The sequence below is a fragment of the Triticum aestivum genome, chromosome 5D, assembly GCF_018294505.1.
Source record: "Triticum aestivum cultivar Chinese Spring chromosome 5D, IWGSC CS RefSeq v2.1, whole genome shotgun sequence".
Taxonomy (NCBI): Eukaryota; Viridiplantae; Streptophyta; class Magnoliopsida; order Poales; family Poaceae; genus Triticum; species Triticum aestivum.
In genome coordinates this window covers 256,174,752-256,246,840 of record NC_057808.1, presented here as the reverse complement: position 1 = coordinate 256,246,840, position 72,089 = coordinate 256,174,752, and the positions used below count along the sequence as shown (strand labels likewise).

At 42.3% G+C, this 72,089-nt stretch overlaps 1 protein-coding gene across 3 annotated transcripts; it reads left to right on the top strand.

The window, feature by feature from the left end:
• Positions 1–54,886: 54,886 nt before the first annotated feature.
• Positions 54,887–63,453, top strand: LOC123120571 (phototropin-1A). Of its 3 annotated transcripts, none has more exons than XM_044540577.1 (23): positions 54,887–55,290; positions 57,000–57,489; positions 57,577–57,759; positions 57,846–57,937; positions 58,062–58,335; positions 58,421–58,634; positions 58,736–58,806; positions 59,024–59,130; positions 59,311–59,360; positions 59,463–59,546; positions 59,981–60,040; positions 60,141–60,230; positions 60,508–60,584; positions 60,709–60,793; positions 60,920–61,000; positions 61,339–61,442; positions 61,604–61,653; positions 61,910–62,016; positions 62,203–62,325; positions 62,451–62,502; positions 62,580–62,692; positions 62,795–62,935; positions 63,132–63,453. In XM_044540577.1, exons 1-23 carry the CDS (start codon positions 55,278–55,280, stop codon positions 63,234–63,236), a joined length of 2,766 nt encoding a protein of 921 aa, XP_044396512.1. In that variant the 5' UTR covers positions 54,887–55,277; the 3' UTR covers positions 63,237–63,453. The 3 variants fall into 3 exon arrangements, with proteins under 3 accessions (XP_044396512.1, XP_044396511.1, XP_044396513.1); XM_044540576.1 differs by lacking the exon at positions 54,887–55,290 and adding an exon at positions 56,407–56,801; XM_044540578.1 differs by lacking the exon at positions 54,887–55,290 and adding an exon at positions 56,889–56,905.
• The last annotated feature ends 8,636 nt before the right edge of the window (positions 63,454–72,089 follow it).

Below are 72,089 nucleotides of genomic sequence, written 5' to 3'. Positions count from 1 at the left end.
CTACCACGCGTGCCCGCGCACCGTTCTGGGCCTAGCCCAACAACGCTTCACGCTTATGTGTGGCCCAGGCCCGGGGGCTCCTGTCGGTGTACAAAAGTAGGGGCCCTCTTTGTACCCCTTTACTTGTACACAGGCAGTCAGAGCCGCACCTGCGACCATGCTTAGCGGGGCAGAGGAAGGAAGCAAAGATATAAGACTACCAGAGCAGCGCTCAAACCAGGGGCGCGGAAGAGGAAAGGGACCAAATGGGCTTCCCCTGGCAAGAGCCTTGCCGGGGCGGCCTACGCAACCCCGGCAAGGCTCTTGCCGGGGGCAGCTCACCCAACACCAGCATAGCCGCCACCCTTGAGCCTGAGAGTTCCAACACCATCGACAACATTGGAACCAAGGCTCGGGAGGCGCCTGCATAGTGGCATGCAGATCTTTGTGAAGACAAAGGGCCTGCGAGGCAAAGATGGGAACCGTAAGACAAGACAATAGCGAGGCTCCTTGTCGAGGATGCCCACGAGTTCCCGGCAAGGCTCCTGCCGAAGATACCCACGAGGCCCCGGCAAGACTCTTGCCGAGGGCGCTCACAAGGCCCCGGCAAGACCCTTGCCGGGAATAACAGCAAGACCGTGGCAAGGCTTTGCCGCCCCGTCACCGACCCAGCTCAGCGGCCGACCCACCAACTAAGCAAGTACCCACGTGGCAGTGCGTGGCTTCTAGACCAACTAGTCAAACACCTGCGTGGTCGCATGCAGATCTTCGTGAAGACACTGCCACCGCAATAGCTCAGCTGCCTGCCAGTCTACATGGCACTACATGCCTCGTTGGCCTGGACGCGTGTCGAAGCAAGGCGAAGCGGCGACGGACGGGACGGGCTTTGTTGCCGTCCCCGATAAAGCAAGAGGACACCTAAGTAGCGCATTAAATGTGTTTTATCCTGTGATGTCACGCGATAAGCTTGTACACTGTACATACTTTCCACCTCCTGTGTGCCACTATGGTGACCCCTTTAACCTATAAAAGGAGGCCCGAGGTGTACTGAGGAAGGATTCAGACTTTTTGGCTAGGCATGCACCGCAGCTAGTTCATGAACTCAAGAACGCTCAAATATACACCAAAGCAGGACTAGGGTATTACGCATCCTCGTGGCCCAAACCTGGGTAAAATCTCCTTGTACTGATCACTAGACCCGCTCTTTGCACAACCTCGTGCCCGCCAACCGTAGAAGGGATCCTCGTGATCCCATAGGTGTCGTTTCCCCCGAGAGGTATGGGCACTCCCCTTGGCAACTGCCAAGCTTGGGGGAGGTTCCCCGGTATTGTATCACCATCACACTTCTATCTTTACCGTTTTTCTTAGTTCAATCCTTTTGGTTATATCTTTATCTAGTAGAATAAAGTTTAGTATGATCTAGCTTTGAGTTTTTGTGTTGATCCTTATCTATGTAATCGAGTCCGTGAGCTATATATAATAAAGATTAGTCTTGAGTCGAGGGCTTGGTTATCTTGCTATGTTCTTGAGGGAATAAAAGAAAAAGAAAGAATAAAAAGAAATAAAGAGATCATATTGATCTTATGGAGAGTAATGACTTCACATATAAAGAGTATGATGAATAAAAGTTGTTGAGAGTTGACAAACATAGTTTTGGTCATCGTTGCAATTAATAGGAAGTAATAAAGAAAGAGAGGTTTTCACATATAAATCTACTATCTTGGACATCTTTTATGATTGTGAGCACTCATTAAAATATGACATGCTAAAAGGTTGATGTTGGACAAGGAAGAGAACGTAATGGGTTATGTTTTCTTATATCCGAAATAAATTATATTGTCATGGATCATCCAACATGTTGAGCTTGCCTTTCCCCTCATGCTAGCCAAATTCTTTGCGCCAAGTAGAGATACTACTTGTGCTTCCAAATATCCTTAAACCCAGTTTTGCCATGAGAGTCCACCATATCTACCTATGGATTGAGTAAGATCGTTCAAGTAAGTTGTCATTGTTGCAAGCAATAAAAATTGCTCTCTAAATATGTATGATCTATTAGTGTGGAGAAAATAAGCTTTATACGAGCTTGTGATATGGAAGAAATAAAAGTGACGGACTGCATAATAAAGGTCCCTATCACAAGTGGCAATATAAAGTGACGTTCTTTTTGCATTAAGATTTTGTGCATCCAACCATAAAAGCACATGACAACCTTTGCTTCCCTCTCGAAGGGCCTATCTTTTATTTTTGTCTTATACCTTATACAAGGGTCATGGTGATCTTCACCTTTCCTTTTTACACTTTATCCTTTGGCAAGCACTATGTGCTGGAAAGATCATGATATATATATATATATATATATATATATATATATATATCCAATTGGATGTGGGTTTTCATAAAGCATTATTGTTGATGTTACCCTTGAGGTAAAAGGTTGGGAGGCAAAACTATAAGCCCCTATCTTTCTCTGTGTCCGATTGAAACTTCATACCCATAAGTATTGCATGAGTGTTAGCAATTGTGAAAGACAAAATGATAGTTGAGTATGTGGACTTGCTGAAAAGCTCTTATATTGACTCTTTCCGATGTTATGATAAATTGCAATTGCTTCAATGACTGAGATTATAGTTTGCTAGTTTTTCAATGAAGTTTCTGATTCATACTTTACATTGTGAATAGATTGTTACTTCAACATAAGAAATCATATGACAATATATATATGTTTCTATTCTAAGAATGATCATGATGCCCTCATGTCCGTATTTTATTTTATCGACACCTCTATCTCTAAACATGTGGACATATTTTTCGATATCAGCTTCCGCTTGAGGACAAGCGAGGTCTAAGCTTGGGGGAGTTGATACGTCCATTTTGCAGCATGCTTTTATATCGATATTTATTGCATTATGGGCTGTTATTACACATTATGTCACAATACTTATGCCTTTTCTCTCTTATTTTACAAGGTTTACATGAAGAGGTAGAATGCCGGCAGCTGGAATTCTGGGCTGGATAAGGAGCAAATATTAGAGACCTATTCTGCACAACTCCAAAATTCCTGAAACTCCATGAAAGTCAGTTTTGGAATATATTAAAAATATTGGGCGAAGAAAGCACAAGAGGGGGGCCACCCACTGTCCACGAGGGTGGAGGGCGCGCCCTACCCCCTGGGCGTGCCCCCTGCCTCGTGGGCCACCTGGAAGCCCCCCGATGCCCATCTTCTGGTATAAGGTGTCTTTTGCCCTAAAAAATCATAAGGAAGCTTTCGGGACGAAGCGCCGCCGTCTCGAGGCGGAACCTTGGTGGAACCAATCTAGGGCTCCGGCGGAGCTATTCTGCCAGGGAAACATCCCTCCGGGACGAGGAAATCTTCACCATCGTCATCACCATCGATCCTATCATCGGGAGGGGCTCAATCTCCCTCAACATCTTCACTGGCACCATCTCCTCTCAAACCCTAGTTCATCTCTTGTATCCGATCTTTGTCTCAAAACCTCAGATTGGTACCTGTGGGTTGTTAGTAGTGCTGATTACTCCTTGTAGTTGATGCTAGTTGGTTTATTCGGTGGAATATTGATACGTCTCCAATGTATCTATAATTTATGAATTATTCATGCTATTATATTATCTGTTTTGGATGTTTATGGGCTTTACTAAACACTTTTATATTATTTTTGGGACTAACCTATTAACCGGAGGCCTAGCCCAAATTGCTGTTTTTCCCTTGTTTCAGTGTTTCGCAGAAAAGGAATATCAAACGGAGTCCAAACGGAATGAAACCTTCGGGAGCGTGAATTTTGGAACGAACGTGATCCAGGAGACTTGGAGTTGAAGTCAAGGAAGCTTCGAGGTGGCCACGAGGCAGGGAGGCGCGCCCCCTACCCTCATGGGCCCCTCGTGGCTCCCCTTACCGACTTCTTTCGCCTATATATATCCATATACCCTAAAAACATTGGGGAACAAAATAGATCGGGAGTTCCGCCGCCGCAAGACTCTGTAGCCACCAAAAACCAATCGGGACCCTATTCCGGCACCCTGCCGGAGGGGGGGATCCCTCATCGGTGGCCATCTTCATCATCCCGGCACTCTCCATGACGAGGAGGGAGTAGTTCACCCTCGGGGCTGAGGGTATGTACCAGTAGCTATGTGTTTGATCTCTCTCTCTCTCTCTTGTGTTCTTGAGGTGATACGATCTTGATGTATCGCGAGCTTTGCTATTATAGTTGTATCTTATGATGTTTCTCCCCCTCTACTCTCTTGTAATGGATTGAGTTTTCCCTTTGAAGTTATCTTATTGGATTGAGTCTTTAAGGATTTGAGAACACTTGATGTATGTCTTGCATGTGCTTATCTGTGGTGACAATGGGATATCACGTGATCCACTTGATGTATGTTTTGGTGATCAACTTGCGGGTTCCGCCCATGAACCTATGCATAGGGGTTGGCACACGTTTTCGTCTGGACTCTCCGGTAGAAACTTTGGGGCACTCTTTGAAGTACTTTGTGTTGGTTTGAATAGATGAATCTGAGATTGTGTAATGCATATCGTATAATCATACCCACGGATACTTGAGGTGACATTGGAGTATCTAGGTGACATTAGGGTTTTGGTTGATTTGTGTCTTAAGGTGTTATTCTAGTACGAACTCTATGATAGATCGAACGGAAAGAATATCTTGGTGTTATTTTACTACAGACTCTTGAATAGATCGATCAGAAAGGATAACTTTGAGGTGGTTTCGTACCCTACCATAATCTCTTCGTTTGTTCTCCGCTATTAGTGACTTTGGAGTGACTCTTTGTTGCATGTTGAGGGATAGTTATATGATCCAATTATGTTATTATTGTTGAGAGAACTTGCACTAGTGAAGGTATGAACCCTAGGCCTTTCTTCAACGCATTGCAATACCGTTTACGCTCACTTTTATCATTAGTTACCTTGCTGTTTTTATATTTTCAGATTACAAAAACCTATATCTACCATCCATATCGCACTTGTATCACCATCTCTTCGCCGAACTAGTGCACCTATACAATTTACCATTGTATTGGGTGTGTTGGGGACACAAGGGACTCTTTGTTATTTGGTTGCAGGGTTGTTTGAGGGAGACCATCTTCATCCTACACCTCCCACGGATTGATAAACCTTAGGTCATCCACTTGAGGGAAATTTGCTACTGTCCTGCAAACCTCTGCACTTGGAGGCCCAACAACGTCTACAAGGAGAAGGTTGTGTAGTAGACATCAAGCTCTTTTCTGGCGCCGTTGCCGGGGAGGTGAGTGCTTGAAGGTATATCTTTAGATCTTGCAATCGAATCATTTAGTTTCTAGTTTTATCACTAGTTTAGTCTATAAAAGAAAACTACAAAAAAATGGAATTAAGGTTGCCTCATATGCTTCATCTTTTTAATGTCTTTCATGAAAATGATGGGAAGGAAAATTGTGCTCAAGTACTAGAAGAAGAATTACATAGAATGCTTGGCATAAAATATGTGAATGATGAGCATGATTGCAATGTTGTTAGTATGAATTCTTTGAATATCCATAGTACTAATGATGATTGTACTAGTCATGGTGAAAATATCTCCTATAAGCATGTCGATTTTTGTGGAGTGCATAGAGTTTGCCAGTACATACCAATTAGGGAAAATAGATTTTGCAAGAGGCATAAGTATTTGGAAACTAAATGGTTGCAAGAAAGGCTAGATGTTTGTGCTGAAAATTTAAACTTTCTTAGCCGTACTTGTGAACTTTGCAATGAACGTGATCATTTCAATAACCAACGCAAATTGTTTCATGATCGTATCGTGTCCAAAAATTGTGATGACTTGATTTCCCTTGCACATCATAATGAACTTAGTTTGCTTTTGGGTTATGAAGAGATGAAACGTATAACTAAGGATCTTCCAGAAATTGTCCTTGATAAAGTTCTTGATTTTGATCTAGAAGAAATTTTTATGTATTGTGCGGTGAATTGCATTGAAAATCCTTACATTGCCAAGTATATAAAGAAAAGAAAAGAAATAGAGGATGAAGAGAATACTAATGAAAGGGAAGAGGCTTCCCAATATCCTCCTATTATTTCTTATGATGAATCAGGTAATGAGGAGGAGCCCTCTATCCAACCAATCTCATCAATAAGGAGCTCCAAAAAGAGGATTGAACCCACACATGATGTGAAGAAGAAAAAGAAAAGACGGAGAAGCAAAGGTAGAAAGGTATCTCTCCCAAATGATGTTGCTCCTATTACTCATTGTGATAACGATAATTGCTATACTATTGGTGCTATCCATACTATTAATGATGAGAGTGATTATGCTTATGATATGAAAAGGCCCAAGCTTGGGGATGCTATGTTTTGATGAAGATGATGTTTTTGAGAATATATTTGCTGCAATTAATGTTTGCCCCAAGCTTGGGGATGCTACGTTTAATGAAGATGATATTTTTAGTCTCCCAAGTTTTGATATGCAAATTTATAATGATGATAGCATGCCTCCTACTTATGATGATTATATTGATGAAAGTGGGTTTGGAAGAGTGTCAACTTTAGGAAGTAATAATCCCACTATTTTGGAGGATGTTGAATCTTATTGTTACAATTACGAAAGTGGATTTGGAGAGGTCATGACTTTATTTAGTGATGAATCCACTATTTCGGAAGAGGTTTCAATTGATTATGATGAGAACGAAGTTCCTACTTATGATGATTATTGTGATGAAACTTATGCTATAAAGAGTAGTGATGATTATATTTATAGAACATCTCATGATTATGATTACCCTTTTTCTGAACATTACTCTTTTAATGTGGAAACAATTTATAGTATTCGGGTTTCTTATGATACTCCCACTATTCCGAATGAGAAGAATTTTGCTTATGTGCAGAGTAGTAAATTTTCTATGCTTGTAGATCATGAAAAGAATGCTGTGTGATAATTATATTGTTGAATCCATTCATAATGCTACTGAAAATTATTATGAGGGAGGAATATATGCTTGTAGGAATTGCAATAATACCAAGTTTCCTCTCTATATGCTTAAAATCTTGAAGCTATGTTTGTTTTGCCTTCCTATGCTAGTTGATTATTGTTACCGTAAGTTGTTTGATCACAAAATCCCTATGCATAGGAAGTGGGTCAAACTTAAATGTGCTAGTCATATTCTTCATGATGCTCTCTTTATGTTTCAATTCTTATCTTTTATGTGAGCATCATTGAAATCATCATGCCTAGCTAGGGCCGTTAAACGTTAGCGCTTGTTGGGAGGCAACCCAATTTTATTTTTGTTCTTTGCCTTTTGCTCCTGTTTAGTAATAAATCAATCATCTAGCCTCTGGTTAGATGTGGTTTTATGTATTAATTAGTGTTTGTGCCAAGTAAGACCTATAGGATCTTCTTGGATGATAGTTATTTGATCTTGCTGAAAATTCCAGAAACTTTCTGTTCACGAAAACAATTGTTTAAAATCACCAGAACGTGATAAAATACTGATTCCAATTGCATCAGATCAATAATCAAATTATCTAGGTCGTCCTATTTTGGCAGAAGTTTTTGAGTTCCAGAAGTTTGCGTTAGTTACAGATTACTACAGACTGTTCTGTTTTTGACAGATTCTGTTTTTCGTGTGTTGTTTGCTTATTTTGATGAATCTATGGCTAGTAAAATAGTTTATAAACCATAGAGAAGTTGGAATACAGTAGATTTAACACCAATACAAATAAATAATGAGTTCATTACAGTACCTTGAAGTGGTGTTTTGTTTTCTTTCGCTAACGGAGCTCACGAGATTTTCTGTTAAGTTTTGTGTTGTGAAGTTTTCAAGTTTTGGGTAAAGATTCGATGGACTATGGAATAAGGAGTGGCAAGAGCCTAAGCTTGGGGATTCCCAAGGCACCCCAAGGTAATATTCAAGGACAACCAAGAGCCTAAGCTTGGGGATGCCCCGGATGGCATCCCCTCTTTCGTCTTCATTCATCGGTAACTTTACTTGGAGCTATGTTTTTATTCACCACATGATATGTGTTTTTCTTGGAGCGTCATTTTATTTTCTTTAGATTTGCTTTCTGTTTGAATAAAATACCAAGATCTTAAATTCTTAAATGAGAGAGAGTCTTCACATAGTTGCATAATTATTAATCTACTCATTGATCTTCACTTATATCTTTTTGGAGTAGTTTATCATTTACTCGTGTGCTTCACTTATATCATATGAGTAAATGGTTGAGTGAATTGAATATCATAAATCTGAAATTATATATGTTTCATATGCTTATCCCATGGGGAGTAATGACTTCACATATAAGAAGTAGAGGTGGTAAATTTATTGAAGGTTAGCAAACATTGTATTGGTCACTTGGACAATTCATGAAAGAATATTGAAGGAAGAGAGATTTCACATATAAATATACTATCTTGGACATCTTCTACGATTGTGAGCCCCATTAATTATTTTCAAACCTGAGCAAATTAGTTGAAGTTGGACAAGGAAGACAACATAATGAGTTATGCTTGGGTATATTTGTATAGAAGTTATATTGTTATGGATCCTCTAACATGTGGTGCTTGCTATTTAGAATCCTTTGCTAGCCAAAATATCTGTACTAAGCGGGAATACTGCTTGTGCATCCAAACTCCTTGAACTAAGTTTCTTCCATGAGTGTCCACCATATCTACCTATATGTGGTATTTACCTGCCGTTCCAAGTAAATTTGCATGTGCCAAACTCTAAACCTTCGAATAATAATCTGTTTTGTATGCCCAAATCGCTCATGTAGCGACTAGGGGCTGTCAATATCTTCCATGCTAGGTGGGTCATTCTCACGATGAGTGGACTTCGCTCATCATTCACGAGAAAATGGCTGGTAACTGGGATGCCCAGTCCTATGATCAAAAGATCAAAAACAAATTCGCAAATACTTTAAACAAAACTCCCCCAGGAATGTTGATAGTTGGACGGCACCCGTTGTTTCGGACAAGCCGTGGAGTGTGAATGTTGGTGGAGGGGGAGTAAAAAATTTACCTTTCTGCGTGGGAACCGCCTATAATGTATGTAGTAGGGAAGATATTCGGAACTCTTGGTCGTTATGTTGACAATGAAAGCATACTTCTCAAAATTATTTTCATCTATGTTTTTGCTTCGAGCTCTGGCACCTCTGCAAATCCCTGCTTCCCTCTGCGAAGGGCCTATCTTTTACTTTTATGCAAGAGTCAGTAGTATTCCTTCTCATTCCAACCTACTCTTTAGTTGGCACGCATCATGTGATGGAAAGATCTGAGCATATATGGCCATTCAAATATATTTGATCATGAATTATTATTGTTGACAATTATCTATATGATAAATAAGTTGGGAGGCGAAACATTAAGCCCCTATCTTTCTCTGTGTTCGATGGATGCTATTTGTTCTAAAAATATGCTTTGAGTGGTAGCAATCATGGAAGACTATATGATAGTTGAGTGTGTGGGATTTGCTAAATCAAAGCTCTGACATAGACTCTTCCTGAAAATAAGATGAATTGTAATTTTTTGATGACTAATAACACGGTTTGTTAGTTTTCAAGAAAGTTTATGATCTATACTTTAACATGTGGATAGCTTGTTACTTGATCATGAAAAGTTCTATGAGTTGAGCTACTGTTATGACATATAATGATGCTAGAAAAGGTGATTGAAATTATCATTGATGAAACTTGTGCACCTGCTAGCATTCACACTTCATAAATTATTTCTTTTATCATTTACCTACTCGAGGACGAGCGGGAATTAAGCTTGGGGATGCTGATACGTCTCCAACGTATCTATAATTTATGAATTATTCATGCTATTATATTATCTGTTTTGGATGTTTATGGGCTTTACTAAACACTTTTATATTATTTTTGGGACTAACCTATTAACCGGAGGCCCAGCCCAAATTGTTGTTTTTTCCCTTGTTTTAGTGTTCTGCACAAAAGGAATATATACGGAGTCCAAACGGAATGAAACCTTCGGGAGCGTGATTTTTGGAACGAACGTCATCCAGGAGACTTGGAGTTGAAGTCAAGGAAGCTTCGAGGTGGCCACGAGGCAGGGAGGCGCGCCTGCCCCCTGGGCGCGCCCCCTACCCTCATGGGCCCCTCGTGGCTCCCCTTACCGACTTCTTTCGCCTATATATATCCATATACCCAAAAAACATCGGGGAACAGAATAGATCGGGAGTTCCGCCGCCGCAAGCCTCTGTAGCCACCAAAAACCAATCGGGACCCTATTCCGGCACCCTGCCGGAGGGGGGGATCCCTCACCGGTGGCCATCTTCATCATCCCGGCGCTCTCCATGACGAGGAGGGAGTAGTTCACCCTCGGGGCTGAGGGTATGTACCAGTAGCTATGTGTTTGATCTCTCTCTCTCGTGTTCTTGAGGTGATACGATCTTGATGTATCGCGAGCTTTGCTATTATAGTTGGATCTTATGATGTTTCTCCCCCTCTACTCTCTTGTAATGGATTGAGTTTTCCCTTTGAAGTTATCTTATTGGATTGAGTCTTTAAGGATTTGAGAACACTTGATGTATGTCTTGCATGTGCTTATCTGTGGTGACAATGGGATATCACGTGATCCACTTGATGTATGTTTTGGTGATCAACTTGCGGGTTCCGCCCATGAACCTATGCATAGGGGTTGGCACACGTTTTCGTCTTGACTCTCCGGTAGAAACTTTGGGGCACTCTTTGAAGTACTTTGTGTTGGTTTGAATAGATGAATCTGAGATTGTGTGATGCATATCGTATAATCATACCCACGTATAATTGAGGTGACATTGGAGTATCTAGGTGACATTAGGGTTTTGGTTGATTTGTGTCTTAAGGTGTTATTCTAGTACGAACTCTATGATAGATCGAACGGAAAGAATAGCTTCGTGTTATTTTACTACGGACTCTTGAATAGATCGATCAGAAAGGATAACTTTGAGGTGGTTTCGTACCCTACCATAATCTCTTCGTTTGTTCTCCGCTATTAGTGACTTTGGAGTGACTCTTTGTTGCATGTTGAGGGATAGTTATATGATCCAATTATGTTATTATTGTTGAGAGAACTTTCACTAGTGAAAGTATGAACCCTAGGCCTTGTTTCAACGCATTGCAATACCGGTTACGCTCACTTTTATCATTAGTTACCTCGCTGTTTTATATTGTCAGATTACAAAAACCTATATCTACCATCCATATTGCACTTGTATCACCATCTCTTCGCCGAACTAGTGCACCTATAAAATTTACCATTGTATTGGGTGTGTTGGGGACACAAGAGACTCTTTGTTATTTGGTTGCAGGGTTGTTTGAGGGAGACCATCTTCATCCTACACCCCCACGGATTGATAAACCTTAGGTCATCCACTTGAGGGAAATTTGCTACTGTCCTACAAACCTTTGCACTTGGAGGCCCAACAACATCTACAAGGAGAAGGTTGCTTAGTAGACATCAAATATTATATGTTCAGATCCTTTATGCACATTAATACCCCTCTGATTATGAACATGAATATGATTTTTGAGTAGTTACGTTCGTTCCTGAGGACATGGGAGAAGTCGTGTTATAAGTAGTCATGTGAATTTGGTATTCGTTCGATATTTTGATGAGATGTATGTTGTCTTTCCTCTAGTGGTGTTATGTGAACGTCGACTACATGAAACTTCACCATTGTTTGGGCCTAGGGGAAGGCATTGGGAAGTAATAAGTAGATGATGGGTTGCTAGAGTGACAGAAGCTTAAACCCTAGTTTATGCGTCGCTTTGTAAGGGGCTGATTTGGATCCATATGTTTCATGCTATGGTTAGGTTTACCTTAATTCTTCTTTTGGAGTTGCGGATGCTTGCGAGGGGGGTTAATCATAAGTGGGATGCTTGTCCAAGGAAGGGCAGTACCCAAGCACCGGTCCACCCACATATCAAATTATCAAAGTAACGAACGCGAATCGTATGAGCATGATGAAAACTAGCTTGACGATTATTCCCATGTGTCCTCGGGAGCGCTTTCCTTTATATAAGAGTTTGTCCAGGCTTGTCCTTTGCTACAAAAAGGATTGGGCCACCTTGCTGTACCTTGTTTACTTTTGTTACTTGTTACCCGTTACGAATTACCTTATCACAAAACTATCTGTTACCGATAATTTCAGTGCTTGCAGAGAATACCTTACTGAAAACTGCTTGTCATTTCCTTCTGCTCCTTGTTGGGTTCGACACTCTTACTTATCGAAAGGACTACGATAGATCCCCTATACTTCTGGGTCATCACCCACAAGCACCAATTTATAGTTCCGGTAACAAGATTGAACACAAGAGATGAACTAGGGTTTGAGTTGAGATGGTGTTGTTGAAGATGTTGATGGAGATTGCCCTCCCCAAGATGGGAGAGTTGTTGGTGATGATGAGGACAATGATTTCCCCCTCCGGGAGGGAAGTTCCCCCGGCGGAATCGCTCCGCTGGAGGGCAAAAGTGCTCCTGCACAAGTTCCGCCTCGAGACGGCGACGCTCCGTCCCGAATGTCCTCTCCCTATTTTTTCTAGGTCAAAATGACCTATATACCGGAAGATGGGCACCGGAGGTGGGCCTGGGTGAGCACAACCCACCAGGGCACGCCTGGGCTCCCTAGCGCGCCCAGGTGGGTTGTGCCCACCTGGTGGGCCCCTCTGGTAGTTATTTGCTCCAATAATTCTTAAATATTCCATAAAAAATCTTCGTGAAGTTTCAGCTTGTTTGGAGTTGTGCAGAATAGGTGGCCCGGCGTAGCTTTTCCAGGTCCAGATTTCCAGCTGCCGGAATTCTCCCTCTTGGTGTGTACCTTGCAAATTATGTGAGAAAAGGCATTAGAATTACTCCAAAAAGCATTATTATGGATAAAAACATCAGAAATAATAGTAATAAAACATGATGCAAAATGGACATATCAACTCCCCCAAGCTTAGACCTCGCTTGTCCTCAAGCGAAAACCAAAATCTAAAAACATGTCCACATGCTTTGAGAGAGAGGTGTCGATAAAAACAAAATACGGACATAGAAGCATCATGTTGATTATTATAATAGCAACAAAGTTAAACATAGGACTTTTTATCATATACTTCTCATGAGTAAGTAACAGTTCATCACACAATCGAAGTATAAAGTGAAAACTCTATTAGAAACCAACAAACTATGTTCTCAGTCAACTTTGCAACTACAATTCATCATCTTTTCAGGAAGGGTCACGTGTCGGAGCCTTTAGGCAAGTCCACATACTCAACCATCATATAGTCTTCTATGCTTGCTAACACTCACCGCGTACACATGAGCAAAACGTTTCAACCGGACACATAGAAAGATAGGGGCTTATAGTTTCGCCTCCCAACATATTCACCTCAAGGGTGATGTCAACAATAATAACTCATGCTATCTATATTCAACTGGACATATGTGCCTAGATCTTTCCTCACCACATGATGCTTGCCAAAGGAGAAAAATAAAAAGGAATAGAAGGAAAACTTTGACTCTTTGCATAAAAGTAGATACAAAAAAGTAAAAGATAGGCCCTTCACAGAGGGAAGCAGAGGTTGCCATGCGCTTATTTGTTTGTATGCTCAACCCCTTAGTGCAAAAGAACGTCACGTTGCATTGCCCCTTGTGATAGCGACCTTTATTATGCAGTCTGTCGCTTTTATTCTTCACCATAACAAGTTCGTGCAACGCTTAGTTTTCTCTTACACTAAATGATCTCACACATTTAGAGGCAATTTTATTGCCTTTTTTGCACCGATGACAACTTACTTGAGGGATCTTGCTCAATCTCTACTTGGTGCGGAATTTTTGGCTAGCAAAGATAGGGGCAAGCACCACATGTTGAAGGATCTATGACAATATGACTTCTATGTGAATATAAACAAACATAAATCATTAAGTTGTCTTCCTTGTCCAACGTCAAAAAATTTGGCATATAATATTTTGATGAGGGCTCACAATCACAAAAAATTCTAGGATAGTATATTTATATGTGAATCATCTCTTCCCTTATTAATTCTTTCATGAGTTGCATCATTGACTAATACTAAGTTTGTCAATCTCTAATAAAATTTTCCACCTATACTTTTCCTTATGTGGTGCCATCACCTACCATAGGATTAGTATATGATCTTCTTAATTTATTTCCTTTCTCTTTTATATAATTCCTTTCTTTTTATTGCAACATGAAAGTAAAGAAAGCAAAAACTCAAACTAAACTTTATTATATAACTTGCACACGATTACAAAGATAGATCACTAAGCAAAACTCTTGAAAAGAAAGGATCGAACTAAACTTTTATTCATCTAAAGCAAAAGATTGAACTAAGATAAGTAAAGCAAAAAGATAGTGGGGTGATACGATACCGGGGCACCTCCCCCAAGCTTGGCGAATGCCAAGGGGAGTGCCCATACCCGATACTCAATTCTCCTTTGGTGGCGAGGAAGATGGTGGTGGTGATGAAGCGATTATGTCCTTAACGATCAAGAGATTCTCCAACCGACGGATGACACTCCGGAGATAGATGATATGCTCTTGGTGTAACATCCCAAATTTTCAATTTGGAATGTTATACATAGGTCATCATATGCATATCATATTTTATTGCATTTTGTTTTGCGATCCTCGAAATTCTAAGCAACTCAAGGACCCACGAGAGAGTTGGGGATTTTATTATTTTCATATTTGAATTTTCTCAAATATTGAAACAGGGATCATTTTGGTTTTAATTATTTTTCTCTCCAAAAATATTTCATAATAAAAATATATGAGAGGAGATAATATGACTTCTCCAAAATAATGAAATATTGGAGGAAAATATGCATTTCTCAGAAATTGCATTTAGGCCAAGAAAATGTTCATCATGTTCTAAATATTTTATTTAGACGATGAAAATTTGTCTTGGCATTTTTAGATTTTTATTTTTTATTTTATTAGGATTTTTCTTGGCGAAATCTTTTTTTAAGTTTCAGACCGACTGGGCCGAAGCCCAGCCGGCCCACTCCGGCGCCACTGCCATCGTCGTCCCCGAGCCGGACTCCTCGAGGGAGTCTAACACCGCCGCGCTTCGCCGCCCCCTCCCGCACGCCACCTCGCCCCCCCTTTATAAGCAGACCCGCCCCCCTGGAGTCCCACATCGCCCACGCCGCCGCCTGCCCTCGCCAGCCCCGCCGCCGAGCCGCGTCGCCGCCCGCTCCGCACCGCCGCCGCCCGAGCCGCCCCGAGCCGTCGCCAGCCCCGCCGGAGCCACCCGTTCACCGGATCTCGTCCGCCTTTTTTTGTATTTTAGGTAAAAACCTCGGTTTTCTTAAAAGCCTAGATCGGTTTTTTTTAAAACCCTAGATGCGTTTTTTTTTTCTGTAGATCGGTTTTTTCGGTTTTCGCCGGTTTACTTTATTTAGCGGACATTCGTCCGATCGTTCGTTTTAACGAACGCTGTTTGCCGGTTAGGTTCAGACAGCGAACGTTCGTTGGTTAGTCTTTTCTTTTTATTTTCTTATTCTGCTAGGGACCTATCCGCGATTATTTTTATCGCAGATTAGCCCCTGATCTTCAAACCCTCGTAACTTTTCAACCGTTTGTCCAAATCCAGTGAAACCAACGCCAAAATCTTCGTCTCGAACCTCTCTTTCTGTTTAATCAACTTGAACAAGGTTTTGACAATTTAAAATTTGGTTTCAAGCAGATTTTATTTTGAAGTTCTTTTGACCGTAGTTTCAGTTCCGTAGCTCCGATTCGATTGATTCTTTTCGCAAATCGAATCTCTTCAGTTGAGCTTTCAGATTTGATCTTTTTATTTGAGTTTTACCTGTGCATCTATGCTTGAGTGCTTATGTATGCTATTGTTTGTTTGCGATAGAATTTCCGGAGTGCGAAGCATGCTACTACGAGTCTATAGGGTTTGCGGATCGTCTGCAAGGCAAGTAACACATTGATCATACTCTTTTCATACCCAGTTTTTATGCATTAGTTACAATCCTCAAACATTGTATGATTAGGATGTGATTAACTTGCGGGTTTTGGGAAGTAGATGATGAGGTAGAACCTATTACCTGTTTTATTATCAAACCCTTGGGAGTTACATCTACGCTATGCTTATATTGCCATGCTATGGTCGTAGACGTGGATTGGGTTTGAGTGTATCCATGACAGATGTGAGATTGTTAATTAATGGTTAACATAAGGTGGCTACTTAAATACACATCTGGGCAGATTGGTTGCGGGCACCTGGAGATTCCAGTGTTGTCCTAGGATATCCCGGAGGACCCGTGTGATCATCCTACGGCTCGCCACCCAGGCTCAAAGTGATCATAAGATTATTCATGCTAGAAACTTCCGTGTGCAGCCACAAGCTATTATGGGCTCTAGCATAGTTGAGTAGGTTGCATGACCTCTTTCAGTGGTGGGCTAGCAGATGTAGGGGAAAGTAGGTGTAACTGTCCACCCAGAGTAAAGAGTTAATGTTTCTGAAAGACTGTGTCTCGGTCATCCGTTTCTCAAACACCATGTAGTGCGAGAAATCCAACGGAGGAGATCGGGTCTTGTGGGGAAAAGTGCGCAAACCTCTGCAGAGTGTACAAACTAATCATGGTTAGCGGTGTCCCCGGTTATGGACATCTTGAGTATCTGGTACTTGAATTATTGATTTGATCTCATCACTCTATCTAAATTAATTTGTTGGGTTGTTAATGATTACTTTTAATTGGGAATGAGTTGGAGGAACCTTCTCAATGTTTCAACTACCATGATAGTCAAATAAAATATATTTCTTTGATGTAGGAAAAAATTGGCTTTCCGCAAAACATTATAACCATAGAGCCTCCACCAGCCACATATGCATGTAGTGATAGCATTTATTCTGTTCATTGCTCTACTGTGTTATATTGCCAGTATATTCCATGTGCTGACCCGTTCCGGGCTGCAACATATCATGTAGCAGACTTTTCAGACGAAGAGTAAGGTGCGCTAGGTCGTTGTCGTGCACTCAGCTATGTCGTTGGAGTTGATGGACTCACCTTATCTTCCAAGCCTTCCGTTGTTATCCTTTAGATGGCCTTAAGACGTATTTATTGTAATGAGTTCTCTTTTGAGACCTTCGATGTAATAAGTGTGTGATTGCTACTCTGTTATAAATCCTTCAAGTACTGTGTGTATCAGCATTACCGATCCAGGGATGACACTTAAGCACAGAGATTAGACCATTTGAGATTGGATCGCTACACTTGGTGCAGAACATTTTCGCAGGTAAGATACTTATATTGTTTGTGAACTATTTCAATGACACGAAAAGCTTCAATCTCAGCAGGAGTAAGGTGCTTATGGTAGGGCTTAAGGATATCTTCTTCCTCCTCCTCGGCCAGTAGTGCTTGTGCTGCCACTGGGGATGGATCTACGATAGCTCCCTTGCCCTTGTCTCCCTTGACGGTGTTCGTAGGCTCCTCCCTCTTTGTCTCGATCTTCATCAGCCAACCATCTTCTTCCATGTTGTTGGAGGAGGAGGAAGACATGACGCCTGGCTTGATAAAACTGACCGAAAACAGCAAGAAAAGAGAACAGAGGATTTCTCCGCGATACGGCGGTGCTTGTGCCCACCAGGGGACTCTTCCTGGAAGTTTCTTTATTTCCAAAATTCTTAAATATTCCAAAACTGACAAAAAATATTTTTACAGATTTTTCGGAGTCCGTTTACTTACCGTATCACGTACCTCCTTATTTCCACAATTCTGGAGTGTTCCAGAAGGACTCTTTTATGTGTTCTTCCGGTGTCAAAGTTTGGATAATATTACTTTCAACATTAATGGGTGTACCTGAGATATAATGCTTTATTCGTTGCCCATTGACAACCCTCGGGTTAGTACCTTCGGAATTATTTATTTTGATGGCTCCATACCGATCAACTTCCTCGATAACATATGGGCCTTCCCATTTTGAGAGGAGTTTTCCTGCAAAGAATCTGAAACGAGAGTTGTACAAAAGAACATATTCTCCGATTTTAAACTCACGCTTTTGGATTCTTTTGTTATGCCATCTTTTAACTTTTTCTTTGAATAATTTTGCATTTTCATAAGCTTGGTTCCTCCATTCATCTAATGAGCTAATATCACTAAACCTCTTTTCCCCAGCAAGTTTGAAATCATAATTGAGTTCTTTGATTGCCCAATATGCTTTATGTTCTAACTCAAGAGGCAAATGACAAGCTTTTCCATAAACCATTTTATAAGGAGACATACCCATAGGATTTTTATATGCCGTTCTATAAGCCCAAAGTGCATCATCTAATTTCTTAGACCAATTCTTCCTGGACCTATTAACTGTCTTTTGCAAAATTAATTTTATTTCTCTATTGCTAAGTCCAACTTGACCACTAGACTGAGGATGATAGGGTGATGCAATTCTATGGTTAACATCATACTTGGCAAGCATTTTACGAAAAGCACCATGAATAAAGTGTGAACCACCATCAGTCATTAAATATCTAGGGACCCCAAACCTTGGGAAATAACTTCCTTAAGCATTTTAATAGAGGTATTGTGATCAGCACTACTGGTTGGAATAGCTTCTACCCATTTAGTAACATAATCTACAGCAACCAAAATATGTGTATACCCATTAGAGGAAGGAAAAGGTCCCATGTAATCAAATCCCCAAACATCAAATGGTTCAACAGCAAGTGAATAATTCATAGGCATTTCTTGACGCTTACCGATATTAGCTATTCTTTGACATTCATCACAAGATGAGACGTACTTATGGGCATCCTTGAAGAGAGTAGGCCAATGAAATACAGACTGCAATACCTTATGAGCAGTTCTATCTCCAGCATGATGCCCTCCATAAGCTTCGGAGTGACATTTTCATAAGATTTGTCCCTGTTCATGTTCAGGTACACAACGTCTAATAATACCATCTACTCCTTCTTTATAAAGATGTGGGTCATCCCAAAAGTAATATCTTAAATCATAGAAGAATGTTTTCTTTTGTTGGTATGTAAAGCTAGGTGGTAAATATTTAGCAACAATATAATTAGCATAGTTAGCATACCAAGGATTACTATGAGCAACACTTATTGTAGCTAACTGCTCATCAGGAAAACTATCATCAATAGCCAGTGGGTCATCAAGCACAGTTTCAAGCCTAGACAAGTTATCTGCTATGGGATTCTTAGCTCCTTTCCTATCAATGATATGTAAATCAAATTCTTGCAACAAGAGAACCCATCGAATAAGTATAGGTTCAGCATCTTTCTTTTCCATAAGATATTTAATAGCAGCATGGTCGGTGTGGACGATAACCTTAGAATCAACAATGTATGATCTAAATTTATCACAAGCAAACACCACTCCTAGAAATTTCTTTTCAGTAGTAGCATAATTTCGTTGAGCACTGTCTATACTAGCATAATGAATAACATTCAATTTCTTATCAACTCTTTGTCCTAGAACAGCACCAACAGCATAATCACTAGCATCACACATAATTTTAAAAGGCAAGTTCCAGTCAGGTGGTTGAACAATAGGTGCAAAAATTAAGGCTTTCTTGAGTGTTTTAAAGGCTTCCAAACAATCATCATCGAAAACAAAAGGAATATCCTTTTGCAAAAGATTTGTAAGAGGCCTAGACATTTTAGAAAAGTCTTTGATAAATCTCCTATAGAAACCAGCATGACCAAGGAAACTACGAATACCTTTGATGTCCTTAGGACATGGCATTTTCTCAATTGCATCAACCTTAGCTTTATCCACTTCAATACCCTTCTCAGAAATCTTATGACCCAAGACAATGCCTTCATTAACCATAAAGTGGCACTTCTCCCAATTCAAGACAAGATTCATTTGTTCACATCTCAGCAAAACTCGATCAAGATTTCTTAAACAATTATCAAAAGACTTCCCATAAACAGAGAAGTCGTCCATGAAAACCTCAACGATCTTTTCACAAAATTCAGATAATATAGCAGTCATACATCTTTGAAAGGTAGCAGGTGCATTACATAAACCAAAAGGCATACGTCTATAAGCATAAGTTCCAAAGGGGCAACTAAAACTGGTCTTTTCTTGATCAGGTTTTGAAACAGATATTTGGGAAAAACCAGAGTATCCATCAAGGAAGCAAAAATGTGTGTGCTTAGATAATCTTTCAAGCATTTGATCAATAATAGGCAGAGGGTAATGATCTTTTTTAGTTGCATTGTTTAGTTTTCTAAAATCAATTACCATTCTATAGCCCGTAACAACTCTTTGTGGGATAAGTTCATTCTTATCATTAGGAACAACAGTTATACCTCCTTTCTTAGGAACACAATGAACAGGACTTATCCATCTACGATCAGCTATGGGATAGATTATACCTGCTTCCAGAAGTTTTAATATTTCCGGTCTTACCACTTCTTTCATCTTCAAATTTAACCGACGTTGGTGATCAACAACGGGTTTAGCATCAGGTTCCATATTAATTTTGTGCTGACATAGAGTGGGACTAATGCCAAATCATCAAGAGTATATCCAACAGCAGCTCGGTGCTTCCTTAGAACTTTCAATAATCTTTCTTCTTCATGTTCATGTTCTGAAAGGTTAGCACTAATAATGACAGGATATATCTTCTTTTCATCAAGATAAGCATATTTCAAAGTGTCTGGCAATTGTTTTAATTCAAACACAGGATCACCTTTAGGTGGAGGAGGACCTCCTAGAGTTTCAATTGGCAAATTGTGTTTAAGCAGAGGACGTTGTTCAAAGAAAATCTTATCTATTTCATTTCTTTCATGCATATGTAAATCATTTTCATGGTCTAGCAAATATTGTTCTAGTGGATCAGTAGGTGGCACTGCAATAGAAGCAAGACCAATTAATTCATATTTACTAGGCAATTCTTTTTCATAAAGTTTTCTACTAAACTTGGAAAAATTAAACTCATGAGATTCATTACCAAAACTAACACCGACAGTTTGTTTCTCACAGTCTATTTTATCATTAACGGTGTTCAAGAAAGGTCTATCAAAAATAATGGGACAGAAGTCATCTTGTAGGGAACCAAGAACAAGGAAATCAGTAGGATATTTTATTTTCCCACACAAGGCTTCAACATCTCTAACAATCCCAATTGGTGATATGGTGTCTCTATTAGCAAGTTTAATAGTAACATCTATTTCTTCTATCTCTGCGGGTGCTATGTCATTCATAATTCTTGATATAATGTGTAAGGAATAGCACTCACACTAGCACCTATGTCACATAAACCATGATAACAGTGATCTCCTATTTTAACTGAGATGGCAGGCATGCCAACAACAAGTCTATGTTTATCCTTTTTATCAGGTTTGGCAATTCTAGCAGCTTCTTCACAGAAGTAAATAACACGCCCATCTATATCTTCTTCTAAGAGATCTTTAACCATAGCAATACTAGGTTCTACTTTAATTTGTTCATCAGGTTTAGGTGTTCTAATATAGCTTTTGTTAACCACAGTTGAAACTTTAGTATGTTCCTTTATCCTAATAGGGAAAGGTGGTTTCTCAATATAAGCAGAAGGAACAACTGGATCAACATTATAAATTATAGTTTCTTCTTTAACTGGTACCGGTTCTTTGATTTCTTCTTTAACAGGTGGGTGATATTTAAACCATTTCTCTTTAGGGAGATCGACATGAGTAGCAAATGATTCACAAAAGGAGGCTACTATCTCAGAGTCAAGTCCATATTTAGTGCTAAACTTTTGAAAAGCAACGGTATCCATAAAAGATTTAAAACAATCATACTTAAGCTTAATACCTGACTCTTTACCTTCGAGTTCCCAATCTTCAGAGTTGTGTTTAATTCTTTCCAAAAGATCCTATCGAAATTCAATAGTCTTCTTCATAAAAGAACTAGCACAAGAAGTATCAAGCATGGTTTGATCATTATGAAAAATTCGGGCATAAAAGTTCTGGATAATAATTTCTCTTGAGAGCTCATGATTGGGGCATGAATATAACATTGACTTAAGCCTCCCCCAAGCTAGAGCAATACTTTCTCCTTCACGAGGCCAAAAATTATATATATAATTCCGATCACGATGAACTAGATGCATAGGATAAATTTTTTGGTGGAACTCCAATTTCAAATGATTCCAATTCCATGATCCAAAATCATCGCATAGCCTATACCATGACAATGCTTTTCCCTTCAAAGATAAAGGGAAAACCTTTTTCATAACTTTATCTCTGGGTAAACCTAAAAGCTTAAACAATCCACAAATTTGTTCTACAGATATCAGGTGCATATCAGGATGTTCAGTTCCATCTCCTGCATAAGGATTAGCTAGCAGTTGTTCTATCATACCCGAAGGAATTTCATATTCAATATTTTCAGTAGGTGCAGTAGGTTGTGAAGGAAATATGCCCTAGAGGCAATAATAAAGTTGTTATTTATATTTCCTTATATCATGATAAATTTTTATTATTCATGCTAGAATTGTATTAACCGGAAACTTAGTGCATGTGTGAATACATAGACTAACAAAGTGTCACTAGTATACCTCTACTTCACTAGCTCGTTGAATCAAAGATGGTTAAGTTTCCTAACCATAGACATGAGTTGTCATTTGATTAATGGGATCACATCATTAGAGAATGATGTGATTCACTTGACCCATTCCGTTAGCTTAGCATTTGATCATTTAGTATATTGCTATTGCTTTCTTCATGACTTGTACATGTTCCTATGACTATGAGATTATGCAACTCCCGAATACCAGAGGGACATTTTGTGTGCTACCAAACGTCACAACGTAACTGGGTGATTATAAAGGTGCTCTACAGGTGTCCACGATGGTACTTGTTGAGTTGGCATAGATCAAGATTAGGATTTATCACTCCGATTGTCGGAGAGGTATCTCTGGGGCCCTCTCGGTAATGCACATCACTATAAGCCTTGCAAGCAATGTAACTAAAGAGTTAGTTGCGGGATGATGCATTACGGAACGAGTAAAGAGACTTGCCAGTAACGAGATTGAACTAGGTATTGAGATACCGACGATCGAATCTCGGGCAAGTAACATACCGATGACAAAGGGAACAACGTATGTTGTTATGCAGTTTGACCGATAAAGATCTTCGTAGAATATGTAGGAACCAATATGAGCATCCAGGTTACGCTATTGGTTATTGACCGGAGACGTGTCTCCGTCATGTCTACATAGTTCTCGAACCCGTAGGGTCCGCACGCTTAATGTTCGGTGACAATCGGTATTATGAGTTTATGTGTTTTATGTACCGAAGGAAGTTCGGAGACCCGGATATGATCACGGACATGACGAGGAGTCTCAAAATGGTCGAGACATAAAGATCGATACATTGGAAGCCTATATTTGGACATCGGAATAGTTCCGGGTGAAATCGGGATTTTACCGGAGTACCGGAGATTACCGGAACCCCCGGTAAGTGTATGGGCCTTATTGGGCCATAGTGGAGAGAAAGACGAGACCAGGGCAGGCCGCGCGCCACCTCTCCCTCTGGTCCGAATTAGACTAGGAGGGGGGCGGCGCCCCCCTTTCCTTCCTCCCTCTCTCCCCCTTCCTTCTCTCCTAGTCCAACTAGGGAAGGGGGCAATCCTACTCCCGGTGGGAGTAGGACTCCTCCAGGGCGCGCCATAGAGGGCCGGCCCTCCCCCTCCTCCACTCCTTTATATACGGGGGAGGGGGGCACCCCAGAGACACACAAGTTGATCATTCATCTTTTAGCCGTGTGCGGTGCCCCCCTCCACCATAATTCACCTCGGTCATATCGTAGCGGTGCTTAGGCGAAGCCCTGCGTCGGTAGCATTGATAACCCACAAGTATAGGGGATCGCAACAGTTTTCGAGGGTAGAGTATTCAACCCAAATTTATTGATTCGACACAAGGGGAGCCAAAGAATATTCTCAAGTATTAGCAGTTGAGTTGTCAATTCAACCACACCTGGATAACTTAGTATCTGCAGCAAAGTATTTAGTAGCAAAGTAATATGGAAATAACGGTAACGGTAGCAAAAGTAATATTTTTGGGTTTTGTAGTGATTGTAACAGTAGCAACGGAAAAGTAAATAAGCGAAGAACAATATGTGAAAAGCTCGTAGGCATTGGATCGGTGATGGAGAATTATGCCGGATGCGGTTCATCATGTAACAGTCATAACATAGGGTGACACAGAACTAGCTCCAATTCATCAATGTAATGTAGGCATGTATTCCGAATATAGTCATACGTGCTTATGGAAAAGAACTTGCATGACATCTTTTGTCCTACCCTCCCGTGGCAGCGGGGTCCTAATGGAAACTAAGGGATATTAAGGCCTCCTTTTAATAGAGTACCGGACCAAAGCATTAACACATAGTGAATACATGAACTCCTCAAACTACGGTCATCACCGGGAGTGGTCCCGATTATTGTCACTTCGGGGTTGCCGGATCATAACACATAGTAGGTGACTATAGACTTGCAAGATAGGATCAAGAACTCACATATATTCATGAAAACATAATAGGTTCAGATCTGAAATCATGGCACTCGGGCCCTAGTGACAAGCATTAAGCATAGCAAAGTCATAGCAACATCAATCTCAGAACATAGTGGATACTAGGGATCAAACCCTAACAAAACTAACTCGATTACATGATAAATCTCATCCAACCCATCACCGTCCAGCAAGCCTACGATGGAATTACTCACGCACGGCGGTGAGCATCATGAAATTGGTGATGGAGGATGGTTGATGATGACGACGGCGACGGATTCCCCTCTCCGGAGCCCCGAACGGACTCCAGATCAGCCCTCCCGAGAGGTTTTAGGGCTTGGCGGCGGCTCCGTATCGTAAAACGTGATGAATCCTTCTCTCTGATTTTTTTCTCCCCGAACACGAATATATGGAGTTGGAGTTGAGGTCGGTGGAGCGTCAGGGGGCCCACGAGGCAGGGGGGCGCGCCCCCCACCCTCGTGGACAGGTGGAGGCCCCCCTGACGTGGATTCTTCTTCCAGTATTTTTATTATTTTCCAAAAATAAGTTACGTGGAGTTTCAGGTCATTCCGAGAACTTTTGTTTCTGCACATAAATAACACCATGGCAATTCTGCTGAAAACAGCGTCAGTCCGGGTTAGTTCCATTCAAATCATGCAAGTTAGAGTCCAAAGCAAGGGCAAAAGTGTTTGGAAAAGTAGATACGACGGAGACGTATCAACTCCCCCAAGCTTAAACCTTTGCTTGTCCTCAAGCAATTCAGTTGATAAACTGAAAGTGATAAAGAAAAACTTTTACAAACTCTGTTTGCTCTTGTTGTTGTAAATATGTAAAGCCAGCATTCAAGTTTTCAGCAAAGATTATGACTAACCACATTCACAATAACACTTAGGTCTCATGTTTACTCATATCAATGGCATAATCAACTAGCGAGCAATAATAATAAATCTCGGATGACAACACTTTCTCAAAACAATCATGATATGATATAACAAGATGGTATCTCGCTAGCCCTTTCTGAGACCGCAAAACATAAATGCAGAGCACCTTTAAAGATCAAGGACTGACTAGACATTGTAATTCATGGTAAAAGAGATCCAGTCATAGTCATACCCAATATAAATTAATAGTACTGGATGCAAATGACAGCAGTGCTCTCCAGCTGGTGCTTTTAATAAGAGGGTGATGACTCAACATAAAAGTAAATAGATAGGCCCTTCGCAGAGGGAAGCAGGGATTTGTAGAGGTGCCAGAGCTCGATTTTGAAATAGAGATAAATAATATTTTGAGCGGCATACTTTCATTGTCAACATAACAACCAAGAGATGGCGATATCTTCCATGCTACACACATTATAGGCGGTTCCCAAACAGAATGGTAAAGTTTATACTCCCCCTCCACCAACAAGCATCAATCCATGGCTTGCTCGAAACAACGAGTGCCTCCAACTAACAACAGTCCCAGGGGGAGTTTTGTTTGCAATTATTTTGATTTAGTTTGCATAAAGCATGGGACTGGGCATCCCGGTGACCAGCCATTTTCTCGTGAGTGAGGAGCGGAGTCCACTCCTCTTGAGAATAACCCGCCTAACATGGAAGATAAGGACAACCCTAGTTGATACATGAGCTATTCGAGCATACAAAACAGAATTTCATTTGAAGGTTTAGAGTTTGGCACATACAAATTTACTTGGAACGGCAGGTAGATACCGCATATAGGAAGGTATAGTGGACTCATATGGAATAACTTTGGGGTTTAAGGGATTGGATGCACAAGCAGTATTCCCGCTTAGTACAAGTGAAGGCTAGCAAAAGACTGGGAAGCGACCAACTAGAGAGCGACAACAGTCATGAACATGCATTAAAATTAATAAACATTGAGTGCAAGCATGAGTAGGATATAATCCACCATGAACATAAATATCGTGAAGGCTATGTTGATTTGTTTCAACTACATGTGTGAACATGTGCCAAGTCAAGTCACTTAAATCATTCAAAGGAGGATACCACCCCATCATACCACATCACAACCATTTTAATAGCATGTTGGCACGCAAGGTAAACCATTATAACTCATAGCTAATCAAGCATGGCATAAGCAACTATGATCTCTAATTGTCATTGCAAACATGTTTATTCATAATAGGCTGAATCAGGAACGATGAACTAATCATATTTACAAAAACAAGAGAGGTCGAGTTCATACCAGCTTCTCTCATCTCAATCAGTCCATCATATATCGTCATAATTGCCTTTCACTTGCACGACCGAACGATGTGAAAATAATAAGAGTGCACGTGCATTGGACTAAGCTGGAATCTGCGAGCATTCAATAAACAGGAGAAGACAAGGCAATATGGGCTCTTGGTTAAATCAACAATAATGCATATAAGAGCCACCTCAACAATTTAATCATGGTCTTCTCCTATCGACCCCCAAAGAAAAGAAAAGAAAATAGAACTATTTACACGGGAAAGCTCCCAACAAGCAAAAGAAGAACATGAAATATTTTTGGGTTTTCTTTTTAATTATTACTACTACAGCAAGAAAAGTAAACTAACTAAAAGCTACACTAATTTTTTTTGTTTTTCTTAAGGTTTATTAAACACACAAGAAGAAAGCAAGAAAAAGGAAAATAAACTAGCATGGATATTACAGTGGAAGAGTATGAGCACCGACATCTAGCGATGAGTGTGTGAACATAAATGTAATGTTGGTGAGAAGTACGTACTCCCCCAAGCTTAGGCTTTTGGCCTAAGTTGGTTTATTGCCACGGATGGCCTGGCGGATATCCATAGTTGTAGTTGGGGTCGTACTGAGATGCAGCGGTCATTGCATCGTGTGCTGCAGCTTGGAGGCGAGCTATCTCAGCCCTCCTCCTATACTCCTCCGCCTCCTCTCTGGTTATGTAATGTCTCCCTTTTTCCTGAAAGTCAAAGAGAGTAGGGGCAGGAAGAACAATATTGACGGCGTGACGCCTGTCAAAGATTAGTCTGTACTGGAGAGGTGGTTCATTCCTCTCGACAACCTGATGATGAACCATAGCATTAAAGTCTAGATAAGTAGGAGGCAGTTCAATATCATCATCACGTATGGTTACACCAAGAAAATCAGCTAAGCGGGTTGCATAAATTCCACCAAAGAAATCTCCATTAAATCTATTATGATGCAACCTACGTGCAACAATGGCTCCCAAGTTATAAGATTTATCTCCTAACACAGCACTCCTAAGAATACTGAGGTCAGGGACACACATGTGACATGCTTCATCTTTACCATTTATGCACCTACCTATGAAGAGAGCAAAATAATGTATAGCAGGAAAATGAATGCTCCCTATGGTAGCTTGTGTTATGTCTCTAGATTCCCCCATAGTTATACTAGCAAGAAATTCTCTAAATTCAGATTTGCGAGGTTCACTAGTACTACCCCATTGTGGAAGTTTGCAAGCATTGGTAAAATCCTCTAAGTCCATAGTGTAAGATTTTTCATAGAGATCAAATAGGACAGTTTGAGAATTGCGTGAAGATGAAAATTCAAACCTCCTCACAAAGGAACTAGTGAGATAGTGGTACTGGCGGCACTTTTCTCCCTCGAAGCTCACAAGATCAGCGTTACGCAAATACGCGTTAAATTCTTCCTTGATTCCCGCTCGATCCATAAAGCCTTCTGAAGGCCATTCACAAGGCTGCACTAGAGCGTTCCTTGGTGGCTCATCATCGGCATCGCGCATTGCGAGCCTGGGTCCTTGCTTCCTTGAAGGACCACCTTGGTATATTTTCCTAAGCATATTTCTTCCTCTAAAAAATTTCTGAAATTTTTAGTAACTTCAAACAAAAGTGAACCAAGCTCAACAAAATTGATAGAAACTACTCGTACAAGTGCCTAGAGACTATATCAAGCATTAGAACTACTTGGAACCATATAAATTTGACATGCAAGCTCAAGAACATGGTCACCTAGGCAGCACAAATTTGCAATGAATAAAGCACTAGAACAAAAACTAATTGGACCAATGGAGGAGTCACATACCAAGGAACAATCTCCCAAGCAGTTTTGTGAGAGGTGCTTGAGCAAGGAGATCGAAAATCGCAGCAAAATGAGCTAGAACTCGTGCTTGAGCTGGATGGTGATTTTTTTGGGAGGAAGAAGAAGTGTGTGGGTGCAGGAATAAGTGGAGGGGAGCCACCGTGGGCCCACGAGGCAGGGGGGCGCCTGGGGCCCTGGACCCTCGTGGCCAGGTGCTTGCTCCCCCTGCTGTGTTCTCAGTGCCAGATATTCTCAAATATTCCAGAAAAAATCATATTCCAATTTCAGGGCATTTGGAGAACTTTTATTTTCGGGGTATTTTTATATTGCACGGATAATCAGAAAACAGACAGGAAAAATACTATTTTTACTTTATTTCAACTAAATAACAGAAAGTAAAAGGAGGGTACAGAAGGTTGTGCTTTCTACTTCATCCATCTCATGCTCATCAAAAGGAATCCACTAACAAGGTTGATCAAGTCTTGTTAACAAACTCATTCCGACTAACATGGAACCGGAGAAATTTCGAATAACACTATGTTACCTCAACGGGGATATGCACATCCCCAATAATAAGAATATCATATTTCTTCTTGACAGTAGGTAGAGGAAATTCAAAACCTCCAAAAATAATCGATGGAGTTTTATCAATAGAATTGATACTGTGGACTTGAGGTTCTTTCCTCGGAAAGTGTACTGTATGCTCATTACCATTAACATTAAAAGTGACATTGCCTTTGTTGCAATCAATAACAGCCCCTGCAGTATTCAAAAAGGTCTTCCAAGAATAATAGACATACTATCGTCCTCGGGAATATCAAGAATAACAAAGTCCGTTAAAATAGTAACGTTTGCAACCACAACAGGCACATCCTCACAAATACCGACAGGTATAGCAGTTGATTTATCAGCCATTTGCAAAGATATTTCAGTAGGTGTCAACTTATTCAAGTCAAGTCTACGATATAAAGAGAGAGGCATAACACTAACACCAGCTCCAAGGTCACATAAAGCAGTTTTAACATAGTTTCTTTTAATGGAGCATGGTATAGTTGGTACTCCTGGATCTCCTAGTTTCTTAGGTATTCCACCCTTAAAAGTGTAATTAGCAAGCATGGTGGAAATTTCAGCTTCCGGTATCTTTCTTTTATTAGTGACAATTTCTTTCATATACTTAGCATAAGGATTCATTTTGAGCATATCAGTTAATCGCATACGCAAAAAGATAGGTCTAATCATTTCAGCAAAGCGCTCAAAATCCTCATCATCCTTTTTCTTGGATGGTTTGGGGGGAAAAGGCATGGGTTTCTGAACCCAAGGTTCTCTTTCTTTACCATGTTTCCTAGAAACAATGTCTCTCTTATCATAACGTTGATTCTTTGATTGTGGGTTATCAAGATCAACAGCAGGTTCAATTTCTACATCATTATCATTACTAGGTTGAGCATCATCATGAACATCTTCATTAATATTTTCACTTGGTTCATGTTCATTACCAGATTGTGTTTCAGCATCAGAAATAGAAATATCATTTGGATTCTCAGGTGTTTCAGCAATAGGTTCACTAGAAGCATGCAAAGTCCTATCATTTTTCTTTTTCTTCTTTTTAGAAGGACTAGGTGCATCCATATTATTTCTCTGAGAATCTTGCTCAATTCTCTTAGGATGGCCTTCAGGATACAAAGGTTCCTGAGTCATTTTACCAGTTCTAGTAGCCACTCTAACAGCATAATCATTATTCTTACTATTTAATTCATTGAGCAAATCATTTTGAGCTTTAAGTACTTGTTCTACTTGAGTGGTAACCATAGAAGCATGTTTACTAATGAGTTTAAGTTCACCTTTAACTCTCGACATATAATCACCCAAGTGTTCAATCATATCGGAATTGTATTTCAATTGTCTACCATAATAAGCATTGAAGTTTTCTTGTTTAACAATAAAATTATCAAACTCTTCTAAGCATTGTCTAGCAGACTTATAGTGAGGAATATCACCTTCATCAAATCTATAGAGAGAATTTACCTTTACTACCTGTGTCGGGTTATCAAGACCATGAGTTTCTTCAATAGGTGATGGATTAAGATCATATGTTTCTTCAACAGGCGGTAAATTAAGACCATGTATTTCTTCAATAGGAGGTAAATTCTTAACATCTTCAGCTTTAATACCTTTTTCTTTCATAGATTTCTTTGCCTCTTGCATATCTTCAGGACTGAGAAATAGAACACCCTCTTTCTTCGGAGTTGGTTTAGGAATAGGCTCAGGAGCTGGCTCAGGAAGTGTCCAATTATTTTCATTGGTCAACATATTATTTAATAGAATTTCAGCTTCATCCGGTGTTCTTTCCCTGAAAACAGAACCAGCACAACTATCCAGGTAATCTCTGGAAGCATCGGTTAGTCCATTATAAAAGATATCAAGTATTTCATTTTTCTTAAGAGGATGATCAGGCAAAGCATTAAGTAATTGGAGAAGCCTCCCCCAAGCTTGTGGGAGACTCTCTTCTTCAATTTGCACAAAATTATATATATCCCTTAAAGCAGCTTGTTTCTTATGAGCAGGGAAATATTTAGCAGAGAAGTAATAAATCATATCCTGGGGACTACGCACACAACCAGGATCAAGAGAATTAAACCATATCTTAGCATCACCCTTTAATGAGAACGGAAAATATTTTAAGGATATAAAGTAGCGAGTTCTCTCATCATTAGTGAACAGGGTGGCTATATCATTTAATTTAGTAAGATGTGCCACAACAGTTTCAGATTCATAGCCATAAAAAGGATCAGATTCAACCAAAGTAATTATATCAGGATCAACAGAGAATTCATAATCCTTATCAGTAACAAAGATAGGTGAAGTAGCAAAAGCAGGGTCAGGTTTCATTCTAGCATTAAGAGATTGCTGCTTCCATTTAGCTAATAACTTCTTAAGATCACTTCTATCATTGCAAGCTAAAATGGCTCTAGCAGATTCTTCATCCAGAACATAACCCTCAGGCACAACAGGTAATTCATATTTATTAGGGGGAGAGTCTTCATCATCACTATCTTCAATATTATCAGTTTCAATAATTTCATTCTCTCTAGCCCTAGCAAGTTGTTCATCAAGAAATTCACCAAGTGGCACAGTAGTAAGCATAGAAGTAGTTTCATCATAAGTATCATGCATAGCAGAAGTGGCATCATCAATAACATGCGACATATCAGAATTAATAGCAGAAGCAGGTTTAGGTGTCGCAAGCTTACTCAAAACAGAAGGTGAATCAAGTGCAGAGCTAGATGGCAGTTCCTTACCTCCCCTCGTAGTTGAGGGATAAATTTTTGTTTTCTCGTCTTTCAAGTTCTTCATAGTGACCAGCAGATATAAATCCCAAGTGACTCAAAGAATAGAGCTATGCTCCCCGGCAACGGCGCCAGAAAATAGTCTTGATAACCCACAAGTATAGGGGATCGCAACAGTTTTCGAGGGTAGAGTATTCAACCCAAATTTATTGATTCGACACAAGGGGAGCCAAAGAATATTCTCAAGTATTAGCAGTTGAGTTGTCAATTCAACCACACCTGGATAACTTAGTATCTGCAGCAAAGTATTTAGTAGCAAAGTAATATGGAAGTAACGGTAACGGTAGCAAAAGTAATATTTTTGGGTTTTGTAGTGATTGTAACAGTAGCAACGGAAAAGTAAATAAGCGAAGAACAATATGTGAAAAGCTCGTAGGCATTGGATCGGTGATGGAGAATTATGCCGGATGCGGTTCATCATGTAACAGTCATAACATAGGGTGACACAGAACTAGCTCCAATTCATCAATGTAATGTAGGCATGTATTCCGAATATAGTCATACGTGCTTATGGAAAAGAACTTGCATGACATCTTTTGTCCTACCCTCCCGTGGCAGCGGGGTCCTAATGGAAACTAAGGGATATTAAGGCCTCCTTTTAATAGAGTACCGGACCAAAGCATTAACACATAGTGAATACATGAACTCCTCAAACTACGGTCATCACCGGGAGTGGTCCCGATTATTGTCACTTCGGGGTTGCCGGATCATAACACATAGTAGGTGACTATAGACTTGCAAGATAGGATCAAGAACTCACATATATTCATGAAAACATAATAGGTTCAGATCTGAAATCATGGCACTCGGGCCCTAGTGACAAGCATTAAGCATAGCAAAGTCATAGCAACATCAATCTCAGAACATAGTGGATACTAGGGATCAAACCCTAACAAAACTAACTCGATTACATGATAAATCTCATCCAACCCATCACCGTCCAGCAAGCCTACGATGGAATTACTCACGCACGGCGGTGAGCATCATGAAATTGGTGATGGAGGATGGTTGATGATGACGACAGCGACGGATTCCCCTCTCCGGAGCCCCGAACGGACTCCAGATCAGCCCTCCCGAGAGGTTTTAGGGCTTGGCGGCGGCTCCGTATCGTAAAACGCGATGAATCCTTCTCTCTGATTTTTTTCTCCCGAACACGAATATATGGAGTTGGAGTTGAGGTCGGTGGAGCGTCAGGGGCCCACGAGGCAGGGGGCGCGCCCAGGGGGCAGGCGCGCCCCCACCCTCGTGGACAGGTGGAGGCCCCCCTGACGTGGATTCTTCTTCCAGTATTTTATATTTTCCAAAAATAAGTTCCGTGGAGTTTCAGGTCATTCCGAGAACTTTTGTTTCTGCACATAAATAACACCATGGCAATTCTGCTGAAAACAGCGTCAGTCCGGGTTAGTTCCATTCAAATCATGCAAGTTAGAGTCCAAAACAAGGGCAAAAGTGTTTGGAAAAGTAGATACGACGGAGACGTATCAAGCATCATCGTCAATCGCCCGTGTAGAGTCCTCGAAAACTGGATAGTGAGTTCACTCAAAGTTTGCAAATCACGGAGGTACGTATGTTCGAGACGTTCTCGTAGTCGACTACATCAACCGCGTTGTCATAATGCTTCCGCTTACGGTCTACGAGGGTACGTGGACGACACTCTCCCCTCTCATTGCTATGCATCATCATGATCTTACGTGTGCGTAGGAATTTTTTTGAAATTACTACGTTCCCCAACAGTGGCATCCGAGCCAGGTTTATGCTTAGATGTTATATGCACAAGTAGAACACAAGTGAGTTGTGGGCGATACAAGTCATACTGCTTACCAGCATGTCATACTTTGATTCGGCGGTATTGTTGGATGAAGCGGCCCGGACCGACATTACGCGTATGCTTACGCGAGACTGGTTCTACCGACCTGCTTCGCACATAGGTGGCTGGCGGGTGTCAGTTTCTCCAACTTTAGTTGAATCGAGTGTGGCTACGCTTGGTCCTTGTGAAGGTTAAAACAACACTTACTTGACGAAATATCGTTGTGGTTTTGATGCGTAGGTAAGAACGGTTCTTGCTCAGCCCGTAGCAGCCACGTAAAACTTGCAACAACAAAGTAGAGGACATCTAACTTGTTTTTGCAGGGCATGTTGTGATGTGATATGGTCAAGACATGATGCTAAATTTTATTGTATGAGATGATCATGTTTTGTAACAAAGTTATCGGCAACTGGCAGAAGCCATATGGTTGTCACTTTATTGTATGAAATGCAATCGCCATGTAATTGCTTTACTTTATCACTAAGCGGTAGCGATAGTCGTAGAAGAAATAGTTGGCGAGACGACAACGATGCTACGATGGAGATCAAGGTGTCGTGCCGGTGACGATGGTGATCATGACGGTGCTTTGGAGATGGAGATCAAAGGCACAAGATGATGATGGCCATATCATATCACTAATATTGATTGCATGTGATGTTTATCTTTTATGCATCTTATTTTTCTTAGTACGGCGGTAGCATTATAAGATGATCTCTCACTAAATTTCAAGGTACAAGTGTTCTCCCTGAGTATGCACCATTGGGAAAGTTCGTCGTGCCGAGACACCACGTGATGATCGGGTGTGATAAGCTCTACGTTCACATACAACGGGTGGAAGCCAGTTTTGCACACGCAGAATACTCGGGTTAAACTTGACGAGCCTAGCATATGCAGATATGGCCTCAGAACACTGAGACAGAAAGGTCAAGCGTGAATTATATAGTAGATATGATCAACATAGTGATGTTCACCATTGAAAGCTACTCCATCTCACATGATGATCGGACATGGTTTAGTTGATGTGGATCACGTGATCACTTAGATGATTAGAGAGATGTCTATCTAAGTGGGAGTTCTTAAGTAATTTGATTAATTGAACATTAATTTATCATGAACTTAGTACCTGTTAGTATTTTACATGTCTATGTTGTTGTAGATAGATGGCCCGTGCTGTTGTTCCGTTGAATTTTAGTGTGTTCCTTGAGAAAGCAAAGTTGAAAGATGATGGTAGAAATTACACGGACTGGGTCCATAACTTGAGGATTATCATCATTGCTGCACAGAAGAATTACGTCCTGGAAGCACCGCTGGGTGCCAAACCCGCTGCAGGAGCAACGCCAGATGTAATGAACGTCTGGCAGAGCAAAGCTGATGACTACTCGATAGTTCAGTGTGCCATGCTTTACGGCTTAGCACCGGGACTTCAACGGCGTTTTGAACGTCATGGTGCATATGAGATGTTCCAGGAGTTGAAGTTAATATTTCAAGCAAATGCCCTGATTGAGAGATATGAAGTCTCCAATAAGTTCTACAGCTGCAAGATAGAGGAGAATAGTTCTGTCAGTGAGCATATACTCAAAATGTCTGGGTATAACAATCACTTGATTCAATTGGGAGTTAATCTTCCGGATGATAGTCTCATTGACAGAATTCTTCAATCACTGCCACCAAGCTACAAGAGCTTCGTGATGAACTATAATATGCAAGGGATGGATAAGACAATTCCCGAGCTCTTCGCGATGCTAAAGGTTGCGGAGGTAGAAATCAAGAAGGAGCATCAAGTGTTGATGGTCAACAAGACCACCAGTTTCAAGAAAAAAGGTAAAGGGAAGAAGGGGAACTTCAAGAAGAATGGCAAGCAAGTTGCTGCTCAAGTGAAGAAGCCCAAGTCTGGACCTAAACCTAAGACTGAGTGCTTCTACTGCAAAGGGACTCGTCACTGGAGGCGGAACTGCCCCAAGTATTTGGCGGATAAGAAGGATGGCAAGGTGAACAAAGGTATATGTGATATACATGTTATTGATGTGTACCTTACTAATGCTCGCAGTAGCACCTGGGTATTTGATACTGGTTCTGTTGCTAATATTTGCAACTTGAAACAGGGACTACGGATTAAGCGAAGATTGGCTAAGGATGAGGTGACGATGCGCGTGGGAAATGGTTCCAAAGTCGATGTGATCGCTGTCGGCACGCTACCTCTACATCTACCTTCGGGATTAGTTTTAGACCTGAATAATTGTTATATAGTGCCAGCATTGAGCATGAACATTATATCTGGATCTTGTTTGATGCGAGGCGGTTATTCATTTAAATCAGAGAACAATGGTTGTTTTATTTATATGAGTAATATATTTTATGGTCATGCACCCTTGAAGAGTGATCTATTTATATTGAATCTCGATAGTAGTGATACCCATATTCATAATATTGAAGCCAAAAGATGCAGCGTTCATAATGATAGTGCAACTTATTTGTGGCACTGCCACTTAGGTCATATTGGTGTAAAGCGCATGAAGAAACTCCATACTGATGGACTTTTGGAATCACTTGATTATGAATCACTTGGTACTTGCGAACCATGCCTTATGGGCAAGATGACTAAAACGCCGTTCTCTGGAACAATGGAGCGAGCAACAGATTTATTGGAAATCATACATACTGATGTATGTGGTCTGATGAATGTTGAGGCTCGCGGCGGGTATCGTTATTTTCTCACCTTCACAGATGATTTGAGCAGATATGGGTATATCTACTTGATGAAACATAAGTCTTAAACATTTGAAAAGTTCAAAGCAGAGTGAAGTGGAAAATCATCATAACAAGAAAATAAAGTTTCTGCGATCTGATCGTGGAGGAGAATATTTGAGTTACGAGTTTGGTCTTCATTTGAAACAATGTGGAATAGTTTCGCAACTCACGCCACCCGGAACACCACAACGTAATGGTGTGTCCGAACATTGTAATCGTACTTTACTAGATATGGTGCGATCTATGATGTCTCTTACTGATTTACCGCTATCGTTTTGGGGTTATGCTTTATAGACTGCTGCATTCATGTTAAATAGGGCACCATCTAAATCCATTGAGACGACGCCTTATGAACTGTGGTTTGGCAAGAAACCAAAGTTGTCGTTTCTTAAAGTTTGGGGCTGCGATGCTTATGTGAAAAAGCTTCAACCTGATAAGCTCGAACCCAAATCGGAGAAATGTGTCTTCATAGGATACCCAAAGGAGACTGTTGGGTACACCTTTTATCACAGATCCGAAGGCAAGACATTTGTTGCTAAGAATGGATCCTTTCTAGAGAAGGAGTTTCTCTCGAAAGAAGTGAGTGGGAGGAAAGTAGAACTTGATGAGGTAACTGTACCTGCTCCCTTATTGGAAAGTAGTTCATCACAGAAATCTGTTCCTGTGACTCCTACACCAATTAGTGAGGAAGCTAATGATGATGATCATGTAACTTCAGATCAAGTTACTACTGAACCTCGTAGGTCAACCAGAGTAAGATCCGCACCAGAGTGGTACGGTAATCCTGTTCTGGAGGTCATGTTACTTGACCATGACCAACCTACGAACTATGAGGAAGCGATGATGAGCCCAGATTCCGCAAAATGGCTTGAGGCCATGAAATCTGAGATGGGATCCATGTATGAGAACAAAGTGTGGACTTTGGTTGACTTACCCGATGATCGGCAAGCCATCGAGAATAAATGGATCTTCAAGAAGAAGACTGACTCTGACGGTAATGTTACTGTCTATAAAGCTCGACTTGTTGCGAAAGGTTTTCGACAAGTTCAAGGAGTTTACTACGATGAGACTTTCTCACCCGTAGGGATGCTTAAGTCCGTCCGAATCATGTTAGCAATTGACGCATTTTATGATTATGAAATTTGGCAAATGATGTGAAGACTGCATTCCTGAATGGATTTCTGGAAGAAGAGTTGTATATGATGCAACCTGAAGGTTTTATCGATCCAAAGGATGCTAACAAAGTGTGCAAGCTCCAGCGATCCATCTATGGACTGGTGCAAGCATCTCGGAGTTGGAATAAACGTTTTGATAGTGTGATCAAAGCATATGGTTTTATACAGACTTTTGGAGAAGCCTGTATTTACAAGAAAGTGAGTGGGAGCTCTGTAGAATTTCTAATATTATATGTGGATGACATATTGTTGATTGGAAATGATATAGAATTTCTGGATAGCATAAAAGGATACTTGAATAAGAGTTTTTCAATGAAAGACCTCGGTGAAGCTGCTTATATATTGGGCATCAAGATCTATATAGATAGATCAAGACGCTTAATTGGACTTTCACAAAGCACATAACTTGATAAAGTTTTGAAGAAGTTCAAAATGGATCAAGCAAAGAAAGGGTTCTTGCATGTGTTACAAGGTGTGAAGTTGAGTCAGACTCAATGCCTGAACACTACAGAAGATAGAGAGAAAATGAAAGGTGCTTCAGCCATAGGCTCTATCACGTATGCAATGTTGTGTACCTGACCTGATGTGTGCCTTACTATTAGTTTAGCAGGGAGGTACCAAATAAATCCAGGAGTGGATCACTGGACAGCGGTCAAGAACATCCTGAAATACCTGAAAAGGACTAAGGATATGTTTCTCGTTTATGGAGGTGACAAAGAGCTCGTCGTAAATAGTTACGTCGATGCAAGCTTTGACACTGATCCGGATGACTCTAAGTCACAAACCGGATACGTGTTTATATTGAACGGTGGAGCTGTCAGTTGGTGCAGTTCTAAGGAAAGTGTCGTGGCGGGATCTACGTGTGAAGCGGAGTACATAGCTGCTTCGGAAGCAACAAATGAAGGAGTCTGGATGAAGGAGTTCATATCCGATCTAGGTGTCATACCTAGTGCATCGGGAGCAATGAAAATCTTTTGTGACAATACTGGTGCAATTTCCTTGGCAAAGGAATCCAGATTTCACAAGAGAACCAAGCACATCAAGAGACGCTTCAATTCCATCCGTGAACAAGTCAAGGAGGGAGACATAGAGATTTGCAAGATACATACGGATATGAATGTTGCAGACCCGTTGACTAAGCCTCTCTCACGAGCAAAACATGATCAGCACCAAGACTCCATGGGTGTTAGAATCATTACAATGTAATCTAGATTATTGACTCGAGTGCAAGTGGGAGACTGAAGGAAATATGCCCTAGAGGCAATAATAAAGTTGTTATTTATATTTCCTTATATCATGATAAATGTTTATTATTCATGCTAGAATTGTATTAACCGGAAACTTACTACATGTGTGAATACATAGACAGACAAAGTGTCACTAGTATGCCTCTACTTGACTAGCTCGTTGAATCAAAGATGGTTAAGTTTCCTAACCATAGACATGAGTTGTCATTTGAGTAACGGGATCACATCATTAGAGAATGATGTGATTGACTTGACCCATTCCGCTAGCTTAGCATTTGATCATTTAGTATATTGCTATTGCTTTCTTCATGACTTATACATGTTCCTATGACTATGAGATTATGCAACTCCCGAATACCGGAGGGACACTTTGTGTCCTACCAAACGTCACAACGTAACTGGGTGATTATAAAGGTGCTCTACAGGTGTCTCCGATGGTACTTGTTGAGTTGGCATAGATCAAGATTAGGATTTGTCACTCCGATTGTCTGAGAGGTATCTCTGGGCCCTCTCGGTAATGCACATCACTATAAGCCTTGCAAGCAATGTAACTAAAGAGTTAGTTGCGGGGTGATACATTACGGAACGAGTAAAGAGACTTGCCAGTAACGATATTGAACTAGGTATTGAGATACCGACGATCGAATCTCGGGCAAGTAACATACCGATGACAAAGGGAACAACGTATGTTGTTATGTGGTTTGACCGATAAAGATCTTTGTAGAATATGTAGGAACCAATATGAGCATCCAGGTTCCACTATTGGTTATTGACAGGAGATGTGTCTCGGTCATGTCTACATAGTTCTCGAACCCATAGGGTCCGCACGTTTAACGTCCGGTGACGATCAGTATTATGAGTTTCTGTGTTTTGATGTACCGAAGGAAGTTCGGAGTCCCAGATATGATCACGGACATGACGAGGAGTCTCGAAATGGTTGAGACATAAAGATCGATATATTGGAAGCATATATTTGGCCATCGTAATAGTTCTGGGTGAAATCGGGATTTTACCGGAGTACCGGAGATTATCGGAACCCCGCGGTAAGTGTATGGGCCTTATTGGGCCATAGTGGAGAGAGAGAGAGGAGACTAGGGCAGGCCGCGCGCCACCTCTCCCTTTGGTCCGAATTGGACGAGGAGGGGGGGCGGCGCCCCCCTTTCCTTCCTCCCTCTCTCCCCCTTCCTTCTCTCCTAGTCCAACTAGGGAAGGGGGGAATCCTACTCTCGGTGGGAGTAGGACTCCTCCAGGGCGCACCATAGAGGGCCGGCCCTCCCCCCTCCTCCACTCCTTTATATAAGGTGGAGGGGGCACCCCATAGACACACAAGTTGATCATTGATCTTTTAGCCATGTGCAGTGCCCCCCTCCACCATAATCCACCTCGGTCATATCGTAGCGGTGCTTAGGCGAAGCCCTGCGTCCGTAGCATCATCATCATTGTCATCATGCCGTCTTGCTGACGGAACTCTCCCTCGAAGCTCTACTGGATCGTGAGTTCGTGGGACGTCACCGAGCTGAACGTGTGCAGATCGCGGAGGTGAAGGACGTTCGGTACTAGGATCGGTCGATCGTGAAGACGTACGACTACATTAACCGCGTTGTAATAACGCTTCCGCTTACGGTCTACGAGGGTACGTGGATGACACTCTCCCCTCTCGTTGCTATGCATCACCATGATCTTGCGTGTGCGTAGGAATTTTTTTGAAATTACTACGTTCCCCAACAGGTTGAGGGGTAACTAATTGTGGTTCCGGACGAGGTAAAGATACCCCGAACAAACCCCTCAAATGATTGTTTTCCATAGTAACAAGTGACAATAAATTTCAGCACATTATATAAATGTTTCCTTACCAAATTCCACTTACCAAAGGCGCTTCACTCCCCAGCAACGGTGCCAGAAAATAGCCTTGATGACCCACAAGTATAGGGGATCAATTGTAGCTCTTTTCGATAAGTAAGAGTGTCGAACCCAACGAGGAGCAGAAGGAAATGACAACTAGTTTTCAGTAAGGTAATGTCTGCAAGTGCTGAAATTGTAAGTAGCGTAGTAGTTTGATAGCAAGATAATTTGTAACGAGCAAGTAACGATAGTAGTAAAAAAGTGCAGCAAGGTAGCCCAATCCTTTTGAGGCAAAGGACAGGCCAAAACAGTCTCTTATGATAAGCAAAGCGTTCTTGAGGGTACACGGGAATTTCATCTAGTCACTTTCATCATGTTGGTTTAATTCGTGTTCGCTACTTGATAATTTGATATGTGGGTGGACCGGTGCTGAGGTGTTGTTCTTACTTGAACAAACCTCCTACTTATGATTAACCCTCCCGCAAGCATCCGCAACTACGAGAAAAGTATTAAGAATAAATTCTAACCATAGCATTAAACTTTTGGATCCAATCGGTCCCTTACGGAATAGCACATAAACTGGGGTTTAAGCTTCTGTCACTCTCGCAACCCATCATCTAATTTCTACTCCACAATGCATTCCCTTAGGCCCAAATATGGTGAAGTGTCATGTAGTCGACATTCACATGACACCAAACAAAATACATACTATCAAAATATCGAACACATATCAAATTCACATGATTACTTGCAACATGATTTCTCCCATGACCTCAAGAACAAAAGTAACTACTCACAAACGATAAACATGCTCATGATTAGAGGAGTATTAAATAGCATAACGGATCTGAACATATAATCTTCCACCAAATAAACCATATAGTAATCAACTACAAGATGTAATCAACACTACTAGTCACCTACAAGCACCAATCTATAGTTTCGGTAACAAGATTGAACACAAGAGATGAACTAGGGTTTGAGATGAGATAGTGCTGTTGAAGATGTTGATGGAGATTGCTCTCTCCAAGATGGGAGAGTTGTTGGTGATGATGAGGACGATGATTTCCCCCTCCGGGAGGGAAGTTCCCCCGGCGGAATCGCTCCACCGGAGGGCAAAAGTGCTCTTGCCCAAGTTCCGCCTCGAGACAGTGGCGCTCCATCCCGAAAGTCCTCTCTCTATTTTTTCTAGGTCAAAATGACCTATATACCAGAAGATGGGCACCGGAGGTGGGCCTGGGTGAGCACAACCCACCAGGGTGTGCTTGGGCTCCCTGGCGTGCCCAGGTGGGTTGTGCCCACCTGGTGGGCCCCCTCTGGTAGTTATTTGCTCCAATAATTCTTAAATATTCCATAAAAAATCTCCGTGAAGTTTCAGCTTGTTTGGGGTTGTGCAGAATAGGTGGCCTGACGTAGCTTTTCTAGGTCCAGATTTCCAGCTGCTGGAATTCTCCCTCTTGGTGTGTACCTTGCAAATTATGAGAGAAAAGGCATTAGAATTACTCCAAAAAGCGTTATTATGGATAAAAACATCATAAATAACAGTAAGAAAACATGATGCAAAATGGACGTATCATACATGCTCTTAGACAGCCCAAACATGTGGCAAAGTCCACTGCCCATTAGAGTTATGGCGGTAAGGCCCTGCCACCGACGAAAGCATCGCGCAGATTCTTGCATGGCTATATCTCTTCACTTTTGTGCATCTAGCAAAACCCACACGAAGACGTGATTAAGGAAAGAGGAGCCTTGAGGACCCGGTGTGTCACTCTGCCGCGGCACCCGGTCCTGGTGAGGGCCAACGCCACAGCCACAAGCTACCAACGGAGCTTTGGGAACCCCCACCAGAAGGATGGCTCAAGTTGAATGTTGATGGGGCTTTTTCGGCGAAGGACAGTAACGGGGGCGTGCATGATGCTTCAAGACACGGTGGCTGATACGTCCATTTTGCATCACGATTTTCTATTATTATTTCTCTTATTTCGAAACTATATTTCTTATTATGATGCATTTATGACGCCCTTTCTCTCTTAAAATGCAAAATACATCAAAAAAGAGGGATTACTGGCAGCTGGAGTTATGGCCTGGAAAAGCTACTGTAGAGATAGCAATTCTCCAGAGCTCAAAATGAAGTGAAATTTTACGAAGATTTATTTTGGAATATATAAAAAATACTAGAAAAAAGAAGTAACAAGGAAGTGCAATAGTGGGCCCACAAGCCCGGGGGGTGCGGCCACTCCCTAGGCCATGCCATCCAGGCTTGTGGGCCCACAGAGGTCCACTCCCGACGTTCTCCCCCTATATTAAGCCATTTACCCTAGAAAAAATAAAGAGAAGACTTTCAGGACCTTCCGTCACCGTCTCGAGGCAGAAATAAAGGTGGAGCACTTTTGCTCTCCGGAGGAGCGATTCTGCCAAGGAAACTTCCCTTTGGGAGGGGGAAATCGAAGCTCCTCTCATGATGGGAGGCTTCGTCTTCATCAACATCTTCACCATCACCATATCATCTATAAACCCTAGTTCATCTCTTGTGTTCAATCTTTGTATCAAACCTCATATTAGTATCTGTGAGTGCTAGTAGTGTTGATTACATCTTGTAGTTGATGCTAGTTGGTTTACTTGGTGGAAGATCATTATGTTCAGATTGTTGATTGCATATTTATACCTACTGAACATGTTCAATATTATGAGTTGGTGAGTAGTTCCATTTGTTCTTGAGGACATGGGAGAAGTCTTGTTATTAGTAATCATGTGAAGTTGATCACCGTTCAATGTTTTGATATTATGTTGTGTTGTTCTTCCTCTAGTGGTGTCATGTGAATGTTGACTACATGACACTTCACCATATTTAGGCTTAGGGGAAGGCATCGTGGAATTAGTTTGTAGATGATGGGTTGCGGGAGTGACTGAAGCCTAAACCCCAGTTTACGAATTGTTTCGTGAGGGGCTGTTTTGGATCCACATGTTTAATGTTATGGTTAGATTTATCTTAATTACTTCTCTTTGTATTCGAGGATGCTTGCATGGAGGGTATAATCATAAGTAGGTGTTTCCAAGTAAGAACGGTACCTTCGCTCCGGTCCACCCACATAACACTTATCAAGGCAATGAACGCGAAACCAATGAATTGTGGTGAAAGTAACTCAACCATATTCCCATGTGTCCTCAGGAGCGTTTCAATCACTATAAGAACTATCACCGGCTTGTCCTTAACACTGTTAAGGATTGGGCCACTTGATACACCTTGCTACTTTTGGTACTTGTTACTTGTTACTCCCTTGGTAAATAAATATAAGAGCGTTTAGATCACTACTTTAGTGATTGATCCCCTTTCTTTACGGAGCGAGTACCAATATCTCGCTATCAAACTATCTTACATCACTTGCAAAGAATACCTTGCTAAAATCGCCCATCAATTTCTTCTGCTCCTCCTTGGGTTCGAGACACTTACTTATCGAAAGGCTATGATTGATCCCCTATACTTGTGGGTCATCAAGACTCTTTTCTGGAGCCATTGTCGGGGAGTGTAGCACTCTTGGTAAGTGGAATTTGGTAAGGAAACATTTATTCTACATGCTGAATTTTATCTACACCTATTACTATGGAAAACAATCTTTTGAGGGCTTGTTCGGGGTATCTTCACCTCGAGCACAATTGGTAAGAGAGAATCCTCCACCCACTGAAAATATTTATTATGAAATTCCTCTTGGTATTATGGAAAGATTGCGAGTTAATCCCTATGTAGGAGATGGAACCATTCATCCTGATATGCACTTATTTTTTATGGATGAGCTATGTGGATTATTTAAGCTTGTAGGATTATCAAGGGATGTAGTTAAAAAGAAGTTATCATTTATCTTTGGAGGGAAAAAGCATTAGCATTGTATAGTCTATTGGATGATTCTAATTCACGGATTGGAACTGAACGAAGCTAGAATTCCATCAGAAATTTTATCATATGCACCTGGTTCACCGTGATCGAAATTACATACTTAACTTTTGGTCGCGTGAAGGATAAAGAATCGCTCATGCTTGGGGGAGACTTGAGGAATTGATGCTCAGATGCCCCAATCATGAGCACTAAATAGATATTATTGTTCAAAACTTTTACGCTAGGCTTTCTCTTTGCGATAAAGAAATGCTTGATTCTTCTTCTACTAGTTCTTTCTCGAACAGACAAATTGAATTCAAATGTGATCTTATGGAAAGAATTAAACACAACTCTGAATATTGGGAGGTCGGCAAAGGTAAAGATTCAGTATAAAGCTTGAATACAATTGTGTTAATTCTTTTGTAGAAACATATGTTTTTCACGAGCTTAGCGCAAAATAGTAACTTTATTCTAAGATAGTAGTTAATTCCTGTAAATCTTTTGCTGCTCATATTGGTCTTCCTAAAGAGAAGTGGTTTAAATATTATGAACCCATTAAAGATATTTGTGAAGAACCTATTATTTCTAAAACTGAAATACAAGCTTATTCTGCTAATCCTGTTATACCACTGATTATATTGAAAAGCCTCATTTCTCTGTTAGAACTAAGGAGCACTCTAAGGTTACAATTGTGGTTCGTAAAAGTTATAAGAAAACACCCAAACATTCTAAAAAAAATTAAAAGTAGAACGTCTGAAAGTGCAACTATTCCCCAGGTGGTTTTGGTAATTAATAACAACATATATGTCATTGATCTAATGAAAATTGATGATATATTTTGCAGAAAGCTAAGGGCTCTCAGACATGCTCTTAAGGTTTGGAGCAGAGGGATTTCTAGACTTTCTATTGCCATTGAAAATTCTAATAAGGCACTTTTTGAACTTGATGAGTTGGAAAACAAACGCCCACTATCATTACCAGAAGCAAACTTTAGGAGGATTCTCAAGTCACATATTCTTCGTCTCTTATCTTATCAGCAGCAATATTGGAAAAAACGTTGCACTATACGTTGGGTTAAATTTGGAGATGAGAATTCAAAGTTCTTTCAAGTGATGGCCTTTGAACGGATGAGAATTAACAACATTGCCTCCCTGACCAATGACAATGACACCATCGTGGAGGATCATGCTGGAAAAGAGGCACTCATCTTTAATACGTTCAAGCAAAGATTGGGTTCGGCATCACATCATGATATGAAATTCAATCTGGATAGAATTATTAAAAAAGTTGATGGGTTAGATGGGCTTACTGTTCCATTCACCACGGAAGAGATCGATAATTTTATTAAGCTCATGCCAGCCGATCGTGCACCTGGCCCGGATGGCTTTAACGGTGCGTTTTTGAAATCGTGTTGGCACATTATCAAACACGACTTCTATAAGCTCTGCTTCCAATTTTTTGATGGTAATCTCAATCTTGAAAGCATTAATGATGGTTTCATCACGTTAATACCCAAAAATAATGCCCCATCATCAGTCAACGATTATAGACCGATCACTTTGCTAAACTGCTGTCTCAAAGTCATAACCAAGCTACTTGCCAACCGCCTGCAAAGAGTGATCCTACGTATAATTCATCGAAACCAATATGGATTCCTCAAAGGCCGCACTATCCAAGATTGCCTTGCTTGGGAATTTGAATACATTTACCAATGCCAGGCCTCTAAGAAAGAAATTGTGTTACTCAAGCTTGATTTTGCCAAGGCGTTCGACACTATTGATCATGCAGCCATGCTAACAATAATGAAGAATATGGGCTTTAATGACAAATGGCTTGGTTGGGTGCAATGCATCTTTGGGTCTGGTAAATCTGCGGTTCTCTTGAACGGTGTACCTGGACGGCAATTCCATTGTAAATGCGGGGTCCGGCAAGGCGATCCCTTCTCGCCTCTGGTATTTGTATTGGCGGCTGATCTCCTGCAAGCAGCAATCAATGACGCCTACACTAGAGGAGCAATCCAGCTGCCTTTCCCCTCGACCAATCAAACGGACTACCCAGTCATTCAATATGCGGACGACACTATTCTAGCCATGCCAGCATGCACAACGCAAGCAGTGATCATCAAAGACATTCTCTCGGACTATGCAACCTCTATTGGTCTCAAAATAAACTTCCACAAGTCAACTTTGATCCCCATAAACTGTCATGAAGACACGTACAACTGCATTGCAACCATCTTCGGGTGTGTGGTGGGTAAAATGCCTTTCACATACCTCGGTTTGCCTATGGGGACGACCAGGCCATCTGTGCTAGATCTTTTCCCTCTTGTCTGTCGGGTGGAACGAAGGCTTTCTGCTACACTCAACATGATCTCCTATGGGGGGAAATTATCACTACTCAACTCGGTCATAACCTCCCTAATCATCTTCGCTCTTTGTACTCTCAAGTTGCCAGTGAGCATTATTGAACTTCTGGACAAAATCAGACGCAAATGCTTATGGACCAAAAAAACAGAGAATGGGGATTCTTGCAACTCTCTTGCGGCTTGGGACATGGTCTGCCAACCCAAGGTTTCGGGAGGCCTCGGTGTCATTAATCTCAAGGTACAAAGTGATGCACTTCTGCTAAAATACCTCCACAAATTCTATAACCGATGGGACCTGCCTTGGGTGGAACTCATATGGAACACGTATTATAGCAGCAAGATCCCCCATGCAGCTGATCCCTGCGGGTCTTTTTGGTGGCGGGATGTGATGAGACTAATGCCAATCTACCGAGGGATTACCAAAGCCCAAGTTCACACGGGGAATGACATACTCTTCTGGAAGGATCATTGGACGGATGGTATTCTGGCAGAAACACACCCGCGGGCTTTCTCATTCGCCACCCAGGAGGATATTTCTGTTAGAGATTTCTTGGGGGCCACGACTTTGCGCGAAACGTTTCATCTGCCGCTTTCGGTACAGGCGCATGCAGAGACTAGAGATCTTCAACGTCTCGTACGTGACATTCAATTGCAAGATAGCCTCTCGGGGAATGATAGCTGGAATTGTACTTGGACGACTCAGACGTACTCGGCCAGCAAATACTATAACTTTTACTTCAGGGAGGTTCGGGCCCATCAAACTTGTACCTGGCTTTGGAAGTCTAAGGTTACAATGAAAATAAAGGTTTTTGGGTGGCTTCTTCTGTCTGATAGACTCAACACCAGAAACATGCTGAAGCGAAGACACTACAACATTGGCAATGACTATACTTGCCCCCTCTGCGAGTCCAACGTGGAAGAAACACTTGAACATCTTTTCTTTGGTTGTGCCTTCAGCAAGGATTGCTGGTCTGATATTGCCATCTGCTGGAGTTCTCAAGGTTCACGATTGGATTGGATAAGCACATCTAAAACTGTATGGAACAAGCCAATGTTCATGGCAATATTTCTACAAGATGCATGGAGCATCTGGAAGGAACGAAATAATAAAGTCTTCAAAAGAGTAACACCCACGAAAACATCCTGGATTTCAAGGCTAAAAGAGGATCTATCTCTTCTAACTCATAGGGTTGGAGAAAAACACACCTCCTTTCTCACCTCCTTTGTAGCTACTCTTTGATTTGTTCCCTTCCCCCCCCCCACCATCCCCAAAGGGGACGGCATGTACAGTACCATATGTAAATCCTCTCATTTATTAATTTAATTACACAGTAGGAGGCTCTCCTACTGTTTCAGGTGTCAAAAAAAATGATTGGCATGGCATGGACTAATGGATGTGGACCCCTCAAAATGTGGAGAACAAGAATTGGCTACCCCAAGACTCTACATTTTTGGTTTAGTGATCCAAGATCACATTGAGTCCCTTAGGAAAGCCAATACTGTTAAAAGGGGGTGAGGTATTGTTGATGAGGTTGTTGCTCAAAGTGCTCAGTGATGTTGCTCCAAAAGCCCTCAGTCACTTTCCCAAAGCACATCTGTCCAAAACCCTAAATCATCATTTCGGTCCCACCTATACAATCCATTTTGGACCCACCGAGATGACCTTTCTACTGCCACAGCCAAAACCCTAACATTTCGGTCTGACCGAAACGGCTCTTGGTCCCACCGAGATGGCCTTGCCAAGTTTCTGTGAGGAAATCACCTCATTTCGGAATCACCGAGTGAAACTGGTCGAAATTACCAAAACGCAGCTCTACCTTCGCCGTTGCACTTCGGTCCCACCGAGATGGTATAGTCGGTCTCACCGACAACGCTAACGGTCAAGTCTTTTGCACTAGTCGGTCTCACCGAGTTTATCACTTTGGTCCCACCGAGTTTGGTCAAAAGCTTGTAACGGTTGGATTTTTGGTGCTGCCTATTTATACCCCTCCACCACCACTTACTCTCTAAGAGAGCCATCAGAACGAAACACAACTTCCACCATTCATTTTCTGCGAGAGACCCACCTGCTCATGTGTTGAGATCAAGAGATTCCATTCCTACCATTTGAACCTTGATTTCTAGCCTCTTCAAGTTGCTTTCCACTCCAATCCTTCTCCTACCCAAGTCAAATCTGTGTGAGAGAGAGATTGAGTGTTGAGGAGACTATCATTTGAAGCACTAGAGCAAGGAGTTCATCACCAACACAACATCTATTACCTTTTGGAGAGTGGTGTCTTCTAGATTGGTTAGGTGTCACTTGGGAGCCTCCAAGATCATGTGGAGTTGAACCAAGGAGTTTGTAAGGGCAAGTAGATCACCTACTTCGTGAAGATCTACCCGAGTGAGGCTAGTCCTTCGTGGACAGAAGCCATGGTGGAATAGACAAGGTTGCTTCTTCGTGGACCCTTCGTGGGTGGAGCCCTCCGTGGACTCGTGCAACCGTTACCCTCTGTGGGTTGAAGTCTCCATCAACATGGACATACGATAGCACCACCTATCGAAACCACGCCAAAAATTATCGTGTCTTCATTGCGTTTGAAATCTCCAACCCCTCCTTTACTTACATGTGCAATGTTTTTACTTTCTACTGGTACACTCTTAGAATTGCATGTGTAGGGTGATACTTGACTTGTTAGAATTGCTAAAATCTGCCTACAACTAAGGTCAAGTAGTCTAATCACCCCCCCTCTAGACATACTTTCGATCCTACAACGTCCTATTGTCATGGTTAAAGATATTTTGGTTGAAAATATTGATGGGCATGTTATATTTTTATATGAAGATGTTGCTAGAATTGCTATACCTGTTAGAAATGAACAGTATAATTTAGATAAGAATGAAAGAGTTGTTGGTATGCGTGTTGTTTCTGTTAAGATTGGAGATCATTGTTATCATGGTTTGTGTGATATTGGTGCTAGTATAGGTGATATTCCTTTTTCTCTCTATCAAGAAATTATGCATGACATTTCACCTCTTGAGATAGAGGAGATTGATGTCACTATTAAGATTGTAAATAGGGATACCATTTCACCGCTTGGGATTGTAAGAGATGTTGAAGTCTTGTGCGGTAAGATCAAATATCATACTGATTTCTTAGTACTTGAATCTGAACAAGATAAATTTTGCCCACTACATCTGCTAGACCCTTCTTGAATATTGTAATGCTGAAATTGATTGTGCTAAGGAAAATATTAAAGTTAAGTTTGGTGATGAATCACATGAACTTAAATTTTCTAAGTTCACCAAAAAGATTTACCTAATGACAATGTAATTGTTGGTCTTCCTTCTATTGTTATACCTCCTACTCATCCTTTAAAGCAATATTTGTGAAATCATGAGAACGGTATGCATAGGCAAGAAAGAAATGAAATAGATGAAATATTCTTCAGGAAAGAACATATTCTTAAGCATAATTTGCCTGTTGAAATTTTAGGACATTCTCCTCCACCTAAGGGTGATCTTGTGTTTGAATTAAAGGAACTCCATGATACATTGAAGCATGCTTATCTTGATGAAATGAAAATATATCCTCTTATTATCAATGCTAACCTTACAACGCACGAAGAAAAGAGATTGCTGAAAACATTAAAGAAACATCGTGATGCAATTGGATATACTCTAGATGATCTTAAAGGCATTAGTCTTTCTATGTGTCAACATAAAACTCATATGGGGCCCGATGCCAAACCAGTTGTTGATCATTAACGCCGCTTGAATCTGAAAATGAAGGAAGTGGTAAGGAATGAAATACTAAAACTTTTGGAGGCAGCTATAATTTATCCTATAGTTGATAGTAGATGGCACTGCAAATAAACACTTCCGTGATGATACGCGTTTGTCACAACACGTCATGTTTTCTGTAATGCATATACATCCATAACGATTTTGTGACAGAATCAAGATAGTCATACTTGTGCTATCGTGGAAGTGTTCCATGACAATAATCCATTTATCACCATGGAAGTGTTCACTTCCGTGATGATAAATGGCGCGTCATATGGAAGTGCATTCATCAAGGGTAACCGACACATCGCTGCCACCATAACGGGTTGCCATTAAGCTACCGGGTGCCGCTTTTGGATCCGATACCCGTTAACTACCCCGACCAATGAAGATTTTCCACGTGTCAATTTCTCATTCGCCAACGGAACCACGCGTCAGCTCTACGTTGCGACAAATGTCATCCATCCAATGGACGAGACACGCCTATGAAACATCGACATGTGTCATGACCGAACAGTGGTCCATTTAGGTTAAAAAGGTCGGCCAGTCAAAGGCTCATAAGATTTGGTCAAATACTACTAGGTCGGCCCATTAATGGTCTGCCATGTCTTTGGGCCAAATTAGGGCCCATATAAAGATACGGCGTGTTAATAGTCCACTATGTTTTTGGATCCAATTAAGGCCTGGTGTTCTTTTGTCCTGTTAAAGGCCCATTTATACAATTTTTCCTATTTCAACCCAATGTTTATTTTGTCCTGTTAGCGGCCCTTGGTGTAATTGGGCCGCTTTCGGCCCGGTGTCACTTTCGGCCATTTAACGGCCCATGCTACATTTGGGCCCATTCCTGGCCTGAAGTGACTTTCGGCCTATTAACGTCTCGTCGCCTTCGTGGATAAATTCAGCCCAACCTGGCTATCGGCCTGCTAAAGGCATGTGGTACAATTGGGCCCATTTATGCGAAAATCCGTCTCTGCACCCGAGCTCATCTGCACCCGCGGTGACGAAAAAAATCAAAACAAATATTAGAAAAATTCAAAAAATTCCAATTTATTGTGAGGTAGACAATTTGATGCGTGAGGTCCACTCTAATTTTCAAATCATTTGGACATCTGAGGAGCTCTCAGCAAAAAAGACAAATTAGGGGCCTGTAAAAATGTTTACTGTTCATGTACTGTTTTGGCCCGATTTGTCTTTTTTGCTGAGAGCTGCCCAGATGTCCAAATGACTTGAAATTGGGAGCGGGCCTCACGCATCAAATTTTCTACCGCACACATTTTTTTGAATTTTTTACGATTTTCCTAACCGGGTGCAGATGAGCCTAGGCACCAAAACGGCCTACTCCCATTTATGGCCCAACTTTGCTTTTGTCCTGCTTTTTTAGCAAACACAGTCAGACTTTATCGATCTATTGCAATGTTTGCGGGAATTAGAAAAATATAATGGGGTACGCCCAACCAAATGTGTCTACCCTAAGGCAACAAAGTACCCAGTCTAGCTATCTTATGAGCTTCATAATTAGTAGCTCGAAATTCATGAACAAAATTACATGAAATAAAGGCCTTTTTCCTCTCCTGTATCTCCTTGATGATTCCTCCGAATGAGCCCGCAGTACCATCTCGGATTCCATTCACCACCTCTTTGTGATTTGAAGCTATGTGTAAATATTGCAAGCCAAGATCTTCTGCTAGTGAGAGAGCTTCTCTTCCTGCTATTGCTTCTAGAACCGAGGGATCGATTATCCCCTGAATTACTAACACAGAAGAACTCAAGTATGCCCCATCTCGGTTCCTACATATGGCAGTTGTTGCTCCTATGTTGTGATCAACATAAACTCCCGCATCAACATTTATTTTGACAAAGCCCATCAGCACGGGTAATTGGGCCAACCAAGGTCCGAGATATATTTTGGCCTGTTAACGGTCCGTCATGTAATTGGGCCAATCATGGGCTGAGGTATATTTCAGCCTGCTATTGGCCCATAAATTTTTCAGCACAATTCAAGTCCAATCTACTTTAATCCTACTAAAAAGCCCATGGTATCTTCTGCCCTAATTAAGGTCTGCAGTTTACTCGGCCTATTAAAAGCACGAAACTATATGGAGACCACTTTATGTTTAGGCTTGTTAATGGCCCGTGACGATTATGGACCCATATGAGGACCGGGGTCCATGCAGTCCATGATGGGCCCGATACTCGTTTCGGCCCATCTACAGCGAGTTGTGGGCCAGCCTTTTTGCGACACATATTTTTTTGTACCACTTACGGACCGATAACGTTTTGTTCCGTTGGCCACAATCAAAGCTTTTGGCCTTTTCAGAGAGCGAGGATAGCATATACAGTAACCATAAATTAACCTACACTATACCATACATAAATTACGGCATAGTAATTAAGAATAAGACTAGGCTATACAATAAAGAAACTACAACATATTACATCCACTGGACATCAAAATTCACCACCAATGATAATATAGTGCAACCAAACAGCAGATTACATACACTAGGAATCAAAGGTAGCCACCGGTGCAAATAAACGCACCAAGAAAACAATATACAGAACCTAGAGCACTTCAAGATAGCTTAAAAACGGTTAGCCTAGCCTTGATGCAGCTGCGCAAGCAGCTGAGCAAGATGATTAGCCCGCCCTTGTTTGAAGCTTATACCCTCCAGATCTAGCCACTTAGCAATAAGGTATGCACTGGAGTTCTCTATGATCTTCTTTAGAGATTGGACTTCGAGTCGGAGCTTGGCTGAACCATCTCTTTTCGCTTGAAGTTGAGACTGAAGAAGCCGAACTGATTCAGGCGGCAACTTCACCGAGCTTGTGTCACAGCTACTGGCGAGTAGCTTGAACTCTACATCAACACATGACTTTGGGGTTATCTCGCTATTCAAGATGTTTTTCCTTCTTCGCTGCAATATAAGTGATATGTACGAGCAATGGGTTTGACTCACTATCTTCCTTAGAGTTCTACCTGGCATCAGAGATATCACTCTGAAAGAGAAATAAGGAGACAGATAACAGGTTTCACACATATATAAGCAACTGGTCAGTTTTTGAAAATATGCCCTAGAGGCAATAATAAAATTGTTATTATCATATTTCCTTGTTCTTGACAAATGTTTACTCTCCAATCTCCATGCTATAATTGTATTGAACGGAAACTCAAATACATGCATGGATGCATAAATGGACACCGTGTCCCTAATGAGCTCTACTAGACTAGCTCGTTGATTAAAGATGGTTAAAATTCCCTAACCATAGACATGAGTTGTATTTAATAACGGGATCACATCATTAGGAGAATTATGTGATGGATAGACGCAATCATAAGCTTAACATCTGGTCGTGTCACTTAGTTTAATTGTTAAGACACGTGTCGGTATCATTCCTAGGCTGACACATGAGACACATCAATTGTGTAAATTGGTGTGTGACAATCCTGGTTTATTCAGCTCTGCATTTTTTACTATAGACAACGAGAGATCCTAGATCTGGGCTTCACGGGCTGCCCTTTTGGTCCGTCCGCTCGAAAATAGAGCTAGAAGTGGAGCCGCTTGGTGGACGTCCAGTCATCGTGTAACCGCTTGTATGACACCGTGGATGGGGCTCTTTTACCCCCCCCCCCCCACCGCCTAATGCATGATATGCACGCTCGTGCGTATTTAAAAAAAAAAGTTACTCTTCATTTAAAAAAACATAATACAGACGCAGATGGTCACATGCATACACATCATTACATCCACCGCCAGTCCACCGCCACACACGCCTCATGATTGATGGGCAAGTCATACCACTGAAAGAGTAGCGTCGAAAAGATTGAAATAAATTCAGAAAAATACGATCACCCCATGTCAAATCTAGATCTTAAACCTCGTCGGTCAAGTTCCATCGAAAGAAACCTAGGTGTCCCAGCTATGCTCATTCACTCTGCCTATTCTTGCATCGGTCGACCATCGAAGACGATGGATGGACAGAGTGTGGAACGAAGCATGGTCCGATCGAGATTGGCCGCGACGAATCCGCCAAAACAAAGCGACAGCGACGGGCGTGGATGCTTCACCTCCTTGCTCCTGTCTCCTTCCCAAGCCATATGGATCCACCTGTAGCCAAGATAAGGGAGCGTGGGATACTAGCCCGTACGTGCTACGTGGACAGACTGGAACCCGGGCCCCAGCCCCGTCGTCGTCTCCCTCGGCTGAACAACTAGCCCATGACGGCAGCAGGGCAGTAGCAGTAGCGGTACCGGTGCCGGTGCCCCCCCAATTCCTTCCTCCCTCCGCGACCATGCCGCGCGGTCTTCTGAGCGGGCATATACTGTGCAGATCGCTTCTCGCAACTTGGCGCGCGCATGCATGCTAACGTTGTTCACGCACCTCGGCGCGCCGCTGTAGCTAGCTAGCTACTCCTAGTTAATTTGCTGCTGCCTCAGCTGCTCTGCTTCCAACCTCTTTGAGCAGCCTTCTTCTTCCTCGTAGCTGATCCCAGTGCCAATATAGAAATACAAGGGGATGAAGAGCTGACGACTTAGTACCACGTTTTGGTTTCTCGGATCACGCGTGCCGCTTTAAGGTCGGATCCCGAGGAAGGGGAGGGAAGGAGTACTGGTGAAGCTTCGTGCTGACGATGGCTTCCAAAGGTGCCCGCCGTAACCATTTCTCTGCTGCTTCATCATTCTTCTTCAGATTCTGAGTCGAGTGTCAGACTGTCAGCTAGTCTAACTCAAATTCGGCGTCGGTAAATTTGAACTGAGGCCGTAGAACTTGGCGCAGTTGCTCCCATGAGTAGTTTATTTCAGCTAATTAATTTTGCATTGACCCTAAATTACGTACTAAGCTCAGGCTGTTCAGGTGTGCACGCGGTTGAGAATCCATTGATTCACTCACCACGATCACTCTCAGCCACAAGTATCAATCACTCTTCTGATTAGTATTTCAGTCACGGTGTAGTGTACCTACACAGCCTTGCCGTTAACTACTCGGACTGAATTAATGGATTGATAGCCTTGTTGTACCTACACAAGCTAGCTGCGGACTAACAATTCGTGCTGAATTAATTGATCTACCAATTCGTGCCGGATAAAAAAAAAGAGTAGAGCAGGCCTACTATGCATAGTTTAGTGGCCTTTATGTGAGTTACATAGCAGAAATACACTTGGGCAGTAACTAGAACTCAAGGAATGAGTGGATTCAGGTAGATCAACCAAAAGTGGAAATGCAACACTAGCTGCCTGATTAGGTGTGATGCCCTGAGGCTGAGGGTGAGGAAAGGAGGAGGAGGAAGACGCATGTATGTGCATGTGTATGTGTATGTGTATGTGTATGTGTGGTGGCAGGAAATTCCGTTCCGTGAATCGATCTTGCTTGCCTCCATTGGGTTGGCTGGATGGATGAGCATGATATTCTGTGTGGATGAGACAGGACACTTGGCCTGGAGTGTCCCTTATAGTTGGCCCAGCCCGGCTGGTGGATGCAGTGCTGTGCTTTCTCCTCTCTTCATCGTCACTTTCAACTTTCACCTGACTTGCACTCAACTTGCTGATGGTGCCAGTACTAACATTTCACATTAGAGTACGTAGAGACAAACAGTAGCTAATTAATCGCACTCCGACTTGCACCTGCAGCCGACATGCGTCGCGCTCACTCTAGCTAGCTACAGAAAATATCTTGTCAACCACTGGGATGGGGCTGGGATCCCATGGTCCGGGAATAAAGCGGTGTAGATCGATCGACATGCATAGAGAATCCAGTTAACTTTTTCTGTGGTAGCAAGCATGATGCCGCCCTTTTCAACTCAACCACCAGTCCTACTCCTGCCCACGGGAGGAACAAGTGCCGGATTTGGTTCTCGGGCCAGTAGTATGTGGAAATACTCCAGTATGTAGTACGACAGGCACCAAGAAACAGTTAGCACGCTCTACAGTGCTCCAGCTGACTGATTTGATAGAGAAACGCACCAAGAAGATCATTCATGCTGCGAAATGCTAGTGCTGCTGGGTGCTGGGTGCTGGCAGCTGCAGATTGGATTAGACCTTAATTAACTAGTACTGGCTTGCTACTGTGTCTGATTCAGTTGGTGATAATTCAGAAGCCCACGAATCCATCCATCCATCGGTCGATTTCTGAATGATCAGTCCGCAGCATCCTAAATGTATGATAAACAGTTTCCGCTGCAGCCTTTAGTTGTATGATATGATCAACGGTTTTCAGGGGCAAAATTCTTCTTCAATTTCTGTCGAATTGCTAGCTTGACATGTAGTCTTCTTCCCCCTTTTTCTTTTCGACTTGCTAGCTTGATATAGTGGAGTATGCTACCTAGATAGCTGATGGTAAGTGGTGGTGGTGGCAGGTGCAGGAGGCGGCGGCGGCCATGATGAGGAGCCTCCTCAGCGGCCGAAGCAGCAGCTGCCGCGCGACTCCCGCGGCTCGCTCGAGGTCTTCAACCCCTCCTCTGCGGCCGAGCCCCCCGCCGCGTTCCGCCCCGCCGCCTCGCCGTTCCGCCAGGACGACGACGACAACATCGAGGATGTCGACAGGGCGACGCAGCGGGCGGCGGAGTGGGGCCTCGTGCTCCAGACCAACGAGCACACGGGCCGGCCGCAGGGCGTCTCCGCCCGCAGCTCCGGGGGCGGCTCCGCCCGCAGCAGCTCCGACGACAAGGCCGTCGCCGGCGCCGGCATCCCCCGGGTGTCGGAGGAGCTCCGGGCGGCGCTCTCGGCGTTCCAGCAGACGTTCGTCGTGTCGGACGCCAGCCGCCCCGGCCACCCCATCATGTACGCCAGCGCCGGCTTCTTCAACATGACCGGCTACACCTCCAAGGAGGTCGTCGGAAGGAACTGGTATCAAATCCACCATCCATCCCTTTCAATTTATCGTCCTTCACGAAATCGATGGATTTGAATGTGGCAATTGTATGTGCTGTGCAGCCGCTTCCTCCAAGGCTCCGGCACCGACCCGGCGGAGATCGCAAAGATCAGGCAGGCTCTAGCCGACGGATCAAACTACTGCGGCCGTGTCCTCAACTACAAGAAGGATGGCACGGCATTCTGGAACCTCCTGACCATTGCCCCCATCAAGGATGAGGATGGCAGGGTCCTCAAGTTCATAGGGTCACCTCCCTTGCCCTTCTCTTCTTTCCCCTTGCATGAGTGCCACGAATTAGACATATATCTTACCATTCCTGCTGCTGTTCCAGGATGCAAGTGGAAGTGAGTAAATACACTGAAGGGAACAAGGACACTGTTGTTCGTCCAAATGGACTGCCAGAGTCACTCATCAAATATGATGGTACTACTACTGTATTTATTTAGCTTGTTTTTTCTTAAAAAAAAGATTGCTACTAGCTAGCAGATCTTGTTATTTTCAGAAATTAAACTGGTTCCATATTGAAGAGAAAAACATATGTCTGCAGCCAGGCAGAAGGACCAGGCCCGTAGCTCAGTGTCTGAGCTTCTGTTGGCTCTCAAGAACCCACGGTCATTGTCAGAATCAAGTAATAGCACCTTCAAAAGAAAGTCACAGGAATCAGTAGGCGTGTTAACGGGTGATGGTACTGGCAAGAGGAGCTCAGAGAGTGGATCTCGACGTACCTCACGCACTGGAGCAAGAAGCTCACTGCAGAAGATCAGCGAAGTACCTGAAGGAGGCAATAAAACTAGAAAATCGGGTCTGTTTTCACTTATGGGGTAAGCTCGTTGATACAAAGTCAAAGGGTAGAATTTCAGCATCTCATTGCATGTTCCTGTTGTCTTATTCAATCTGTATGTGCAGTTTACTTGGTATGGGCCATGGAAATGTGGAAAAGAACATGCTGAAACCAAGAGATGAAGATCCGCTACTTGACAGTGATGATGAAAGACCTGAGAGCTTTGATGATGAGCTAAGGAGGAAAGAAATGAGAAGGGGTATAGACTTGGCTACTACACTTGAACGTATCGAGAAGAACTTTGTCATTACTGACCCAAGGTTGCCAGATAATCCTATTGTAAGATTCATCAGGGACCTCCTGTACCTCCACTCATCTTTTCATTCATATAGATATTATTTATTCTTGAATGAGCGTTAATTTTTCTATCGGTGTTTCAGATATTTGCATCCGATAGTTTCTTGCAATTGACTGAATATAGCCGTGAAGAAATATTGGGAAGAAACTGCAGGTGAATGATGATATCACCTTACACATTTATTACGCAATTTCACTTGCATGGTTTTCTAATCTTTAGCAAGTTTTACCTCTTTGTATATTAACGGTTACACAGTTTAGTAAAAATCCTGATATTGAATCTCTATTGCTCTGCATATTTGTAGATTGGTATATGCTAGTGTTTCATGCAAAAGACTTATGCGTCACTTTCCTGTTGGTCCTCCTCGCAGGTTTCTCCAAGGTCCTGAAACTGATCGTGATACAGTGAGGAAAATTAGAGATGCCATAGATAACCAAACAGAGGTCACTGTTCAGTTGATTAATTATACAAAGAGTGGTATGTTACTCTTCACATGCTTTTCGTGTCCGTGCCATGCAAGAGTATAATGCAATTTCTGTTCAATACTGCTGTTCGCCGAAATGTTTGGCTGAGAAAAAAATATTTTTGTGTTTAAATATATCCCTTAATGGTAAACAATCCAGCTAAATTACTTATTGCCGTTTATCACTTCTACAGGTAAAAAGTTCTGGAACCTCTTTCACTTGCAGCCTATGCGTGATCAGAAGGTACTATAACTATGGACATCATATGGGAAATATTATCCAACTTACTCTATACAATGGAGTCTGCATCTAATTTGAGATGCATCAATTTTGACTGTTGATCAGGGAGATGTCCAGTATTTTATTGGGGTTCAGTTGGATGGAACTGAGCATGTCCGAGATGCTGCCGAGAAAGAGGGTGTCATGCTGGTTTGTATCCATTTTAATTAAATCTAGATTATTTATGCATGCATATATGCTATGAAAAGTAACAAAAGTAGATATATGGGTCTTCATTCTTCAATAGCTATGATTTTACCAGCGCCAAGAATTTACTTGCAAAATTTTGTTAACATCAACCGGCATCACATAATAATGTAATATGATACACCATGGGTAGTCAACTCTAATGCTAGTAAACTTGTGGATTGTTATGCATATGGCATGTTAGTCTTCGAGTCAACATTCTATTCTGTCAAATGCACAAAACATGTTTTTTTAGAAGATGTACAAAACATGTTATGGCAATTTTCTTTAATGGATTTATGTTATTTTTGTGTGGATAAGCCAACTTGACCACTTAATGTTCTATTGACCTTAAATTTTAAATTCGTCAGAACTAACCTGAGTTGTTCATGTTACAGATTAAGAAAACTGCAGAAAATATTGACGAGGCTGCAAAGGAACTTCCAGATGCTAATTTGGTAAGATAAAACCATTATTCCAGCACTTCATCAAATTAGTATAATTTAATGATCAAACAAGTATATGCGTGGAGTTCTGACAGTCATCCATTGCTTTCAGAGGCCGGAGGACTTATGGGCCAACCATTCAAAAGTAGTTTTGCCAAAGCCACATATGAAGGATTCTGCGTCATGGAGAGCCATCCAAAAAGTATGATATAGTTTACCAAACTGCTTTATGCATGTCATTTTAAAGTCACTGGATGAAACTATCGTTATAAAAAGAAACTAGAGATTTGGGTGCCTCTCGTTTTGTTCATGGAAATATATACCTACTTCCACCCATGCATTCTGCTTAAGAATTCAGTCCATTACAGAACAGTGATTATATGTCTAATGTAGGAGTATTCTATATTGTCAAAACCAGGGGATCGTTGGAGACGTACATTTGGCATTTCATTGTGATGATCGTGTTACTTCTTCTGTAGGTTTGTGAGGGTGGAGAAAACATTGATCTGAAACATTTCAGGCCTGTAAAACCTTTGGGGTCTGGTGACACTGGAAGGTAAATCCTATCATACTTTTTTTGAAACAGAATTAACTTAAATCTGTATAGTAGCACTGCTTGAGTTCTGTTGCCATCAGAAGTTTTAAATAGTAAACTATGTACATTATTGTTGAAATTGTAGTGTGCACTTGGTGGAGTTGCTAAACACAGGTGAATACTTTGCCATGAAAGCGATGGATAAAAGTGTCATGCTTAATCGCAATAAGGTTTGATTCTTTTTTCACCTTTTGAAATGATAACAACATTAATTATCATAGGAAAATGTAGTTCACTTGTATAGTTCTACTTATGCTCATTGTTTCATTTTTCTGATAACATTATAATGTCTCTAGGTCCATAGAGCTACTGCTGAACGACAAATCCTTGATATGTTGGACCACCCATTCCTTCCAACATTGTATGCATCATTTCAGGTCTGTTCATCAATATAAGGAAGCAAATTTATTATAGATCACAGTGTACTTGTTCATGTGTAATCATCTTGATGAGTAAGCTTGTCTAGTCGCTAACATTTAACATAGGTCCAAGTTTGAATATAAATTTAAGCTCATTTGAGAAGAAACACACTAGGCTCAAGTTTTTACTTTGTTTAAACCCTACCATAGCAGCCCTGGCTCGCAATCCAATGGCCTTCTATCATGTTTTGGAGAGAGGGCGGGGATGGGGTTAGAAAGAGGTTGTCTTCATTGACGCCATGACTTTTCATGTTCTACAATCGAGTGACATTTTTGTTTCTGCTTAAATATTGCAGACAAAGACACATATATGTCTCATTACAGATTACTACCCTGGCGGGGAGCTCTTTCTGCTCCTAGATAGGCAACCTCTGAAGGTTTTGCGGGAAGATGCAGTCAGGTCATAATTCAAGCTGTTTATTATTCTTAGATCTGGTCGGGTGATTTCTGACATAAGATACTGATCACAGTCACAGGCGTGTCACTCCATTGTTTTGGGGTTTTGTCCACTCTAGATGTTGTACAAGAGGCAGTATTTAACATTTTTCATGATTGGAACAGGTTCTATGCAGCTGAAGTTGTCATTGCACTTGAATACTTGCATTGTCAAGGTATAACCCCCCCCCCCCCAATATACCAATGAAACTCCCTTTGATTACATCACAGCATTGTTAATGGCAATTATGTCCACCTTTCAAATGCATATGCCTTCAGTAAGGAGTTAGCTGTTGCAGCGTATTTTCTGTAAGGCCTTAAAAGCAATGTTTCCTTACCCGAATAAAAAAGAGCTGGCATAATACAAGTTGGGATTTCTACTGCTTATAAGGTGTCATGTTTACCCTTGTTTAATATTATTTATATCCTCAGGTATAATCTACCGAGACTTGAAGCCAGAGAATATCTTACTTCATAGAGACGGGCACATATCCCTGACAGACTTTGATTTATCTTGCCTGACATCTTGCAGACCGCAGGTAAAAAGACACTAAATTTGATTTGAAAAAAAATTAACTTAATTTTGAAGCTCTTTCTCTTTCAATAAATAAATCATAAACACGCATATAGTTTTTATGTATTGCTGGCCCTAAAAAGGGAAGGTTGACTTCAGTATATTCATAGGTTATGTGAGGTGAAGTAATTATCTGTTCCTGTTTTGGTAGGTCTTTCTTCCAGAAGAAGGTAATAAGAAAAGTAGGAGGAAAAGCAGGAGTTCACCCATATTTTTTGCGGAACCTATGCGAGCATCCAATTCATTTGTTGGTACAGAGGAGTACATCGCACCTGTATGTACTTTCTCTTGGTTTTTTTGTTTATTCTGCACAGTGTTTGCAACATATCTTGTTTCCCTGTATTTTTGTGTGTGCATAATGTAGAGTATTTAATTCTGATACTGGTCCTTGTGTTGCAGGAAATTATTACCGGAGCTGGCCATACAAGTGCTGTTGATTGGTGGGCGCTAGGTACATACCTCCTCCACTAACTATGCAGTTTCTTTGTAGTTATACGCTAATTCTAATGAAGTCATTTGATGATGCAGGGATTCTTCTGTATGAAATGCTGTATGGTTACACACCCTTCAGAGGTAAAACCAGGCAAAGAACCTTTGCCAACATCCTACACAAGGACATCAGATTTCCCGCGAGCGTATCGGTACGGTAATTTAGAAAGCAGCCAGCATATATTCCTATATTTTCTGAAGAAAATTTTGGTTGACACGGAAAGTTTACTCGGTTGTCCGTGGGTGCTGAGCAGGTGAGCCTCCCAGCGAGGCAGCTGATCTACAGGTTGCTGCACCGGGATCCTGCGAATAGAATGGGATCGTATGAGGGATCGAACGAGATAAAACAACACCCGTTCTTCCGCGGCATCAACTGGGCTCTTGTGCGCGGCACGGTAATGAACGCTTAAGCCTAGCTACCTACCAATACCAAGCATTTGTGATCTTCTTCTAAAGATGAAATGGGACACAGATGTTTTATGCATGTTCGATAGAAGAAAACCAAAAACGAAATTTGTTCAGTCTTAATTAGCTAGCTAAATAATGGTTGGGTGACTGATTTGTTTTGTGTGTGGAACTGGCGTGGTGCAGGCTCCTCCAAAGATGGACGCTCCACTGTTTTCGGACGACGTGGGCAAGGGAATGGGCGATGCTGCTGCTACCGCTGCTGCTGATAATCACACCGACATGTTCTGAACGAAGAAGGTGGATGGACAGACAGAGATGCCAAAGATGTATCTTGGCCGCGCTAGCTCAATCATGCGTGTTTTGCTGGCTGTTTTTGCTGTTCGTACTCGTACTTAGGACGGTAGGAGATGGAATAAGCGCTGGAGTTGTTGAGCGCAACGTAGTAATCCTGTATCGGGATCATATTAAATAAGCAATTAAGATGCATATATGCATGTTAGAAATATGAGCAATTTACCGAATGATTTTATTAACAGAAATACTAGATAAAGCACGACTTGTATAGCAGTGATAAAATAAGCCATGCGATTTGACAAAGAGAAGGTAAACATCATCTTCATATATGAACTGTAACTAAACATATCTAGAGCAGACAATATAGCATGTTGCATATATGAAATAGAGCATAACATATCTAGGGCAAACACTAGAACAAGGAACTGTAGCAGGGCCTCTAAGAGGAAGAACACGTACGGGACAGCAGCAGCAGAAGCGCTGGACTTGGGGTCGGTGTTCTTGCTAGCCATGTCGTCGAAGAGGTTGTCGACGTCGGGGAAGAAGTCGTCGTCAGAGTACAGGGCGTCCGTGACGAAGAAGTCAGTAGTCGCGCGAAGCGCTCCCTAAAAACCTTATCGCCCTTCTCCCGTATAGGACTCAAAGAGGTGCGGTTTCGGAGGCCTACTGTCCCGACTCGCGGTGCACGCCGCAAGCCGGGATGAGGAAGACAGCAGTAGTTCAGAGATTGGAACCGGTGGCGAGAGGAAGAAGAAGTACTGGTGCATCTCTCTGAGAGGAGAGACCTCCCTTTTATAGGCGCAAGAGAAGGAGGTGAGAGGCTGCGCCGGGAGCTGAAGGGAACGAGGGAGACGAAACGAACAGGTAGCAGCTAAAGGGGGCAGCGTTCGTATTCAATATCCACTACAGCAAAAACTTTCCAGCTCCCGAGTAACCTTTCGTATACCTATAGTGTGTGGCAAAAATTTAGACATCCGCTCATTCCCGCAACCCGCGGCGCGTCGTGACGAGGCGAGGCGTCGCGAGGCAGGCGGCGGAGGAGGAGCGCGCGTGGATGTCCCTCTTGTTCTCATGCTCATACATGTGGGGAAAGAACCTCCCTTATAAAGAGGTCCAACTCCCTCTAAACTAGCAATGTGGGACTAAACTTTAGTAGTGCCCCTTGCCTTGCACGAATGGGCTAAGTGGGCCTTTAGGATTTATTTAGGAATTTCTGAAATAGTTATTGGGCTGTCCCAAAATAGACTAAATTCCAGCAATCCCCCACCAGATCCCAGAGGCACACAAAAATTTGCCTTTGATTCCAAAACACTGTTTTATATACCGGTACTGCAGTGGAGACTGTTAAGTTGAACTTCCACCTAGAACTCTATGCTACACTAGTAAGCAACTTGAACAATGGACTGGGCCTTGAACTGCAAGTTTTCTGCGAATCTAGCTTCACACAAAGCCTTGACCGATACTAGGCTACCGTGGGTCTTCCCCGCGGGTGGAGCTTATGTGTCATACTCCGTGGCCTTTCATGAGTTTACTAGAGAGAACCCTACTCTCATAGATTGCGACGTTTGACAATCAGACTCATATAGGTGTGTTCTTCAAAAGATGTTCTGCAGGACAGTATCTCTGCTTAAATGAGCCACTTAGAACACATTAAGATATACATCAACGTGCCATGCAGATTTAGGAGAGTATTGCATCTTCATGGAGTGGTATAGTTAACAGTAAGGATACTCTCCTCTCAGTTGACCAACAGCTTGTCTTCCACATCTAATTCACGGGATCTCCGATCACATAGACTAGGTTACCACTGTGAACAACTCATATTGTGGGTCTCATACCCATCTGCCTCGATGCATTATCTATCACATTACGTGATAGACCCTTAGTAAAAGGATCTGCCAGATTTTTAGACGTTTGGATATAATCCAATGTAATAACTCCGGAGTTTTTCATTTTCCTGACAGACTTTAACCTTCTCTGAACGTGTCTTGATGACTTCATGTTATCCTTTGAGCTGCTCACTTTTGTGATCACAGTTTGATTGTCGCAGTTCATAAGGATACTCGGTACAGGTTTCTCAACAACCGGTAAGTCATTCAAGAGCCGACGAAGCCAATCTGCTTCGATCGTAGCTGTATCTAGTGCTGTGAGTTATGCTTCCATTGTTGACCTCGTTAAGATGGTCTGCTTGCAAGACTTCCAAGAAACAGCTCCACCTCCATGAGTGAATACATATCCGCTCGTGGCCTTTATCTCATCAGCATCTGAGGTCCAGTTTGAGTCACTATACCCTTCAAGCACCTTTGGGTGCCCAGTGTAGTGGATTCCATAATTCGCAGTGCCTTTCAAATAACGCAAAACTCTCTCTAGAGCTTTCCAATGCACATCTCCTAGTTTTGACAAACCGACTCAGTTTGCTAACAACAAAAGAGATGTCAGGTCTTGTAGCACTGGCTAAGTACATAAGCGAGCCAATAATCTGAGAATACTTCAATTGATCTCTAGCAATTCTTCGATTCTTTCGAAGCAACACGCTAGCATCATATGGTGTTGGAGAGGGCTTGCAGTCACTATAGCCAAAGCGAATCAAGATCTTTTCCACATAGTGAGATTGAAGCAATGTAATCCCACCATCATCGTCTCTCAACAACTTGATGTTCAGAATGACATCAGCCACTCCTAAATCCTTCATCTCAAAACAGCGAGATAGGAAATCCTTGACCTCCTTAATAACATTCAGATTTGTTCCGAAAATCAGTATGTCATCAACATACAAGCAAAGGATAACTCCCTCGCCCCCACCATGGCGATAGTACACACATTTGTCAGCTTCGTTCACAACAAAGCCTGCAACTATTAAAGTTCTTTCAAACTTCTCATGCCACTGTTTGGGTGCTTGCTTGAGTCCATACAAAGACTTCAACAACTTGCACACTTTCCCTTCCTGACCATCTAGTACAAACCCATCTGGTTGTTCCATATAAATTTCCTCGTCCAACTCTCCATTTAGGAAAGCAGTCTTAACATCCATTTGATGAACGAGAAGACCATGTGAGGCAGCTAGTGAAAGTAGAACTCGAATAGTGGTTAGTCGAGCCACAGGTGAGTAAGTATCAAAGAAGTCTTCACCTTCCTTTTGGGTATAACCCTTAGCCACGAGCCGAGCCTTGTATTTTTCAATAGTACCATCAGGCCTAAGCTTCTTCTTGAATACCCATTTGCATCCTATAGGTTTGCACCCATAAGGACGACCAGTTATCTCCCAAGTTTCATTCGCCAAGATGGAATCCATCTCGCTACGAACCGCTTCCTTCCAGTAGTCAGCATCTTCAGATGCATAGGCCTCTGAAATAGAACTGGGAGTATCATCTATGAGATACACAAGAAAATCATCACCAAAGGACTTTGCAGTCCTCTGTCTCTTGCTCCTAGTAGGAACTTTATTGTTCTCCTCCACAGGATTTTCAAAGTGTTCCATCGAAATGGCAGGTTCGATAGTTGTAACTGGTTCCTGATTCGATGAACTAGGCATCTCCTGATTAGATGAGGTAGCCATATCCTTCATTGGAAAGATATCTTCAAAGAAAGTCGCATCATTCGACTCCATGATCGTACCGACATGCATGTCAGATACCTCAGATTTTACAACCAAGAATCTATAACCAATGCTATGAAAAGCATATCCCAGGAAAACACAATCCACGGTCTTTGGTCCAAGCTTGCGCTTCTTTGGAATTGGCACATTGACTTTCTCCAAACAACCCCAGGTTCGTAGATAAGAGAGTTTTACTCTTTTCTTCTCACATTCCTCGAATGGAGTTATCTCTTTATTCTTTGTGGGAACTCGGTTTAGGACATGACATGCAGTCAATATCGCCTCCCCCCACCATGCCTTGGAGAGATCCGGTGTGTCTAACATGGCGTTAACTAAATATTTTAGAGTACGGTTCTTTCTTTCGGTCACCCCATTTGACTGAGGTGAATAGGGAGGCGTCCTCTCATGGATTATACCATGTTCCGCACAAAAAGCATCAAATTCATTGGAAAAATACTCTCCACCACGGTCGGACCTAAGCCTCTTGATTTTCCGATCAAGTTGGTTTTCCACTTCAGCTTTATAGATCTTGAAAAAGTTCAAAGCCTCATCCTTAGATTTCAGAAGATACACACGGCAGTATCTAGTGGAGACGTCAATTAACGTCATGAAATATTTCTTTCCACCTTTTTTCAAAACACCATTCATTTCACATAGATCTGAATGTATGAGTTCTAGTGGCGCAAGATTTCTCGTTTCCGCAGTCACGTGAGACTTACGAGGTTGCTTAGCTTGCACACACACTTGACACTTAGATCCCTTGACAGTGGTGAAACTAGGGATTAAGTTCAACTTCGCTAGTCGCAACATGCAACCAAAGTTAACATGACAAAGACGTGAATGCCACACATTTGATTCACTATTGTTGCAAATATGATTAACAACTTTATTGCAAACGTCTGATAAGGATAAACGAAACAGGGCTCCTGACTCATAGCCTTTGCCAACAAAGGTTCCATACTTGGATATTACAAATTTATTCGACTCAAAGACAAGCTTATAGCCATCTCTACACAGAAGAGATCCGCTAACAAGATTTTTATTGATGGAGGGGACATAATGCACGTTCTTCAGCCGCACGATCTTCCCCGAAGTAAACTTCAGATCAACCGTGCCAACACCATGAACAGAAGCACTTGAACCATTGCCCATCAGCACGGTTGAAGTCCCTGCGGTCTGATTAGACGAAAACATGGAAATATCACCGCATACATGCACATTAGCACCCGTGTCAATCAACCAATCAGGAGAATGACATACTGAAAGAATAGTGGGAAATATACCATACCCAACATCCTTCATGTCAGTGTCTCCAATGACAACATTAGTAGTCTTGCCGCCTTTCCCAGGATGACGCTTGTCATAGCAATTAGGGCAACTAGGAGCCCAATGATCAGGATCCACACACACATGACAAACACCTTTCTTCTTGTCATTCTTCTTCTTGAAGTTCGTGTGTTGCACAACCTTGTTCTTCCCATCAAACTTTGCTTTACCATCAAACTTGCCCTCGTCCTTGAACTTGTGGGGCTGGAAGTTCTTCTTCTGTACCAGATTGGCACTACATCCTCCCTCAATACCTCGAGCACGTGTGTCCTTTGCTCTCGGCTTTTCTTCCACATCAAGAGTACCAATGAGATCCGGAACGCAAAACTCCTGTCTCTTATGCTTCAGTAAGGTAGCAAAGTTCCTCCACGAAGGAGGAAGCTTAGTGATGATACCTCCGGCAACAAACTTGTCCGATAGCATACAATTGAAGTGCTCAAGTTCTCTAGCAAATGACTGTATCTCATGAGCTTGCTCAACCACGGAGCGCTCTTCAGTCATCCCGTAATCATAGAATTTCTCCATGATGTACAGCTCAGTGCCAGCATCCGAGACCCCAAACTTGGCCTCGAGTGCATCCCACATATCTTTTCCATTATCAATTGACGCATAAGCATCAACTATGTTCTCACCAAGAACACTCAAGAGAGCAGCCTTAAACAGAGTATCCATTTTCTGAAAAGCTTGTGCTTGTTGAGCATCAAGCTCTCCTTCAGGTTTGCCAAGAGTCGCGTCATAGCAACTCGTGGTTTGAAACCATAAGACTGCTCTCACGCGCCACCTCTTATAGTGGATACCCTCAAACATAGGAGGTTTCATGGAAGCAGCAAAACCACTCGGGGTAAATTACCTATAATAAGGTTTTTGGATTGTTGAAAATATGAGCAATTTACCGAATGATTTTATTAACAGAAATACTAGATAAAGCACGACTTGTATAGCAGTGATAAAATAAGCCATGCGATTTGACAAAGAGAAGGTAAACAGCATCTTCATATATGAACTGTAACTAAACATATCTAGAGCAGACAGTATAGCATGTTGCATATATGAAATAGAGCATAACATATCTAGGGCAAGCACTAGAACAAGAAACTGTAGCAGGGCCTCTAAGAGAACACGTATGGGACAACGGCAGCAGAAGCGCTGGACTTGGGGTCGGTGTCCTCGCCAGCCATGTCATCGAAGAGGTTGTCGATGTCGGGGAAGAAGTCGTCGTCGGGGAAGTAGTCGTCGGAGTCTAGGGCGTCCGTGACGAAGAAGTCAGTAGTCGCGCGAAGCGCTCCCCAAAACCCTTATCACCCTTCTCCCGTACAGGACTCAAAGAGGTGCGGTTTCGGAGGCCTACTATCCCGACTCGTGGTGCATGCTGCAAGCCGGGATGAGGAAGACATCAGTAGTTCAGAGATTGGAACCGGTGGCGAGAGGAAGAAGAAGTTCTGGTGCGTCTCTCTGAGAGGAGCGACCTCCCTTTTATAGGCGCAAGAGAAGGAGGCGAGAATAGTGCATGGCAAAAATTTAGACATCGGCTCATTCCCGCAACCCGCGCCACACACCAGAGGAGGAGCCCGCGTGGATGTCCCTCTTGTTCTCATGCTCATACATGTGGGGAAAGAACCTCCCTTATAAAGAGGTCCAACTCCCTCTAAACTAGCAATGTGGGACTAAACTTTAGTAGTGCCCCTTGCCTTGCACGAATGGCCTAAGTGGGCCTCTAGGATTTATTTAGGAATTTCTGAAATAGTTATTGGGCTGTCCCAAAGTAGACTAAATTCCAGCAATGCGTGCATCTAGTGATGGATGGAGGTTCTCAAAAGAAAAATGATGGATGGAGTATTGTTGTTGAAGAAACAGAATTGGGAGGTGGTGCATCGTCTTCCAACAATTACCAGGAGGAGATGCAGGAGCAGCGACGGAGAGCCCTGCCGAAGCTGCCGTCTCGGCCGGCCGGCCGCCGTGTCGACCTGGCTGACCGCCGCGTCGCCTGCTGAGACGAGTTATAAGAAGGGTTCGAAGGAGTAGATTTAAGAGCAACTCTAGCCACTTCCAGAGTCTATAGAGGGGTAAAATTTTGGTTTTTCTTCTCTATGGAACACCATAACCAAACTTCTAAAATCTACTCCCTTCGTCCCATAATATAAGAGCGTTTTTGACACCACATCTTTTATATTATGGAACCTTTATGGAACACCATAGCCGAACTCTTAAAATATACTCCCTTCGTCCCATAATATAAGGGCTTTTTTTACACTGCGCCCCTTATATTATGGGACGGAGGGAGTATATGGGAGTAAAAAATTTACTCCGGCGAAAATCCTCCCAAGCCGCCAAAATATACTCGGCGCCCACGCAGTTGAGTACTTGCCTGCTTCTTTCTCCCGCCCTTGCGGCTGCGTCCTTCCCGCCGTTGCCGCTCCCACGCCACCATCGCCACCAATGACCGCCCCTGTCATCGGAATGGGTAGCCAAAACCCTTCTGTCACCCCGCCGGCTTGCTGCCGGAAACCACCCCCGCGGCGCCTCCCGCGTTGAAAAAGAGGTTGGGGATGAAAAATCTCCACCGGCCACGTGCACTGTCTCCAACCGTGACAAAGGCCGTCGGGGTGGAGACTGCCTCTCCAGCAATGGTCGCGGTGTGGGCCCTCGCCGAGGAGGCCGCGAAGAAGAAGAAGAAGCCACTTTGGTCCCCCATCCACGTCTGACACCTCATGCAACGTCTTTGGCCACCCCTACGACCACTGTTTTGACACACTCGGCCACCGCAGCTGGCAAGAAGGGTCACGGGCGCCAAGTGCTAGAGGAAATGCCAATAAGGTAAAAAAACCTTTTTTACATTCCGTCCAATGAATTTGACGGTGATTTTGGTGGCTAATGATGACGAAGTTTGTTGTTTTTGTTGTCATAGTGTGGAGATGAACATGGCTGAATTCTTGGCATCTTTGGAGTCCTCAGCTACGATGGGACTAGATGATCTCAATTACAATTTGATTTCGGATCATTTGGTGGTTGCCGAAGAGATGGAAGAAGAGGAGGTGACCCATGAAGAACATGTCGGATTCAGGGCTCCGCGTACCCAAGAAAGGTTCGAACTCTGGGGCGTGTGCGAAGAACTCAACCCCTTCAGCCAACCAGCCCGCCGCCCCCACAGCCTAGCTCGATGAATAAGGAAGAAGATGGACCCAGCAGTTTACCTAGGTTCGGGCCACCTTGCGGTGTAAGACCCTACTCCTGCTTTGTGATGGATTTGCCTCACAAGGGGCTGAGGATGAACTAGTACAATGGAAGGACAACCTCGCGAGGTTGTTCTGGTGTGGGTGTGAGTTGATGAGGTTTCGATGATCGGATCGAGGATCCCCTCTATTGGTGGTGGCTAGCCTATACTTATAGTGGCCTTGGTCCTCTTCCCTCAAAACAAAGGCGGGAAGGGATCACACAGTGGCCAATTTGAAAGGGGACAAGTAGTACATCTTATCCTGACAAAAATGGTCTTCTCCTGCAAAGCTTCTGGTCGTGACGCTGCGGTGGGCTCAGTGATGACATCCGTCCTGTCGTCCTGGCGGTCTTGGTCTCGTTGCACGGGAATGGCAACCTTTGGCAGATTCCTCGGGACCCCACGCTCGTGCTTGCCTCCTTAGCACCAAAGAGGAAACCTGCTCCTCTGCGCCCACTGGCGCCCGTCTGGCCTTGGTTGTCATGGCTTGCATCACCGCAACCTCATGAGGTTGACACCCGCATAGAAATCTCTGCTCCTCAGGAGGCAGCTTGAGGAGGCCGCTCCCTCCGGGGGTCTTGGCGTCGCCCGCCTCGCGAGGCTTGGCCCCTCGCGAGGGTCTTGTCTTCAAGGTCTTGTAGATGGGCCGCACTAGGCCATCGATGAAGCCATGCCATGGGCCGCAGGAAGGCAAGTTTGGGTACCCTGGTTCCCA

Excerpts from the sequence above, each read along its gene's own strand:
- LOC123120571 (XM_044540576.1), top strand. The coding sequence starts at position 56,777 with ATGATCAGTCCGCAGCATCCTAAAT. Across the intron at positions 61,001-61,338 it reads CATTGTATGCATCATTTCAG|ACAAAGACACATATATGTCT; the intron begins GTCTGTTCATCA and ends TAAATATTGCAG. Across the intron at positions 62,503-62,579 it reads TGTTGATTGGTGGGCGCTAG|GGATTCTTCTGTATGAAATG; the intron begins GTACATACCTCC and ends TTGATGATGCAG.